This window comes from Sphaerodactylus townsendi, linkage group LG01 (assembly GCF_021028975.2).
Source record: "Sphaerodactylus townsendi isolate TG3544 linkage group LG01, MPM_Stown_v2.3, whole genome shotgun sequence".
Lineage (NCBI taxonomy): Eukaryota > Metazoa > Chordata > Lepidosauria > Squamata > Sphaerodactylidae > Sphaerodactylus > Sphaerodactylus townsendi.
In genome coordinates this window covers 31,509,439-31,581,527 of record NC_059425.1, presented here as the reverse complement: position 1 = coordinate 31,581,527, position 72,089 = coordinate 31,509,439, and the positions used below count along the sequence as shown (strand labels likewise).

Sequence of the window (72,089 nt, the reverse complement as noted above, 5' to 3'; positions counted from 1 at the left end):
TCAGTACCCAGGACAGTTCCCTCAAGTCACACTGCAGAAATATGCCAAAGCAGCCTTACTGTGAAGCAGTTAGTGTCTACATTTAACATTAGTTCCAGTGTCTCTTAAAGGTATAATCATCTTGCCTCTCATTCCATCCATTTTCAATCAACACTTGTCAATGGAGCAATGGAAGAGGGCATATAGGAGTGAGCAACAATTGCCAAGGCTGACCTTCTGTTTCAAAGGCTGACCAGCTCATGGGCCCAGCACTAATTAATCATTCCCCTTTTCCTATTCTAAAGCTTTGAAAACCAGTTGACTGCAAAAAATATACTGTGATAGGGAAACAAACAGACATCAACCACAGTATCCCCTTCTTACCACCACGAGGGTGAAGGAGCATGGAGTTATCAAGCAGGTAGAGGCAGCCTAGAGCTGATTTAAGCCCAAGACTGCTAAATAAAATTAGGAGAGCTGTTCATAAGAGAACTGGTACTGCAGAGTTCAGCTGTTTAGACGTGACATCAACAGCTTCTAAGTAGCCACCGATTACTGAGCAATTGTATAGTACTCTTGCTGAATCACTGCATACTGTGATAAAACCTCAGCTTCTCATTCATTGACAGTGGGAAGGGAGCTGTGGCTCAGTGGCTAAATATTTGCTTGACATACAGAAGGCCCCAGGTTCAATCCACTGACATCTCCCCTTTGAAAAGGATGATGTGATGTGAAAGTTCTTGAGACCTTGGAAAATTCCCACTGGTCACAGTAGACCATACTGAACTTGAAAGACCAATGGTGTGACTTAGTGTGAGGCACATGTGGTCAGCCAAACTGAAGAAAGGAAGGCATCATGCTATCCAGCAACCATTCTTCTTTCTTCTTGACTGCTCCTAGTGTTCACAAGTGATCAAGAAGGGTTGGAGGCCTGGGCCAAATAAATCCCTGAATTCAATGAGGTCTGAAGGAAGAGTGTAATCCATGTGTGTAGAGTTCACTAGGAGGCAGAGGCGTGGCGAGGGTGTTCCGGGGGCATGGTGGGGGGGGGGACGCTTTCCCCCCTTGCTACGCTTCTGCTAGGGGGTGCTGTACACTCTCAGTTCCAGAATGAACCAAGGTCAGCAGTGAATTCTTTGTCTTCTTCTCCTGAGCTGGCAAATTCTGACACAGCGTGTTGTCACTCAATAAGCCAACTCTCTTTGACTATTTCAACACGTACCTTTCATTTGGTATAGTACAATACTGATTATCAAATTACCTTTGGATAAAAGAGCTTACTCTGGATTATATGTGTGTGACTTCTCTGTACCATCATGCCAAGTAGTATGAGGCATTTTTGCTGCTCCTCAACCTCCCTGGATTTCTAACAAGGCACTGAAGTGTGCTGAGAAATACGCCGCCTCTTGGGGGATGGTCATCAGTATGTATGGTATGATTAAAGCTGAAGCAATTTTGTCCTGTTCTCCATGTGGCATGTCTCCTGGAGACAAAAAAAAATGTTTCTTACTTGGATGCCTCTTCTGATGTAGTTGAGCTGTCTTTGTAGTTTTCAAAGCTGTCCCATCCAGAGCCCAGACTCCGCCTGCTACTGGTCAGCATCACAGATTTTGTACGCAATAGATCATCCTCTGATTGTGTGTAACTCTCTCCCACATTGATGTCCTGCAGCACAGATTTCGTACGCACTAGATAATCCTCTGGTTCTGTGTAATTTTCTCCCACAACAGTGTCCCGGCTTGGGAACACAGTTTTTGTTGCCTTCTTCTCTAGAGGTAAAGCATCGCTCTCGACTTCCAAGACTTCATCCTATAAGAAATTATTAATATAATTTATTTATATCACACAATCAATATGTATGTCAGGGTACAAGAAAGGTTCCTGCTCTGAGGAACTTCCAATTCAAAGTTTGACATAAGGGGACACCAAGAGAAAGGGAAAAGAGGGCAGCTGTGGAGATCAACAAAGGGAGAGCATTTCACTTAAAGATGGCTAGGCTTGCTTTCTGCAGGGTAGAGGGTTTGTGCCTATAGAAAAGGAGGAATTTGCAGGAAGTGAGGAGGGGGGGTGTTCTGAGTGGCAGCTCCAGACAAAAGGGGTAGTGAGGGAGACTCTTGGGTGAGTGGAGGAACCAGAAAATCAGGACAAAGCTCTGGACCAGCCTGAAGGAACGCTCTGTCAAATGAGACCTGGGTCTTGTAGGATTGGTCACCGTTCTGCAGGGCCTGTAAGATGGAGCTGTTATGCCAGGCCTTTAGTTGAGGGCAACAACAGTATCTAACTGGCTGGCCCTTCTGCCTTCCCTCTGTTCCCTTTTTTCTTTTTGTTGTTGTTTAAGGTCCTCTGTTTTTCTACATTGTTAGTTCCTTAATGAAAAGGGCGCCATGGGACCATGATTTTTGTGACTGACTGTTTGATTGCTGTTGGAAGCTTCCCTGAGCCTGGATGCGGAAGGGCGGCCTAGAAATCAAAATTATAAGTAAAAATATAAAATGAAACTGAACACAAGAGTAGAGAAATAAGAAGAGGTAACGCTTTGGAAGCCAGGAGTTTGTGTTAGACACAAGAACAGACAGGAAGCCAGGGAGGGCATCCTGTGGACAGGCAAACGACCGTGGCAGAGTTCAGGATAAAGGTGAAGGGGACTGAGAGGAGAAGTGGCCGGGCGGAAGGTGGTGGCAGCAGCCAAGGCACACTGGGACTGTCAAACAAGCCAGAGTTTCCATCCAGGGGTCATAAAGGCAACATGAATTTGTGACAGTCAGGAGCCAAAGTACAGAGAAGAGGTCACAGAGGAAGCTGAGGCTGCTACAGGCTGGAGTCATTTTCAATAAATATAGACAGCATATGAAGAGAGGAAGGTTGTGGAAAGGGAAGGAAAGTGGATAGTTTAAGGGGGGGCTTAGACAAAGAAGTAGCCATTCTACGCAGCTACTGGAAAGCACCAACTGGCCACAAATGGGCACTAAACCCCCTCCAACAGCATATAATGGCATCATGGGTCTGGCTCCTTATCTTAGTTCAAGCCAAGAAGGTGGTCAAAATGCTGTGGGATGAGGAAAGCAAGAAAAAAAGAGAGGGGAAGGAAAGAATCATATTTAAAAGTCAGCAAAGATAGAACAATTGGATTCCTTGAAAGGGGACAAAAAAGCTGGGAGGCGGTGACCTGAGGAGGCAGCTGTCAGCGACAGCATGACATCACTTGAGGAAAAATCTGGAAGGGATGTTAAATCGGTGTAGGAATCACCAGAAACTTATGTTTTCCACCATAGAGTTTCCAGTCATTGCTAGAGCGGCATGATGTCGCTTCTGGATCACCACTAAGTGACCTCATGTTATCACTGACAGTGTTTTTTTTTTTAATTTCTCTTGCCAGCTACTGGAGCGCTCATAGGCAATGCCTACTGGGGGTGGGAAACCTCTCATCCCCAGTGTGCATATGGCAACCCTACTCTGTGGTAGATGTTTATACCTTAAAAATAAACATGTAAAGTTGTCAGCAATTTTGAAACCATGGGAAAAGGGGGCATCCCCCCTAATCAAAATCTGAGGGATATTTGAAATATATTAAAAAATTGATTTCTTCTTGAATCAAAGCCTATTTTCCTCCTTTAATGACATAAAAGGTATCCTTCATAATGTAGTTATTAACTTGTATCAATTAGAATATTTAACAAATTTTAAAATATAACTGCCTTACTTTTTTAGAGGCAAAATTATAGATACACCCAATACTAAAGCAAGAGAGAGCTGCATACTGTTGCACTTTGAGCTACCTTAGCCCTTTTCACTCTTTCAAGAAGAAGGAAAAAATCTGATAGTAGCATAGTTTTCTGTGCTCTCCCATATTTCTCGATTTTTCTATGGGAAATGTTGAAAAAAGTTCCCTGGAAAAAAGTTTCCTCAGATTTTTGCCCTCGGCACTTACCTCTGTATCTAAAGATATATGGTCAGAGATGTGGTCAGACATATGATCTAGCTTTGTGTCTATTTCACTTGAAACAACTTGAACACTAAGGCTGTCAGCTGTTGTGCGGGAACGGGGGCACTGCCGTAGATATCTCCATGGCGGATGATGGAGGAGGTGGACTAGAGACAGCCAGCAGTCAAACAAGGCCTTTTCATCCTCGGTGGAGGAGTAAAGCTGAAGGTAATAAGAACGCCTGTTGATCAGTTTGATCTTGATGAGCTGCTTTTTGGAGTCATGGATGGAGATCCGGACGAACTTCAAAGGGATGAGCCTGTTATGAAAGCCAAGAGGGTGAAAATGCAGAGCACTGGGGGCAATAAATAGGTCCAACCTATCTAACAGATGGGATCCTCCTTCTGATCTTCCATGTTCCATCCAGTAGTGTAACTGGGAAGTGCCCTGGTGTGGTGGCCAGGGGGAAGTTTGCTTAGGGCTGGTTTCTGGGCACAAGCAAGGCAGTCAGTTGCTTGGGGCACCATGGCAATAGGTACACATTGTGGAGCAAGCCCAGCTATCTTTTTCTTGTTAGTCTTGTCCCTCTCCATTGGAGGCCACCTATCTAGCCAGATGGTGAACTCCTCTTGGCCTCCAATGGACTTTCCCTGCCCCCTTTTCCTCTTGCCATCTGCCCAATGACAGAAGGCAATCACCAGCTCTAAATCCCCCATCTTTGATTATGTGAAAAGCTGAAGAAAAAATGGGAGGGGGGGGGGGAGGTAGTAGTACTATTAATGATGATGTTCTAGGAATCTCCCCAATTTCTATGAGGAAGACATAGAACATCACCCAGAAGTGACATCACATTCTCTAAACCTCCACCTGGAATAGACATCACATCCTCCATAATGTTTTAGACCTTCCCACAACCCCTATTGCTTTTACAATAAAGATAAAGGAAATTACTAGGGCAGTGTGAAAGATGTGACATCATGTCCTCTGACATGCCACCCTCCGCAGGGACTGCCCTAAAAAATTCCCAATATTTGCTGGAGCCAAGCTGGCAACCCCATTTCTATTAAAGCAAAACAATACAGCCAGTTCTTAAATTATTACACACTGTATACCCAGAATGAAAACATTGTAGGTACATCAGTTACTTCAACTCTAATGTCCAGGACAATACAAACACAATGAAAATTGTGTCTCAGAAAACGAAGGTTTGTTTTCCATGAATTTATGCTGTGCTGTTCAAATTAATGAAGGAGGAAACAACATTTTATCTTGCTTGGGGTTACAAAACACCTTTACATCTTGTTAGAGTGTCTTCAGGGTAGAGGAGTGCACAGCAATTGTTTTGCATGATTCCATGGGTGTTGTGTGTTTCTGACTCACCTGGTCAGCATGAGCTCTTCGGTGTGCTGTCCCGAAGAGATCTGGCCAACGGTTGGACGAGCCATGAACATGACATTGGGCAAGGGCAGTTTGGGGTTGGTGGTGGCAATGCCCACGATGGCCCTGTTGCAGTTGTTGTGGAGAAATGCTTGTTTGCCCTTTCGTGTGACCTTCAAGAAGAGAAAACCAAGAGCAGCAAACAACCCATATCACTTTGGCATGATGCTTTTAGGGATCAAGCAACTCAAGATGGCTGCCTCTAGCCAGGCAAACCAGACATGCAAGTCTGCCTGATACTAAGTCAGATCACTGATCTGTGAAGATCAGTATCAAGAAGATTTGCCTTCTTGGAAATAAAATTTTCTTGATTGAGAGGAATTGTTGGAAATAAGAGGGTGAGAGTCAGCTATAGATAACTCAGTCAGTAAAATGAATTAATTGTTTGGCAGGTCCCAGGAGTGCTGAGTCATGTACAATAGAACTGAGTCCTTAATCAAAACACTCTTGAAGGGGGGTTGTGAAATTGGCTTTGACTCTAATAAGAAAGTAATGGCTTTTTTGGATGGGAGTTGAAGACATTGTAGACCAGGTGGCTTGTAGGCACAGGCAGAAGTTGGGACCACATAACTGATTGAAGTTGATAGTCAGCTATGTGGAAATTGTATGTATTGGCTTTCCAAGAAGAATATACAGTTAGCACAGTTTTGGTTTGTTGACTGTATTTCCTCCTCTTGCGTTGCATTCACCTCTAAGAAAAATAAATCTTAAGAAACGCTTTGGACTCTCTAGTGATTACCAACTTGCTAGAGCCCAGTACCATGCTATCTACATTGACACAAAGCCCATCTCACAGGGCTGGTGAATTTATAGGTTGGGTCCCAATGGTTGGAAAGCAGAGGTTCTGCCAGCTGGGGGGAACTTCATGACAACCAGTATTGTCTTCTCTGACTGGCAGCAACTCTCCAGAGTCTCATGTCAAGATTCTTTCATATCATCTATTGCCTATTTTTAGCTGGAGATCCAAGGATTGAACCTTGGACGTTCTGCAAGCAAAGCCAGAGGCATAGCAAGGGGGGAAAGTGCCTGGTGTACTGGTGCATCCTCTGCCCCCTTCCTGCCCTGGAATGACCCCACCATGCCCTTGCCTCACCCCCATAGGGGCGCGCGTCCGGGGTGCCACACACCCCTCTGTCCCCTTGGAGCTACACCTCTGTGCAAAGCCAATGCTCTACCACTGAGGTATAGACCCTCCCCTGATGCTATTGTTACGTTAGTCTATAACATAATCTACAAAAAGAAACCTGCTGGATTGCACCAAGGGTTGGTCTTGTCCAGTATCATATTGTCCAGTATCATATTGAGGCCAAAGGCCTCAGTGAAACCCACAGTTGGGGCAAAAAAGACAAGAACACTCCTCCACTCCCTCCCCCCCCCCCCAATAGTTACCATCATCCTATCTCTGCACAAGGATATTCCATTTACTTCTTGGCTAATAGACTCTGACAGACCTCTCCTCCGAGGGGCTTAAAATCACCTTATCCAAAAAGCCATCATCTCCCTATCTAGTGGCAGCAAATGCCACTAGCAAATTATGCGCTGGGTAAAGAAGTACTTTATTTTATCAGTTCTGAGTTGCCTCTCCACCAATTTCGTTGAGTGACTCCAGATTTGAGTATTATGGAAGAAGTTCTTGCTGACCCATGTTCTCCATGCCAGCATCATTTTACTTACCTCCGTTGTTTGTTCCTTTACCTTTCTTAAAAACAACTGAACAAACAATGACAAAAACTAACATGCTCCAAATGTTTCAGCCTTTTTTACTGGAGAAAGCGATCTGTGACCTGGACGGCTTGAGTTGCTCTTTTCTGTAAATTTTCCAGTTTTACAATACATCCCCTTTTTAGAACTATAGATAGTATTTAAACTAAAAACTTTTGTTAAACTGATTTTTAAAATTTGTTTTCACTAATAGTCCACCTTTTGTATATTTACCTCAGGATCCAGTTTCAACTTTCTTAACCTTAGCCTTTCAACTAATGGTTGAAGGATGTCTAACTAACTGAACGTACAGCTAACTAACTAAGTGTACTGCTAGGTGTTGTCAGCATATTAATGGCACCCAGTTTCAGAGCCATGACTGATTTCTCCTAAGGCTTCTTATACAGAGATTGAATAGCACATGGGGCAGGACTGAATCTTGTGGAACCCCAAAAGGCAGGCCTCATACTGAAGAAAACTTGTTCCCTGCAGTGATTGACAGACAGATACCAGTTATTTCATTGGCAATCCCTTTTAACTATCTTTCTGTCTTGTCTTGCCAGAAGTGAGAAGAATTCTGCTACTGCTTTGGTTCAGATAGGCAGGGGAGCAGAGAATTGGTAAGATTCTTGCTGGCCATCTCATTGGCAATAGGATAGTGCCAGTGATTGGCTTCCGTAAACACTGTGAAATGACCAGTTGGCAAAAGGTCACCTGCCTACTCTTCACAAACAACCATATGTGATGGTAGAACTGTTCTTGTCCTGTACCACTTCACCCTGTAGGGGTGTGTATGTGTGTGAACACTTCTTTGTTCAAAACAAAACAACAAACAACAAAAACCAAACCTCCACAAATTGAAAATCAGTCTGCTAGAAGGCTAGGCTAGGCTAGGCTGACATTTTCTGTGTTCAGGGAGTATTTAATATAATGAAATCTTTTAACTACAGTCTGGAAAGATAACATACAGGAGCACCTCGTAATATAAAATACTCACTGGGAATGTCTTGCCAGTGATAAGAATTCTTCACTATGAGGTTCAGACTGCCTCGGTTCTAGAGTACATGATAGTGAGATGATATCATCACCTGCAATTCACTTACCTGGATAAAACTGCTCTCAAACATTGCAATAGACTGAAATGAGGGGTATTCCCCATTTCCAAGATACTGCTGCAGGGTTTTCTGGACAGGGGGTTGGACTACAGTAGTGAAATCACGGATTGGCTGAGATGCTCGAGAAGACTTCTCTATTGAGCCACCTGCAAACAAAATAGCACAGTCTCAGACCATCGGTGGTCATAGATATGGCTTTCCAATAGCAAGGTGATCACACCTATGCTTTAGCAGCTGCTGAACTAGCTTCAGGCAATTTGAAAAGGCATGGCTTTCCTCAGGAATTGTGGGAATTGCAGTTCTGAGAGAGGTTGATGTGGGTTTTCTAGTCTAGGAGAGAAGTTGATGAGAGTTTTCTAGCAAATATCTGTTTTCATGGACGCCATGTCTGAAGATGCTTTAGAGGAAAGACAAAGCAGCCAAACCAGTTGAGATCAGTCTACTGGATGGTTCCAAAGAAAATGAAACTTGTGCATATGTGAATCTGTGTTAACGTTAACTGCTCATATCTATCATTTTGCCTTAAGGAGCCTTATTTTTGAAGGATTATCTCACAATTTAGTATATACCGTGTTTCTGCCACTTTAACAGGCAGGTATCTTATAGACTTCTTGACTCCATAAAGTTGCTCTTGGAACATCCAGGCCAATCTTCCTGTTTTGATTTTTAAAATGTAGGGATTCCCCTGGCTCATTGGCATGCATCCCATGGTCCACTTCTGCTAATGCAGGGGTCTGCAACCTGCGGCTCTCCAGATGGTGGCCATGGTGGCAGGGGCTGATGGGAATTGTAGTCCATGAACATCTGGAGAGCTGCAGGTTGCAGACTCCTAATGTAATAGTAAGTAGAAGTGTTTTTTTCCTAAGATGTTGTAGGCTATAACATGTGCTGGCCTGCATTGCCCAGGCTAGCCCAATCTTCTCAGATCTCAGGGGTTAAGCAGGGTTGCAGTGCAGAGGCAGGCAATAGCAAATGACCTCTCTTCATCGTTTGCCTTGAATACTCTATGGAGCTGCCATAAGCTGCTGCCGCCACCTCCTCTTCCTCCGCCTCCGCCGCCTCCTCCTCTGCCTCTGCCGTCGCCTCCTCCGCCTCCTCCTCCTCCTCCGCCTCTGCCGCCACCGCCGCCTCCGCCTCCGCCGCCGCCACCGCCGCCGCCGCCGCCGCCACCACCGCCACCACCACCACCACCAACTACTACTACATGAGGAAAACCTAATTATATCCCTTGATCCATTTCTGCTTGCACAAAGCCTAATGCAAGCAGGAGGATATTAGTCTAATTGTATGTTTGTGTAATAATTTTAATTCATGATTTAATAATTCAGGTATATAATTATTAATGCATTTTCAAAATGGGGCATTGTTAAGCACATGTTAAGTAAACAAGGGTTTATGGGGCACACTTGCTGTTCAATGCCGTGTTCACATGTTGGATCTACGTCTGACCTGCCTGCCTGTGAAATTAGCTAGGAGGTGTAAACAACTGATCTGAAAGTCACCCTTAACTCAAACATTCTGGGATTCATTGAGCAAAGTTTGTTCAAACTGTCATCCTGACTTTTCAGTTTATTTACATAATAGCGGGAATCAAAGAGTACAGTGAATGGCTTATATAAACAGTCGGATATTAATCTGTTTCCTTCTGGGCAGACACAAAACAAGCCCTGTTCCGTTCATAATTCAAGCTGAAATTTCCTTCAAACCAAATAACTTTTGGGCTTTCCCACTGCTATTCAAGATGGGCAAATCTAAAATTGCTCTTCGTTGAACAAGAATAGGAATGTGGTTTGTGAGGTTCTCTGTCTCCCAGATTCTCGGAGATGTAATAATTGCTTGCTAACCATAGGAAAATGATAAAATCTTTACAATATATAACTGCTAATAGATAAAGCATGCATTCAGTTTCTGAGTTTATGCCAGAAACCTCACTGTCAGACCATAGCCATAACCACAGTCTAATGTGGTATAGTCAGTGGTGGGATTCAGCAGGTTCGCACCACTTCGGCAGGACCGGTTGTTAAAATGGTGCTTGTAAACGACCAGTTGTTAAATTATTTGAATCCCACCACTAGAACCGGTTGTTAAATTATTTGAATCCCACCACTGGGTACATTAATAAATTAAGGTGGTGGTGGTGGTGGTGGTGGTGGTGGTAGTAGTGGAGAAATCTGGGCTAAAAGACCAGGAGATTTCCTCTCAAGAACACATTTGCACTACAGAGCACCTAAGGCATGGGGACCTTGTACCGTACCTGTACATTGTTGAAGGAATGCCCTTTCCACTGTATGAATGCCTCCTCCTGCTCCGGGAACTGTTATGCCTCTAGTGACAGTTTTCAGCTGGCTGTAGGACACCTGTCTCATGTCTGAGAAGGAGGAGAAAAGTTACATCTTTCTGAAACATTACAGGTGTGTTATCGGAATAAGGGTGCAATTTCGAAGTCCCCACAGATCGGTACTGGGACAAATAATGTTTAGTGTTCAGCACTGATCTGCAGTCAGGTGAGCGGTGAAGGGGCCAAGTTTATAGATGGCATCAGAGTTATGCAGGGTAACAAAATGCCTGCAGGTTGCAAAGAGCTCCAAAAGATCCTTCAGATGGGTTACGAATGGACAATGGAACAGCATGCTAAGTTTTGTGCAAGAGTAAAATGGAGCTCATTCAGACAAAAAATTTTTTTTGCATAAACTGTGAATTATTTATTTGGGGAATGTATATATTACCTCTCCAGAACCCTGCCTGTCAGCTAGAGGCATATGAAGGGGAAGTGACTGTCCAGAGATAGGTCAAGGACCCATTCAACTCAATGTTTGTCAGCAGTGAAAAACTCTGTACTAGGGCTTTTTGAGAAAGGTAAAATAACCAGGATTGGAATGCCCAAAAGAGAAAAGAAAAACAGGACTACACCAAGTAGAACCAGGGGGCATTCATTGAAAATGCTGGGGGGAAGAATTAAGACTAATAAAAGGAAACACTTCTTCACACAATGTGTGATTGGTGTTTGGAATATGCTGCCACAGGAGGTGGTGATGGCCACTAACCTGGATAGCTTTAAAGGGGGCTTGGACAGATTTATGGAGGAGAAGTCGATCTATGGCAGTGGTGGCGAACCTTTGGCACTCCAGATGTTATGGACTACAATTCCCATCAGCCCCTTCCAGCATGGCCAATTGGCCATGCTGGCAGGGGCTGATGGGAAATGTAGTCCATAACATCTGGAGTGCCAAAGGTTCGCCACCATGGATCTATGGCTACCAATCTTGATCCTCCTTGATCTCAGATTGCGAATGCCTTAGCAGACCAGGTACTCAGGAGCAGCAGCAGCAGAAGGCCATTGCTTTCACATCCTGCATGTGAGCTCCCAAAGGCACCTGGTGGGCCACTGCAAGTAGCAGAGTGCTGGACTAGATGGACTCTGGTCTGATCCAGCAGGCTAGTTCTTATGTTCTTATGTTCTTAAGTGCCAATAAATCAAAAAAGGGGGAAAAAAGGAGGAAAAAAAAGGGGGGGAGTGACAAATGACAGTTTTATTGTCATGTAAAGGCCTGAGGTGTTTCAGTGTATAAGCTTCATCAGGAGGGTCAGCCCAGAAAACACACAACAGCCAGGATTAGAGTTCCTTTCACCACAAGGCTATTGTAGAATGGGGAAAGGCCAACCAAATGAGGTAAGGAATGGCAGACGGGAGTCTATGAAAAAGAGGGCTGAGTGTTTGCATTTTTCTAGTTTAGAAAAAAAAAGATGTATGGGGAGAGACCTTAATTAAACATAGAGAATACATGGAGAAGGGAAATTGGGTAGAGCAAATTTTTTATTCCTCTTCTATAACATTAGAACTGGAGTTTATATAGTGAAAATGATGAGCAGTAGATCTCGGACAAAAGTAGATTTCTTTATGCAACACTTCATTAAATGATGGGATTCACCATCACAAAATGAAGCAAAATGTTGACAGCCGTTAGCTTAGGTTGTTTGGAAGAGAACAAGACAAATACATGTAGGATAAAAATGACCAGAAGCGATGAGAGGATGACCAGATGGAACCTTCATGCTCAGAGGCAGTATACCTTTCAATACCAGTTGATCTGTGGACAAAAAAAAGGTGAAGAATGTTGCCTTTAAACCTTGCCTGTGGGCCTCTCAGGCTGGGACCAGGCTGGGAGATGATTTGGTCTGTCCCTGCAGGGCTCTTATAATCTCCTGTAGACATAAAACTGGTGGCCCATGTCAATCCCTGAGGCAACAAAATGGAACTACACCCAACCTGAGAGATGCTTTTGTATACAGTAGTGGGAATAGTCCAAATACATGCTAAAAATGACCTGTTCCTTTTTTAAAAAAGAAAAGAAAATATAGAATGTGTGCTGTACATTTACATTACCTTGTGCTATTGTGGAAGCTCAGAATGTGATAGCAGACAGCATAGCAAGACCTACCTCTGCCTATTGATAGTCATGGGCTTGCTGGGAAACTGCTCAAATGGCACATTTGCAAGGAGATGGGGAACACGGGTAGCCAATTGCTTCCCTACTAACCCCTTTTACTCAGAATGAAATAAACCAATTCCCTGGCAGCTTCGCAAAGGCGAGCACTGGAGCTTTTTAGAGTCTTGAAATGAAGTGGTGGAGTCTTAAAGGGACACTCCCTTGTAGCAGTGGTATTGTAGCAAGAGGCTCACCTACCCCTCTGCCTCCTAGGTTGCCAACTGGCCTGGAGAAACATGTTCTCAAGTAAAATTGACCAAAACCCACTCGAGCAACTGTGCCTAGCAAAGGCTGAACCTATTAAACCCTCCTCTGAAGTTTGCCCCTCGTCCCTCAGAGGTATGCTACTGAAGCTGGAGGCTCTTTTGAGCCATCATGACTAATCAATAGACCTCTCTTCCAATCAGGGAACCATGATGCTCTAACCAGAGGGTGTAGGACTAGGAGGATCCTTCCTCTGATCCAGCAGGGGTCTTCTTAGGGGTTTTTTTTTACACTTACCTGGGAGATGCAAGGCAATTCTTCCTCGGAATAAACACAGAATGCAGGACGGGTTGGTGTCTCTTCAGCTTTGCAGTTGTAGAAAAGGCAGATGTACTGGAATGTCTTAGAGCTTGATGTTTGTAGGGCAATAGACAGCCCAGATTGTGCAAAGCAGGTGCCGTAAGGCAGGTGGGAAAGGCTTCATTAATCCCATTACCTGTATTGTGACATCATCCCCCTGCAGCTGAATCACACCTTACTAGCCTGTGAATGCTTAGGACTTATTATGACATCCCCCCCATACACACATTGGAGGCAGGCAGATATGTCAGTATTCAAACCCTCCTGAAAGCTGTGCAATTTGGGGACTGTGTTTGTGCACACACATATTCCTCACATGACACGAGCAGTGACTTGCACATCTGGAATGGCCAGCCCAAATCAAACACTGTGGTATAGGATTAGCTGGAACATTGGCCTGATGGAGCACTTTGGTGCCAATGTTCACAGCTAACATTTGCTGAAAAATTCCTTCCTCTCCTCCAGCACAACCCTTTTCAATAGCCACCATTTGCACATTCAGTTGAGGGGGTCAATGAAAATTGTGCATGCACTGAAGGATTAGCTCTTGGGGCAGAGAGAGAGAGAGAGAGAGAGAGAGAGAGAGAGAGAGAGAGAGAGAGAGAGAGAGAGAGAGAGAGAGAGAGAGAGAGAGAGTGAGTGACTGTAAAGGCCCCTAGCCAGGATAGCTCAGGCTAGCATGATCTCAGATGCTAAGCAGGGTTGATCTTGGAAATTATTTGGATGGGAGACCTCCAAGGAATTCCAAAATTGCAATGTGGAATCAGGCTCTTCCCGTGAAAACTCCACCAGGAGTTGCCATAAGTCAGCTGTGACTTGACTGCAAAGAATGGGGAGGGAGCTACTGAGCTTCAGTGCAGATTGGAGCCATGCTGGGATGGGAGGGGGAGAGTTGACTTAGGGCAGTGGTTAATGTGTTGCACCAGGATTTGGGAGACCTAGGTTCGAATCCCCACTCTGCCTTGGAAACTCGCTGGGTGCTCTTCGACTAGTCACGAATGGCCAGCCTAGCCCACCTCAGATGGTTTTTGTGAGGAAAAAAATGGAGGAAATGAGAACGACAGAATCTGATTTGCATCCCCATTGGGGAGAAAGTTGTCATATAAATTACTATTTAACCTTTCAAATCTCACATAGTGTCACTTTTCTAAACAAAAAACTGTGTCTTTAAAAAATCTGGTTTCCCCCTTGAATGTACTAATTACTCTGCAGCAAGTGAGCATAAGAGAGTTTTAAAATACAAAATGAAAAGACTGGTGCAGCATTTCACGTGCTTGTTAACCTGGGGCAGAATTTGGACTGTAGAGAAATATAGCCTTAATTTGTTTTTTGCTTCAAACACATTGCTAGTCCTCTTGAAAATAGAGTCCTGGTAACTGTCAGCAGGATTCTGTGATTGAAGCCACTGCTGCCAGCCAGGAGTTCTCCTTTCCTATGGTCTATTTCCCCCTCCATTTCAGGACTGGCTTGACCGACTCAAACAATTTCTTGGAACCAACTTTTCAGTGGATCCCTCAAAACCGTATTATTCTGAATTTTATTTGCCACTGATTTTGTCCACTCTTACAGCTTGGAGAGCTTCCTGTACAGCCCTTGCTACCTCCTATGGATTTTGGCGTAATTTTGGTGTCACCCCCAAATCTAGCTGCACCACCATGCACCCCAACTTATTTATGAATTAAGTGGAATGGATAAGTTCCAAAACATTTTCATTTTGGAATCCTATTCTTAAGGAGCTCCTTCAGGTAGAATAGAGTAGCATAGTGGTTAGAGGGTTGGACTAAGTAGCCACAATGCTCAAATTGCCAATCAACAGTGAAACTCTCTGGATGACTATGGACCAATTGCTCTTTGTCAGTCTGATTATCTGCAAAGATTTGTTGCAAGGGTAAAAAAGAGGAGAGAAGTATGCATAGAATCATAGAGTTGGAAGAGAGCACAAGGGCCATCAAGTCCAACCCCCTGCCATTCAGGAACACACAATCAAAGCACTCCTGACATATGTCCATCCAGCCTCTGTTGAAAACGTCCAAAGAAGGAGACTCCACCACTTTCTGAGGCAGTAAATTCCACTGTTGAACTGCCCTGACAGAAAGTTCTTCCTAATGTTTAGGTGAAATCTCTTTTCCTGCACCTTGAATCCATTACTCCATGTTATGGTCTCTGAGGCAGCAGAAAACAAGCTTGCTCCCTTTACGACATGGCATCCCTTCAAATATTTAAACATAGCTATCATGTCCCCCCTTAACCTTCACTCCTCTAGACTAAAAATTCCCAGCTCCCTAAGTCTCTCTTTGTAGGACATGGATTCCAGACCTTTTACCATTTTGGTTCCCTCCTCTGGACACGTTCCAGCTTGTCAATATCCTTCTTAAATTGCAGTGCCCAGAACTGAACACAGTACTCTGGGTGAGGTCTGACCAATGCAGAGTAGAGTGGTACAATTACTTCCCTCGATCTAGACACTATACTCTTACTGTTGCATTCCAGAATTGCATTGGCTTTCTTGGCTGCCATATCACATTATATCATAGCATGATCTTTTTAGATGAAGGATCAAAAGTATGATAGAACCAGCTCCTACCTAAAGCAGCAGAGCAGACATGGGCTTGAGAATCAGCACATTGGTTACACACAATCCACCTAGTTGTGGCTCTGATGGCAAAACCTGCAACTGAACACTTAAGTCCCACGAATCTGTCCCCCCTTGGTGGTATCTTTCCACCAAGCATTCTGCTGATGCAAGAGGTTCCTGTATCAGGGAAAGGGGCCATCATTAGTGATATGGATGGACCCATATCACTAATGAGGTTAATGTAACGAGGACCCATATCACTAATGAGGTTCAACATCAAGTCAGGCTTTTTAAAGGATGGCTCTGCACGACTCTTGACAATCTTACCCACTGGAGCTTTGCTGTTGACTTGAATGTTATGTGAATTACACACTCAACCGCTGGTAGATTGCTCTTCAGTCTATTGATCACTCAGTCCATCCATCCTTTGGACTGGAGATTGAGGGGAAGAATGTATTAATGGAGAAACATGACCTTTCTTCTGCATTTCTATATAGATACTTTTGAAATGTGGTGTTGGTGGAGAGTTTTATGGACATCGTGGATTGCCAAAAAGACAAATAAATGGGTCCTAGATCAAATCAAGCCTGAACTGTCCCTAGAAGTTTAAATGACTAAACCAAGGTTATCATACTTTGGTCACATTACAAGAAGACAAGACTCACTGGAAAAGACAATAATGCTAAGAAAAGTTGATTGTTAGATGGTGCTAAATGTCTTAAATGACTTCTCTTTCGGAGGCATTAGCCTCTTAATTTTTTACTCAAATAATCCATGCCTAATCTAAACCTGTCATATATGACTTGTTTGTGTTCCTCATAACTAATAAATATCTCTGAGGGAAAGGTGTGATAAATTTCAGCCAATTCCCCTCTAATTAAATTGTGTACTGTACTGTCCTTCTGGTATTCTCTAGTTCTGAACAAACCCTTTCAAAAGCTGACAGGAAGGGATCACCTGACACACAGACCATTGAATCTTTTGGGGTAAGAAAAATCTGATTTCAGGGTTTCCCTCTTTCCCTCCAATCTTCAGCTTTTCTTTATTTGTAATCACTCTGATTCCAAAACAGCTTGTCTATCTCAGCAGCTTCTAGTTCAATTCCCCTAGTTTTAAATTCTGCTTCTATTTTCCACTTTTCTCTCAAAAACTGTAAGTATTCTAGACTAAGGTTATATATTCCATTAGGGTTTTCCCCTATTGTGCTTCCATTGAACTCAGCACAACTTTTTATCAGGGTAACTCTCAATTCTTTTATATTTTTCCCTCTCATGAAATAAATTAAATTCTCTACACTTTTGAATCAGAGCTTCCTTTTTCATTCCTAGAAACTCTGCCATTTCCTTCCACCCCACATATATTATCTTCTCCTTTCCCCAAATTCTTCAGCTCAGAATGTTGTATCCCCCCTAAACTGGATTTCCCACTACAGGATGTTCAATCCCACTTCTGCCACCACATGAGAAAATTCCTCTCTTCTTGCTGTACGGTCCAATATGATTTCAGAGAGAACACTTCCCGCACTTGAAGTTCAAGGAATTTAACGCTGCCACCAGGAATTTAATTCCAAACCCTTTCCTTTTAATTTCCAAATTCAGGCATCTGAACTCCAAAGTGTCTTTGTAGACTGATGGCTTGACTCAGTATAAGGCAGCTTCATATGTGTTGTCAGGTAGAGCCAGAAAGTTGCACAGTTGTGCCATTGACAGTGTGCGATCACAGTGCGACAGTAGAAATACAAAACTAATTTATTAATCTTTTCTCTTTTTTTCTTTTTGCTATGTACAAGTTTAATGGAGAAATCTTTTGCGTATGAAAACAATTAAAAAGAACAGAGTTTGTGTCTCATTTCCGGGTTTTTTGACCTTTAACATTTTGACAGTTAATAGGATTGGGTCGTTGACCCAGCTACATTGGTCATGCGTCTTGCCTGAGCCTCGTTATTGGGTTCAGGCAGAGTGGAGAGGAGGGGGGCAACAGGCACCTCTCCGGCTCCTCATCCTGGTTGGCAATTACAAAAAAACACACCGCTGAAATGACAGCCCTAAAACGGGGGCTTTGACGAACTGCATGCCATGGTAGAGGAGGAGGAAGAGGAGGGAGGGACAGAGGAACGGGGGGTGGGGGCTGGGAGACTTGGAACAAAAATGCACAAATACCATTGCACTGCCAAACAAAAGAAGTCAACCCCATTTGGTAAAATATTCTAAAAGACCTTTTCCCAAGATAATTCTTGATTCTGTCCTAATTATATCTGATTTCTAAACAAACGGAGACTATAAACCTGAACCACAGCCTGGCCCAATTTCTAGTGATTGCTAGTGATTTCTATTCATGCTAAATGCAGCTTCCACTCACACGGTTTCAGTGGGCAGCCAGGTTGGTCGGTAGTAGAACAGTTGGAGTTGAGTCCAGGAGCACCACAGAGACCCACAAGACTCTTGAAAGCTGATACCCTGAAACTCCTGTCGGTCCATAAGGTGCTACTGGATTTGAACCTCACTAGTGACTTCCACACAGCAGAGATAAACTGTCCTGCGGATGTTTTAAAAAGATCAGTGTTGGCTTTTTTTTGTTCACTCACAGCCCGACAAAAACAGCCAGCCAAAAGAGTCGCCAGCCAAAATGGATCTTTTCCCCCGCCTGCTGCAGGGAGCTCTGGTCAGTTTCACAGTTGCACCTGCCATCAGGTGCAAACAGCAAAAATGAAAGTGAGTGGTTTGGGCGGGAGAAATAAAGCATTTTTTGCCTGCTTTTGTTCGCTCAGCAGGCAGGAAACGTCTTCAGCCCAGGTTGGGAAAAACAGATAGCTAGTTTATCGATTTTTGAAAAACCCAGGTTGAGAGAAATAAAACGTTTTGAAGGTGTTTGGGGGAAGAAAACTGCATGAGCTTCTTCCTCAAAACTCTTTCTAAAAAGTCGTGGTGTGTGGAAATCACAACTGTCCTCCATGTAACCAGACAACCTCCTGTTGAAGGTGGTAAGAAGGTGATAAGAGAGCAAGCCGTCCTGTACTGTTCAAAAGATTCTTAGGCTGATTCCGCACACGCAGAATAATGCACTTTCAAGCTGCTTTCAGGGCTCTTTGAAGCTGTGCGGAATGGCAAAAACAGTTGTGAAAGCAGCTTGAAAGTGCATTATTTTGCGTGTGCGGAATCAGCCTTAGAGGCATCAGACCGGCCCTGATGAAAAACAAAATGCTGGACTAGGCAGATCTTTGGTCTGATCCAGCACCACCACTGCTTATATTTTCGGCATCCCAAGTGTAATTGGGAAGCAAAAGCTGATCAACTCATTGTTTGACATAAGATGATAGGTTTCTAGACTGAACCACTTCAGGTTGTAGGGATAATGGCTGATTTATAAAATTCTCCCCTAAGTAAAAAAAAATGCTCCAGCATGCGTACACTAGCACATAAGAGTGATGTGCATCTTTGAACTATGCAGAGGGGTTTTTTTACATTTAGGGGAGCATTAAAATTCTTTCCCCACCCCCGGAATGCAAAGTTGTACAGTTAAGGAGTGTACCATCTTAGTCTAATAAACCTCCATCTGCAACAATGCACCGACCAAATCTTAAATTTGATAAATTTGTATTTACCCCAAAAGGAAGACTAGTTTCTCTCCCAGGTGTACCACCAAGAAAGAGAGGATTTGTTTTTGAATGTAATATTTGGTGGTTAGGAACAAATAATTATTTTTGGTTTCTAGGATTGGAAATGGTAATATTGTTATTGAATGCAATTATCAAAAAAAAGAAGACAAAGGAAAGAGAGGGGGTTGTCTTATAGTCACATACAAGTTACAAGGATGTTAGGTATGCCAGAAATGACACCACAACACTCCTAAGTACCCTCCCAAACTCTATGGTAAATTCTATAGAGATCTGGCCAGTTCCTAGAGTGTCACATGCATGGGAGGAAGGTTTGATGTCAATCTCCATTTTTCCTTCTGCTGCTCGCAGGAATGAGCATGGGCAATAGAGAATGGGAACTGGAATTTTGAGTATATAACTTTATTTAGGAGGTCACCTTCCCTGTGTCTAAATAAAGGTAAACAATACTCTAGCTAGATCCAAACACACTCCCAAGGGGCTCTAAATTTGCACAGCATCTCATTCAAACTGGGCTATGACCTGTGCAAACCACTCCACTTAACTGAAAAGTCCCACAGGATAATTCTTTCATTTCAGCCAACATTATATTTAAATTAGGCCTCAGTTTTGTTTAGTCCCCTCAAACTCATTTTAAAGGAAATGTGTGTAGCACTAGGCTGTTAAAATTGCAGAAAAATTACTATATCAAGGGATCTGGACTATTCAGAAGAAACACTGCCCTTTGACACTGATGGCAAGGGCTCGCTTGCTGCAGTGCAGGCAGCCAAGAAGCCATCTGCCAGGACCACGGGTTGACTTTTTTTGCTGTGGCAGATCTGAAACTGATTCACTACATGTTGATGGTATGGGGGAAAATCCAGAGGAAGTCCATCCATCTAGATCTCATTCTGTTCCTTCAGGTCATCACCAAAGCCATCGTAGTCAACAGATCGTGGGGACATCCCAAGGTACTGCTTCAAGAACTCACTGAACCTTTTCTGGTTATGCCACTTCCGGGCCGACTTTCGGACACCGATGAAGCCTCCGTACCGTTTCTGAAGCTCTTGAACGGCAGGTTCCGCCATCTGCCCATAATCAAAGGGTCTACTCAGAAAACCACCCAACCTCTTGGGTATCTCAAGCTGGTCTTGTAAGTCTCCCAACGGCACTTGGCTTCCATCGCTGGCACCTTCTTCTGTCTCCGGTTGGCGAATGAGACTACTCACTTTGGAAACTTGCTTTTCATCTTCCGCCTTTCTGAGATCCACCATTCTGGTCCGGTCACCCAGCTGTTTGAGGTGACTTCGGCCTCTGAGCAGGCTGCCATCCCACATCTCGAAGGGCTGATTAGCTGCTTCTTCTAGACTGTCGAGACCCAGCGTCAAAGAGGTCTTCACAATTGCTTTGCTGCAGGATCCCCAGGTGGCTCTAGAAAAGAGCTTCCCTTCACATTCCATAACGCAGATCTGTGGAGAGGAAACCATAGTCAAGGAGATCTTTCATTACAGGAATATGTGGCTACAGTAAAATTTATATTTTCTCTCTTTGTGGAAGAAAATATCAGAAAGTGCTATTCAAGTGCATTTTTTTCACCTGCAGGCTATTTTAAAATGATTTTGTTTCCCTTTTAGACTAGCAGTTTAAGTACAAGAAAGAAGGCAACATAAGGGATGAACTTCTTTGCAGAGTTTGGTCGGGGTTCCCTAGATTCTCCTTGCTTTCCTTGCAATCACATGGTAGTTGTGGGGAAATGTGCTTTTAAACTTCCTAGGAGCCCGTTTCAGCTCAGAACTATGATGTGGAGGGAAGCAGAGCTCCTGCCTTCTCCTGCATGCTGTTTCTTCAAGCCAAAACAGCTCAGGTGGGAAGTTATTCACAACTTTGGAGTTGCGTGTTCTTAGAATAATCCACATGGAGCTCCAAAGTTATGTGAGAAATTCCTGAAAGAGCTGTTTTGTCGGGGGAGTCGTCATCCCATGCCACAGTTCCAGTTCCATACAAGATTTTTTATGGGATGGGTTAGGGGGCGAGGCCACACCCCCACCCACCCCTGGGGGCATGGTCACGCCTCCCCAAGCTCCGCCCATAGTCTCAGTGCTTATAAAAGCAGCTCTCCAAGGCCATCTTGATCCTCTTTGATCTGAGATTGCAAATGCCTTAACAGTCCAGGTGCTCGGGAGCAACAGCCGCAGAAGGCCATTGCTTTCACATCCTGCATGTGATCTCCCAATGGCACCTGGTGGGCCACTGCAAGTAGCAGAGAGCTGGACTAGATGGACTCTGGTCTGATCCAGCTGGCTTGTTCTTATGTTCTTATGTTCTTATGCCATAGCTGCAATGCAGGAAAAACAAGCTAGGTCCAGGGAACCCCAACCTGACTTGATAATAAAATGTAACTTGTAGTTTGGCTTTAATAGAATCCATGGCTCAGGAATGATCAAATACTCTTCTGCCTGGAACTTCCTCCCAGGATTCCCATGTCATGCCCCTCCCCTGCTTCTATTGTCACCATCACTGGGAAAGCTTGTAGGACCTAACTCCAATCCACAAACCCACATAAACCTAAACACTCACCACCTTCTCAGCATTTTACCTCACCAAAAGAAATGCAGCTAGCATCACGGAACAGAAACAGAAAGTTAATTATCCTCAATGTTAATGGAAAGCCCACGCATTACAGCCCCTTCTAAGACGATAAGGATAAAGTCCAAAACAGAATGAAGGAATGGACTGCAGAGGATGCTGGGCAGATCTAAACTGGCACCTGGGCTGATGCCGGGAGAGGCAGTCCCTCGGGTACCAGATCATGAAGGGCTCTAAAAGTAACAACCAGCAATCCTACATTTTAAGGCACAAAACTGGATTTAAAAGGGGATTTGAGAGATTTAGGGAGCATAGTGTGCCAGTGCCTACTAGCTGTGGTAAATAAAGGGAATTGCCACAAGTCAGAGACAGGAACCCCCTCACCATCAGGCCTCTATACCCTATTTATTGGCCTTCCATGGCAACTGGGTGAAACATAAATTCTGAACTATAAGGACCACTAGTCTGCCCCAGCACAGCTCTTCTTATGTTAAGTACTCCTCTGAAGAAACGAGAATATACAATCCTTATAATTCAGCAAGTTTTCATCTTTGTTCTCTCTTGGGGCAGATGGCACAGAATAAATTAACGTCGCTTGATCACTGCCGTGTTGCATTTGCAGATATGTATGTTTCATCTGCACGGAATAAAGAGGCAGCTGGTTCAGCGGATGTTGCTCCAGCTGAAGCAAAAGAAAACAATCACCTTTAACAATGTGATTGAAAGGTGAAGGGCATAGTAATCTGAGCCTGAAAAAAAGAAGGGGGTTCAGGAGGTCTGACTTTTAATGGCTTCTCACTGAGAATTCATTTCAGTTTGACTGAAGAAGGATGTGAAGCAAGAGATAGTTACTGTCTCAGAGCGCAGCTCTTTGAGTGCCTGTTTGTCATGAACTGGGGTGGGGGGAGTGAGAAGAGACAAACGGTAGAGAAAATCCTTCTTCCCACTGGCATGAGAATTAAACTTGGTTTGTAGATCTTGGGATCTTCTAGAGAAGGGGTAGGCAAACCTAGCATATGTCCTGATAGGGCAGACCTGGGCATTATACGGCCCACGGGCCACATCCGGCCCACCAGATGACCCTGACGGGCCCCCCTGCCATGCTGGGGAGCGAGGCGCCTTTGAAAGCCCCGCAGAAGCCAGTTGCCTTGGCTGCCGGCTTCTGCAGGGCTTTCAAAAGCGCCTCGCCCCCCCCCCCCGCCTTTTGGCCCGGCCCTCCACAATATTTTCTGTTTCTTATGCGGCCCCATGAAAAAAATAATTGCCCACCCCTGTGATAGGGGCATACTGGTCCATCCTGCTTGGCACTCCAGGCCAGATCTCTGCCCAGACGCTTGAGGCCTGATAGCACTGCTGGGACCAGGGGTGTGAGAAAAGACAATAAGAATGCAGAGGTGTAGCAAGGGGGGAAGCACCTGGTGCACTGGTGCATCCTCCATCCCTGCCACACCCCGAAACGCCCCCACCACGCCCCCGGAATGCCCTCCCCACACCCCCATAGGGGCGCATGCCCAGTGCACTGCGGGGCCCCTGCTCCCTTGGAGCTGCACCTCTGCAAGAATGGCTTATGTTGGTCACTGCCTCTCAGACCTGCACAGCCACTAGCCGAGTCCAGGAAAAATCCCTGTTGTCAGAACCAAGCATGGTTGGCCAAGTAAAACCTTTGTGTCAACCCCCACCCCCAATATGACAGCATAGCGACAGTTTCACAGGGGGATGCTGCCTTTTTAAAGCATTTTGGTGAAAAGGTTTTGTTCTAGATCATGGCAGGTTCTAGAGCACAGCAGATTCTAGCAGGGGCATATCTGTTTAAAACAGTGTTTTAGAACCGGCCATGATCTAGAACAGAGGGGGTCACAAAGCAGAACACACCTGTTCCATATTGGGCTCGGCTGAGGGGAGTTTTAAACTGCAGGCTTTGAGCCTGCACTTTAAAGCTCCACCCAGCCAGGCTAAGGCCAATGTCAAATTGAGCACTCAGTCTGACCGGCTTGAGTTTTATACTGCTGGTTCCCCCACAAGCTCCCCCTGACCTTTGGAGGTGGAGCTTGGAGGAGGGAGCCAGCAGTATAAAGCTGCTCATAGGTGACAAACTCAGGCCCTCCAGATGTTTATGGATTATCATTCCCAGCAGCCCCTGCTAACATGGCCAATTGGCCCTGTTGGCATGGGCTGATGGGAATCGTAGTCCATGAACATCTGGAGGGCCTGACACCTATGCATACAGCTGGTAAGACCAAGTGCTCAGTTTGATGCTGGGCTCAGCCTGGCTGGGTTGAGCTTTGAACCGCATGTTTGAAGCTTGCGGTTTAAAGCTGGACCCAGCCAAGCCGAGCCCAGTGTTGAACGAGCCCACCCTGCTCCCAAACTCCACATGGAGTTCAGGGTGGGACACAGTTGCTCCCAGGCTAGGAGGGAGGGGGGCAGCCAGCCAAACATACCTCCCACAAGACCCATTCAAATGGCGCCTGGGCCTCCAGCACCTTCTCTTCCTCCTCATTACAACACTCGGTTTTCAATTATGGCAGGAGGACACCCCCTCTCCCGAACTCTGGGCCTTTCCCCACTTACCTTCTGCTGTGCGCTACTCGGGCCAAGTAGCACGGGGTCCCGGGGCACTCCCCACCACAGGGGCGGCAACAACGCAGCCACCCCGACAATGCCGCTGTCGCGCCCCCTCAGCACGCGTCATTCCTGGCGCTGGAGAAAACGGCGCCTTTTGACGACCCCGCGCAGAGTGCGGGGTTGTGGGGAAGCCAGGGCGAGCGCCAGAAATGACACGTGCAGTGAGTAGCGCGCAGTGATGGTGGTAGAGGGAAAAGTGGGGAAAGGCCCTCTCTCTCTGTCCCATGCTATCCAGAATTTCTTTGCTTGGCCTGACTCTGGAATTGATAAAAAAGGGGGTGGGATAATTCTATTTGTCTGTAAAGGTATTCAGGCTTCATAAAGTTATCTCTGTAAGTCTGCCTTATAAGAAGCTTCAGATCACTGAAGCTTATGAATTTGCTTTGTGGTCCTTGGAGAGATTTGAAGCACTTTAAGATGAGAACGACATGTGTAGATAGATTACTATGAAGAAGTCAGAAATCTGTAATGCTTTCTCTCCCAAAAGAGAGAAGGGGGAGCACAAAAATTCCTGGAGTCTTTTAAATGCTGAGGTGCTAGAAATAAATAAATATCATGCATACCCCTCCTGGTGCATGAATTTGTATGTCTTTGAAGCAGGAGCCGTGGGCTTCATGATCCACTCACAGTAACATCAACAAATTCATTGCCACCAGAGAGGCTCCCATTATTTCACAGAAACCTCCACACATATTATGGGATTCCATTGGGTTGCATTTCCAAATGCACCCCCCCTCAACTTTTTACCCTCTTGGCAGCAAATGCTACTCACACACAGCTCCCTTCTTGAAACATCGTGCTAATTCAAACTGATAAGATGCTTTTTAATTCCCAGATAAGAGAACAGCATTATGTGCCATATGCCGTTCTGCCCAGTTAATTGGCTGCTAAGAATGAATGAATACTGATGGACCATCAAGGTTAGCCTGAAATGCAGGTCACCCTTGCCTGTTGGAATAGGGGACAGAGAATTTCTTTGAAGCAGCCAAAGAAACACAAAGTCTGAGTTTCTGCAGGTGGCTGGCAGGTAGTGGTGTGCATTTGGTAAAGATGACCTGGAAAAGGGGCTTTTAAAATTGTAACATCATACACACTCATGGGGGGGGGAGACACTTTTCTTTGTAGAATTGCAGTTTGACAGCTCACACAGGCTAATCCAATTCTGCCTCCCCCCCCAAAAAAAACCCCCAACCCATCAGCACTCCCTACTCCCATGAAATTGAACTTGTAATGGCTGTTTGCAGAAGTAGAGAGGATGAATCTATGTTTTCTGGACCATCTTTAATTCTGGAGTAGGTTAGAAACTTGAGGGAAGGTGGCAAGGTATCAGATCTTGGAAGTTACACCAGGTCAGTACTTGGAAAAGAGACCTCCAAGGAAGACTCTGCAGAAGAAGGCAATGGCAAACCACCAGTGCTTCTCACTTGCCTTGAAAGCCCCTTGCTGGGATCACCATAAGTCAGCTCTATGACTTGATGGTACCTTCCATACACACAGGTTATAAACATCCTAGGGTCAAGCAGTTACACAGAAGCAGATGAGTCAAACAGACGAGTCCGTGAATCTGCTTGGCTAGCATGAGTTTCTGGAGCATGCACCCTACACACTGATCCCTGGATGACCATTATCAGGACCATTGATCCCGAAAACTACAGGCTGCTCTTGCTCCTCTGGACACTTCTCTGCCCTCTTGGGCACCGCACCACTGGGCAGCTTGCAGAAGATCTTCTCTCTCTGCAGTGTCCTTGGCAGTGTCTTCAAGGTGGAGTCCGTTACGGAAGGAACTTGTCAGATGGCTGAAATGAGGAAGCTGTGCGGCACTGACTCCACAGAGTGAAATGGCTTTCTAAATGAATTTTAATGACCTGTCCGTTGCATTTTTTAATTGTGCAGGAGAGCTCTTGCCAGCGCCATGCAGAACTTGGCCCGGTTAAATGAAGCTGATGTTCATTCACTCCTCTGCTCGATTACTCTATCATTCAGTCCTGGAACTAAGCTGCCCAGTAATGATATTTGGAGGAAGGAAATGGGTATCACCCAAGGTGACAGATGATATTTATCCATTAAAATGTGTGTAATTAAACCTTTCCCTAACACTCAGGGTCCTTAGACATAAATGAAAAAGAAATAAAATGAAACAAAACCAGCAACACAAAATATCTAAATAAAGTATTGCATAATGATAGATCTACAGCACAGCCTTAAGCAGTATTGTCAGCCCATTGACTTCAATGGAATCAGAAGGGTGTAATTCTTCTCTGGATAGCACTGGATATTGCAAGTTAAAACAGATAGCTTGAGGCTCACTGCGAAGTCTGGGAGTTCCTGATAGTTTAGTATTGTTGAAGTTAAGCAAGCATGGATCTGATTCGTCCATTGGAAACCATCACAGGATGAGATACAAAGACAATAATATATATTATTTCATTTTATATATTTTAAAAATAATATATATTTTTTAAAGTCCTTCACTTCAAAGAGATGCTCAGACCCTGAATTGGTTCAGCTCCTGGGGGATGGGCATTCACAGCTGTGGGAAACCCACTGAGATCCCACAGATGGAGAACCAGCACCACAGCCAATAGGGAACACTTGGCTTATCTTTAGAGCGTCCAAGTTGCCCCTTGCCACCCACATGGGATGGGGGGAAGGTAGGGTTGTCAGATCCAGGTGAGGAAACTTCTAGAGATTTGGGGGTGGAGTCTGAGGAGGACAGGGACCTCAGTGAGATATAGTGCCATAGAGTCCTCTAAGGCAGCCATTTTCTCCAGAGGAATTGGTCTCTGTAGTCTGGAGATGAGCTGTAATTTAGGGGATCCCCAAGTCCCACCTGGAGGCTGGCACTTCTACTTATATTGGATAGCTTTAAAAGGGACGTACAGATTTATGGAGGAGAAGTCGATGTATGGCTACCAATCTTGATCCTCCTTGATCTGAGATTGTAAATGCCTTAGCAGACCAGGTGCTCAGGAACAGGAGCAGCAGAAGGCCATTGCTTTCACATCCTGCATGTGAGCTCCCAAAGGCATCTGGTGGGCCATGAGAGTAGCAGAGTGCTGGACTAGATGGACTCTGGTCTGATCCAGCAGGCTCTTCTTATGTTCTTAGATGTTACATTAAGTCATAAGAAAGGAGGTGATCTGCCTTGCAGGGGTATCAAAGCCTAGTGTAGTTGCACACAATCTAGACCAGAGATTCCCAGTGTGGTGCTCATGGGGGCCATCATGCCAACCAATATATGTCCTGGTGCCTACCAGTGCCTTCCTAAAAGCATCTCTTCCACAAAGCAGAAGGCCAGTCCTGACTCCACTTCATTGGAGCAGAAGATGCTGCAGAGGAGTCTCGGATGACCTTTCTGTCTGAGGGAGAACCCGTTTGGGAAAAAGTAGGAGGATGCTTGACTTGATACCTGCCAAAGCTTTGTGATTGGCCCTGGAAGTCAATTTATGGCTGGCCTTGCTCCTCAGCCCCAGTGGCAAACATTAGAACATAAGAAAGAGCCTGCTGGATCAGACCAGAGTCCATCTAGTCCAGCACTCTGCTACTCACAGTGGTCCACCAGGTGCCTTTGGGATCTCACATGCAGGATGTGAAAGCAATGGCCTTCTGCTTCTGCTGCTCCCAAGCACCTGGTCTGCTAAGGCATTTGCAATCTCAGATCAAGGCATTTGCAATCTCAGATCAATCGAGTAGTCGATGTATTGTTGAAGGCTTTCATGGCCACAATCACTGGCTGTTGCTGGTTTTCCAGACTGTGGGGCCGTGGTCTGGTAGTTTTTGCATCTACCCTTTCATCCACATCTTCAGAGTAGTGTAATGGCTTACCTCAGTGCTCTCAGGCTTCCAAAAATGTTCACAGGCTCAACAAAGCTGGGAATCCTCGGTCTAAAATCTAACTTTTGGGATACTCTGATAATACTATTCAAACAGTGCCAACCTAAGCAGATTTTCACCCTTCTAAGACGATCAAGTCAACGGGCTTAGAAAGGTGTGACATCTGCTTAAGGCGGTACAAAATCTCTTCTTTGCTGAATGGGATTGCTGAAAGATGTGGCTATGGTCATTCCCAAGGCAGATCATCATGTGGCAACGTGACTCTGACGAACGCAAGCAGATACTGCAATGTGCTGTCTGTCGGACTCCATTCAACAGGAAAAAAAAGAGGAAGGGAAAGGGGCGGGAAATCAATACTCCTTCAAGCGGGAAGGAGTGGGCTGAAAAAGAGAAGAAACGTCCCTCACAAGTGTGATCAATAGAAGAGGAAGAAAGGTTGTGATAAAGAGAATGTTGTTTGTGTTCCTCTCTTTATTTCTGCTCTTTTGTGTTTTAACAGCCACATCTTTTCCCTGGCAGAAGGATTGATTCAAGGCACTTTCAAGGGTATCAAGAAAGTGGTGAGGGCTTAAAAGTCCTTGTCCAGAGTAAAATAGTCATTGTCTTGAGATGGAATGTACCTGTTTAACTGTTATATTTAACTTCTTGTTCAGATATTTATGCTCCACTCTAAGTCCTGAATTGGATGGCCCAGGCTAATCTGATCTCAACAGAAGCTAACCAGGGTCAGTCCCAGTTAGTAGTTGGATGGGAGACCACCTGGGAAGTCACAGCAGAGAGCAATTGTAAAGCACTGCTGTTCATCTCTTGCCTCGAAAACCCCATGAGATTACCAGAACCTGGCTGTGCTTTGGTGGGTATATAAAAGAGAAGACAGCATGCTTACAACATGGATAAGAGCCAGCCAAGCCTGCAAGCCACCGAGCCTGGATTACTTACGAGGAGACTGAAATCATTCTGATGGCTGTACAAGTGTCTGTGACAGTTCATGCACTCCCTCCGGCAGTCACTGAGCGTGTAGGCAAGCAGGCTGAAGAACCACACACCCCATAGCAGGATTCTCATGGTGCCGGTCTAAAAAAATACCTGTAAAAGAAACAGGAAGAGAGTAGTGAGGGGATATGTTAATATTCCCAACCTGGTGCTACAGAATTCTCCAGTCCACGAAAACTGAAGGGCAACTCGTTGAAATGAGCACATTTGGTAAAAAACAACAACAACCCCACTGTATTCTATTCATTTGGATGTCACTTGTTATTCTGGTAATTCAGATTTTGTTCAGTTAGATTTGAGCCCAGTAGCACCTTCAAGATCAAGAAGATCTTCAGGGTATGAACTTTTGAGACTCAAAGGTCGGTTTGTCAGACGTGCGTAGGAACGGAGATCACTCGTTCCTATTCCAGTCTGATGAAGGGAACTTTGACTCTTGAAAACTTATCCAGCTTGGAAGTTGTCATTTCTTTTATACTGAGTTGTCATTTCTTTTATAATGGCGTTGTCTCCAAACTGGTAAGTAGAAATCCGGCAACACCATGTTAGGGAGTCTCGTTTAGCAGAGAGGCTTCTAGTTCATGATCCCTTAATCAAGACATTGTCCTGAGTAGATCCGAAAGGTGAGGATATTGTCAGTGTTACTCCTAAGGGGAAAATCCAACAAAGGCTAGAATACAACACAGGCATTTTAACTGAGGGTGTGGAAAGACCTGTTGTTTACTGTCAAGCAGGAGTAAGATGACTGATCTCCCTCCCACACACTGAGACACCAGTTTTTTCCTAATTTGTGTGACAGTCCAAGAAGAAATGTGATGTGTAGTTATTCGCTAATTAAACCCAGGAGACCTACCCCAGGTTTCCACTCCTCAGGTGGTGAGATCTGTGGAACTAAATAAGGCCTGTTCACTTTGTCCCTTTTTGTGAAATTCCTGCTCTGCCTTTCCTCTCACCCAGGAGGAAGATGGCTCCCCACCAGTTTCGCAGACTAGTGACAGATGGACTGGATTTGGGTTCTTGGCCAGAGGGGAGTTCTCCGTATGACTCACTCCTCCTGCGAGGGGATTGATGCAAGTGTCGTGTGAAGCTGACATGCTTCAGAAAGTAACTCAGCGTGCTCTTCCTGAGGGGGAAGCCTGGATTCCACAGACTTTCTCATGGCAATGCAAATTGATGGCTTATGGTTCCAATGGCACGGGAAGCCTAAATCTGTAAAGGTGCTCTGGTGCACATGAATGAAGGCCTTGAATCAGTAATTCCAGAAGGGTCTGATGTCAGCCTGTTTCCACAAAATTCAACAGCAGGCCAGTGTCACCTTAAAGGCTAACAACCTTCATTCTAGCAGTAGCCGCTGGACTTCTTTTTAATTAGGTCTGCAATTAGACTTCCTTTACCTCTCAGGGCTTGTCAAGACAGACAGTAGAGTCAAGTGGAAATGTTTTTGCTAGGACAGTGGTTGCATGTCTAAATGTTTCTCCTGTATGAAAAAGTAGCCTGGATCTACAAATGCAGTAGAACAAGGTACGGGAGGGCGGTTGCTGCCAATTCACAGCTGATTCATGGCAACCCCATATGGGTTTTCAAGGTAAGAGGCATTCAGAGGTAGTTTGCCATTGCCTTCTCCTGCATCATGCCCTGGTATACTTTGGAGGTTGCCCATCAAAATACTAGCCAGGGCCAGCCCTGCTTAGCTTCTGAGATCTGAGGATCTAGCCTGGGATTATACAGGGCAGGGCAGGTGGTAGACTGTGCTATTTCAAACCTTGGTTTTCTAATTTCCTACCATGTAAAGACTTCCTGTGAGCAGACAACTAGAATATCATGGCACTTCCGGACAGTCTTAAAATGCTACTTGGAAGTGAACAGCTCCTGACATAACTGTGGCACACAATACAAATTCCACACAACACAAATAAAACGTCTTGCAGACATTTTAAAAAGAACTTTTTTGGCCGCATAGCATGGGGAAAAACGCATTCTAGGGGAAAACAATTATTTTTTCCGCTCTCCCTGCCCCCACTTTCATTTTGTGCAGAAGGTTCTGTTATGCTCCCCTTCCACCCCACATCTCAGAACACACATTCAATCCGGGATTTTTATGGATACAATATATATGTGAGATATATTTCTAATATATATTAATGCTAACAGCTATATATGGAGTGGCGCAGGATAAAATAGGCTAACAGAAAGCCTAGAAACGGCAAACAGTCAGTAGAGAGTTAATCTATTCATTTGCTCCTTGATGTCCACACCCAAGCCAGAGCTACAGTTGATAGAGTTGTAAATGTGCACTATCCCTTGAATTGAGATGCTGCAACCCTTCTCCCCTTCAGCTGTTCCTAAAACCTCCTAAATGCTCCCATCCCTGATTTAATCTCGCTGCCTCTGCAAAATTACAATAGCCAGAAACACTCAAGGTGTTTCTAATGTAATCAAGGAACAATTGACCACCAATTCCCTGGGTTTAGAATAAATAGATAGAGCTGCTAATTAGCTCAGCCCTGCAACCCAGCACAGATGCAAGAAACGAAACCTAATGCAAAGGGTCTCTTTTCCCGCCAAACTAGCGATCCACCCTATAAAAGTCCTGCTCACCTTAAACTCATGGCTCATTTCTAACCTGAACCTCCCTTGGTCAAGTTGGTGTGAGACACGATATCGTCCTTCTACGGGATCTCTGTGCTGGCATAGAGTCTCTGCCTTCTCCTTCGTCTGCTGCATTGGAACCATTAGGTAACCATCATCTGCTGCATTGGAACCATTATCACCCTGCTGCCTCCCAATTCCCTTTCTATCATTCAAACCTACTTTTCTCACCTTTTTATATCTCTAGGAACTTGTGTGTATGTGCCTCCATATCTTATTGTATGTGTGCTTGAAACCAAATTTATATAAACATTTTAAACTTGATTTGGACTCCTTGTGTTACTCTGCAGAATGCTTCATGCCATATTTCCCCGTATACATAGTCTCAAAGGTCCCAGCCTAGCCTCCTCTCGCATTGCCAAGTGAGTTATCTCTCCAAAGCTCTGCCAAGCTAAGTTGCTCTCCCCATTGCTCTGCCAAGCCAACATATTTGCTAAACCGAGCTATTCTTCCCTATTGCTAACCCCAAAAGAAATCCTTCCCCCTGTTAAGCTAGGTAACAGTTCCCACGGATGTTTGTTCTGCTTGCAGCTTATTAGGCTGCCATTTCTGTTTGCCTTTGTAGCTTTGAAGACACCTCATTTAAAAAAACAAAAGGAAAAACAACACTTGCAGAATCAGCAACGAAAACTGACTTTATTCATGTACTTTAAAAACATAAATGATGGGTAGATGAACTGCAAATGTCTGAGGGAAACTTTTAGTGCAGTTTCTTGTTTTCTCAAAGACTGGTTCAGGGTTCAGCCCTACCATGGAAAAGTTTAAGTTGGGGGAAAAACTGCACTGTTGCCTGAAACCCAGTAAGCCGGTACCTTTTGCAACCCTGATAAAAACCTCCAGTCTACCCTGATGTTCTTCTTGGTCCCAAGGCCGAGAACTGTGAAGTGAGAAACCATCCAATTAGCAAAGATGAGATCAGGGGAGTCAAAACCTGTGAATGATGGGCTGGACTTATCTGCAGGTGTTTAGTCACACCATCTCACTTTCGACCCTTCCCCCTTTTGATCTCATGACTAGTAGCAGGGTTATGTAGTTAACTGATATCACCAACCACATATCTGTCCATATAGTTTAGCACTTTCATTCTAGTGTCTCGCTAGCAGTAATCCCCTGTTGTCTGTTCCCAGCATCTGAGTATTCGGAGATATGGGATCACCGAACATGAGGGCTCCATTACATTATTGTGGCTAATAGCCATTTTTTTGCCTTACAGTTGGGGAGGAAAGCATATAGACCCTTTATAGGATCTTAGAAGACTCTCCTTGATCCCAATGTGCCAGCAGCATGATATCCTTAACATGTTTCTCAACACCCAAGTGTCAAAGTACCTGGTGGTGGTTAACCAGTAATCACAGGAGAGCTCTTGGTATGCTCAGAAGCATTTTTCTACATGGCACTATAAAGAGGATTTCCTGACAAAGGCTTGGCAAGACTGGCCCCCAGTCAAAGCCCTATCAACCATGATGGGAGCAAAAACTTGTTAAAAACTCTCTATGAATTTAATTTTAAATGCTGCCTCTTGATTTTTCAATATGCCAGAATTTCTATCCTGTGGGGTTTTATGAATAAATATATAGTTTGATTCAATAAATTTCAAACCCGGTGCCTTGCAATGCTTCATCAAAACATCCCGCCTTCAGACTGCACAGTCAAGTTCTACCAGATATAATAGTGTACACTGAGTACAAATGTCTTCCTCCCTAGAATCCAAACCATTAATTCAATAACTGAGTTTACACTATTTTCATTTTTCAGGCGCCCCTCTGCAAATCTGAAGCTGGCAGAGGGAAAAATACAGAGAATGATCCATCCATCCCCACCCCCCCACCCCCCCGCAAGTGCGCAGTACTTCAGCATTTACAAATGCAAATGGCTCTGGTTGAAGTAGAAAGAAAAAAGTTTACCATTTCATACTTTCCAAGAATGTCATACCCAAGTGGACAAGGATTTGGAAAGCCAGATGGCTAGATAGTAATTTCTTCTACCTGAGGCAGGAAGAATTGAACAACGCCAGAGGGGGATTGAGTCTCTAAGCAGAATTTATAAATTCTCTGGACAAGGGGAAGAAATTCTCTTCCATCTTACTCTTCTCTCTGGATGGGCACAATCCTTGAGGGATTAATTCTTCACACTGCATGTTGACCACGCATCAATGGTGAGAACTAAGGCAGTGATAGACTTCTAAATGCCCCAACTTCAACAATTACTAGCCTATTGTCGTTAAACATTGCTTTGGATAAGTACTGAGCAGTGGGTGAAAGGATTGTATGTTTTTACCTCTTTATATCCTGGCACAGCCTGATGCTTGAACAGACAATGAGTACTCTTTTTATTTTTGTGCATTAAAGTTTAAACTCTCTTATATTCGGATCTATAGAAACCTGATCTCTGTAAACGTATCCTGGCCTATTTGGTCTTGCTATCCAAAGTGCGGTGAACAAGAGCATCAGCAGGTACATGTTCCATCCCTTGTCTTTGATATCTCAAAAATGTGTTAGATCATCCCTGTGGGGGCTGGTAGGAGGTCAGTGAGAGAGACAGGATTAGGTGGTGCCAGGAGTTGTCTTAGTGATTATTGGTCCCCAGGAAAAACTCAAGAATGGGGCCCTGGAATCTGTCAGGTCTAGGAAGGGTGATCATTTGTAACAAGGTGCCTCCTGAATGTGCCACAGTTGGTCACTTCCCCTGTACTGTCTTGCGTCAAAATGGCTCAGTTGTAGGGTGGTCAGAGCCCTCCCTTCCAGTAGTAGGATTCAAATAATTTAACAACTGGTTCTGAAAGGACTCAGTAGTGGGCTTACAACCATTCTCTGAACTAGACAAAAAATTAGCTACCAGTTCTACTGAATAGTGTTAGGATTTGCAAGTGTCTGTCACAATCCTGACAACAAGGGGTTAACTGTGTGCATGTTAATTAGCTAGTGAGGTCAGTGTCTTGCTATCAATTCATTGATGAGTCATTGGGCAGTTAATCCAACATTGCTTAGGTGAGGCAGAGCACGTAGGTCAGAGGTTATAAAGTTAACTATATTTATTTGTCTCACACTCCATTCTCTTTTTTCTTTGCTACCTGTAAGATGCAGGATTCTAAACCTTAAGAGGTGAATGCCTGGTAGGCCACATGTGGGGCTCCACATGTGCCTGAAGTTCTTGCAACAATTAAGCTCTTTGTACTAGAATAGTAAGGATTTGTTATGTTTATTCCATGTGTACCCTACCCTGATTTAGTTAAGTAAAGTTTCTTTTTATAATCACAGCAAAAGTCTCCTGGTCTTTCCTCTCACTCTGCTTATTACCCAAATAGGGAAACAATTCCCCAACAAATAGGTTTGAATAGGCTGAATCCCTCCACTGCCCCCTTCCACTGCTTTACATTCATCGCCTTTTTGCTGTCTCTGTCTCAGGCAGTGAGCATCATGGCTAGGGTAATGGGTGGGGTACTTAACTTCAGGTTGGTGGGGGCTCCTAGCATGGGGCCCAGAATAACTGCCCTGGATGTCTGTGGCTAAGACCACCCCTAAGCAGACCACCCCTAAGCAGATACAGAGTGCTTGATCTTGTGAAGTCCTTGTACAAACTGGCTGTATTAGATTTTCTGGACTGTGTGGCTGCAGTCTGGTAGTTATACCTCAGCCACAGAGCCCAGAAAATCCACAACAGTCAGTTGATTCCAGTAGTGAAAGTCTTCAGCAATCTTTGTATAAAGCTACTAGCCGTACCCGGCCACGCGTTGCTGTGGCTCATCTGGTGAAATGCCATCCGGTGCATGCCACCCCTAATTCCCTCCCATTCCTTTGCATGCCGCTCCTCCCCCTCCCTCCCTCCCTCCCTCCCTCCCTCCCTCCACTAGGGTGGGTGGGCCATGTCCAGAGGCTGGGCCCCCTTCCCCCTCCCTCCCCTCCCTTGCATGCCACCCCTTCACCTCACCTCCCTCTGCTAGGGTGGGTGGGCCATGTCTGGGGCCCCTCCCTCTCCTCCCTTGCATGCCACCCCTCCCTCCCCTTCCCTTGCATGCTACCCCTTTGAGGGTCCATAACTTGAGGGTCCATAACTTCCCTTGCATGCCACCCCTTTGAGGGTCCATTTACCAACAGAATGTGAAGGAAGAAGCATACATCCAGATTGGCTGACGCAACGTTGTGTCAAAATTCGAAAGGAACACTTAAAAACATGCCTGGGGTCAAATGGAATGTTGTGTCCAAATTTCAGAGCAATCGGTGAAGGACTTTTGGAGATTTGGGATTTGGAACAAATGAACAGTTACATTTTTATTTATATAGATGGTGTGGCCTCATTTGGAACACTGTGCAGCTCCGTTTGCCATATTTAAAAATGGATATTGCAGAACTGGGAAAAGTATAAAGAAGTGGCAACCAAAATGACTAGAGGGTTCGGGCACCTTTCCTACAAGCAAAGGCTGGACTGCCTGGGACTTTTCAGTCTAGAAAAAAGATGACTGAAGAGAGAGACAGTATAAGTTTATAAAATACGAGGTGGAGAAAGTGGATAGAAGAACCCTTTTCTCCTCCAAGAATACTAGAACTTGGGGCCACAGGGAAATTGTGGGGAAATAGATTCAGGACAAAGAAAAGGCAATACTTCTTTAACTCAATAAGCAATTAAGCTCTGGAATTCTCTGCTAGTAGAGGGAGGGATGGCCACAAGCATAGATAGGTTTGAAAGGGCACGAGACAGATTCATGGAGAAGAGGCATATCAAGGGCTACAAGACATGGTTACTTGGCTGTCTTCCCTTCTTCCCCTCCTTTTATCAAATCAGGAGGGAGAGCATTATGTTCCACCCTTGGTTAAGTTTTTATCGCCATCTATATATTGTTTTTATATCATCTATTTTATTACTATTTTATATCTATATGTTAAGAATTATTTTATAATTATGTGAGCTGCTCCGAGTCTGTTTCAGTGGTAGAGAACAGGGTATTAAACAAACAAACAAACAAATTTTGAAGGGAGTCGCCATATACACAAGCAGTCAGTCTCTGAATACCAGTTCTGGGAAGCAGCAGCCCAGAGGCGTAGCAAGGGGGAAATGCACCCGGTGCACCAGTACGTCCTCCGCCCCCACCCCACCCCAGAACACCCCCACCATGCCCCTGGAATGTCCTTGCCACACCCCCACAGGGGCGCGCGCCCAGTGCGACGTGCACCCTCCTGTCCCCTTGGAGTAACGCCTCTGCAGCAGTCAGAAAGAGCCTGGGGCTCTATGCCCTGTCTGTTTGTTTTCCCAGGGCAACTGGTTTGCCATTGTATGAAACAATATGCCAGCCAAGATAGATGACTTATCTGATCCAGTGGGCGCTTCTTATGTCTATACATTCAATTCCATTAAGCAGGGAATATTCTCAGATTTGCTGGTAACAGTGTTAGTGCTCAGCTTGATTTTTGATCCTGGTAAAGTTAACTAGAAGCCTTGGAACCCAAGGACCCTCTCTGCATCACTGTTAACCATCAACCACCCTTTAAAACTCAGGGATACTCAGCATTGTGAAAATAGCAAATTGCAAATACAGACTTGGCAAGTGGACAGTTTAGAGCACTCACCATCACTCAAGGTCACCCGCAACTGAGGTCAAGTCAATTCATGCCATAGGATTCCCAATTACTATATGTGGATGTGAAAGCTGGACAGTGGAGAAAGCTCACAAGAAGAAAGCAGATTCGTGTTGTCGAAATGTGTTGCTGGAGGAGGGTTTTATGGATACTGTGGACCACCAAATAAGACAAATAAGTAGATTCTAGATCAAATCAAGCATGAACTGGCCCTATAAACAAAAATGTCTAACGGAGGCTGTCATTCTTTGATCACATAATGAGAAGACAAGGCTCACTGGAAAGGACAATAATGCTAGGAAAGGTTGAAGGTAGCAGGAAAAGAAGACCCAACATGAGATGGATTGACTCCATGAAGGAAGCCATGGCCTTCAGTTTGCAAGACGTGAACAAGGCTGTTAACAATAGGCCGTCCTGTGGCACATTGATTCATAAAGTTGCCATGGGTGACCTGATGGCACTTAACACACAACTATGTCTAAGATTTGCTTTTTAGGCTTGGGGGATGAGTCCTGTTTTGTCACAAGGACACGTTGACATTCACTGCCAGCTAATTCACCTTTCCCACATTTGCATGAAAACTTTAAATATCAAGAAAGCAACCGGCAAGAAACAGGGCCAGGGCAAGAGCAAGCGGCACATGCGCAAGGGCCAAGCTGGCAGAGGGCCTCATGTTTCCATACTTCCAGCAACTCTTGACCTTCCCCAAAGGCCAAATTAAATGCTGAACTAGGATCTCAGAGTTATCCAGCTTTACCATGGAGCCTGCTGGGGAACCTTGGGCAAGCCTTATAGTCCAATCTCCCTCATACACATCCTGTGACATAGTCAGTGGTGGGATTCAGCAGGTTCACACCACTTCGGCAAAATCGGTTGTTAAAATGGTGCTTGTAAACAACCAGTTGTTACATTATTTGAATCCCACCACTGGGCGTAGTGCCAACAGGGTGGGGCAGGGGTGACGCCCTGGGCAGAGCTGTGATGGAGGCGTGGCTGGGTCATGGTGGGGGTGTGGCAGGGGCATTCTGGGGTGGCCAGCACTGTGGCAGGGGTACAGGGCGTGCACATGCCCCGGGCGCAGTTTCTCCTTGCTCCGCCCCGGGTGTGTCTATCACAATACATTTTCTTTGAGAGTCAGCATGGTGTCATGGTTAAGAGTGGGGGACTTTAATCTGGAGAACAGGTTTGATTCCCCACTCCTCCACATGAGTGGCGAATTCTCATCTGGTGAACTGGATTTGTTTTCCTGCTTCTCCACATGAAGCTTGCTGGGTGACCTTGGGCTAGTCACAGTTCTCTCAGAACTTCCTCAGCCCTATCTACCTCACAAAGTGTCTGTTGTGGGGAGAGGAAGGGAAAAGTAGTTTGTAAGCTGCTTTGAGTCTCCTTACAGCTGAGAAAAGCGGGATATAAACCCAAAATCTTCTTCCAAACTCTTCTTTTTTAGTTTAATTTTTTCACTTTTTTTGTTTAGGTTCATTAGGGTTGAAAAGCAACCCACTGGATTAGCAAAATAAGTAAGCACGTAACTCTAATCAGGGTTACACTCATATAAACCTAGATTGCAGTGGACAGAAGGGAATAAGTCTATTTAGGACTGGACTTAATTAAAGCAATATCGGCTGGCCCGAGAGAGAGCCGCAGGTTCCCTACCCCTGGTGCTGGCCATTGCTCCATTTCCTCCAAGAACCTCTTCTCAATCATCTTTGTTCACTGCTGATAATTTAAGTCACTTAAATCCCATCACCCTCTCCAGTGGGGACTGAAAGTAGCTTAGACTTTTCTCCTACACTACATTTTATCCTCATGACAATATTGTGATGATCCAAGGTCACCCAGCAAGCTTCTACTGCATGAGCAAGTATTCGAACTCAGGTCTCCCAGGTACTCGTCCGACATATTTAACCACCACGCCACACTGGCTCTCTTGTAGGTGTGCCTGAGAAGATCCAAAATAGGATTAAAACTGCTCATTTCTGATTAGGAGCAACGCAGCTGAAACCCCCTCCCGTTCAAAGAAACAAAAAGGCATTTAATCACATCAGGTCAAAGACTCTTTGGTCACCATTTTAGAATTGTTTTCTTTGGGGGATAATTAATACGTCAATTAGGGTGACGATAGCAGATGATTGGCATACATAATAATGATGTGCATAAGTACGCAAGTGCGTGAATGTGTGCCGTCACTTGGGAGATGGACTCGTGTGTTCCCAAAGGGCAGATCCCCCCCCCCCCAGTTGCGATGCGCAATCAAGGAAGCAGGCATGTGATTGAAGTACTTATTCTTTCAATCACAGCGGTGGTAATTTAGCAAGGCATAGAGATGACACAGGGGGAGCGGCCCCACACCCACAGCGAGCACATTACGGGACCTGCAAGATGCTGTGCCTCTGATAGGGCAGTGTGCAATCAGAGCCCAGACACGCCACAGCTTTTGCATTGGCAGCAGCACGGTAAGGGATGAATGGATGTTGCTTGGCAAAAACCACACCGGCGACTGCATCTCTTTATGAGATTGAGTGTACTGCTCGGCTGCACATTGGCACATATCTGCTGCAGTGGCTTCTGTGCAAACGGCCCTTAGCCTGCATCTCATGTAAAACAGATTCTAAAGCCTCCAATGTGTCACAGGGAAACTGTCCTAGGGGTTTCATTCCCCAATACTGATCACTGCCTGAATATACCGCCTCCACTAGAACACACTGCCAAAATCTTGGCATCCTCAACACCGTATTTATTTGCCCTTCACTAGCCTATCCAGGACTAACTTCTAGGGTGAGTTAACAAATGGACTAGAGTAGTTTCCTGTTTTTAACACTTGAAGAATATTTCATGAAAGAAGAGTGGATTTACACCCCACTTTTCTCAACCGTAAGGAGTCTCAAAGTTGCTTACAAACTCCTTCCCTTCCTCTCCCTACAACAGTCACTTTGTTGAGGCTGAGAGAGTTCTGAGAGAACTCTGACTGGTCCAAGGTCACCCAGCAGGCTTCACATGGAGGAGTGGGGAAATAAACATCAGACTAGGGTCGCCTGCTCATGTGGAGAATCAAACCTGGTTCTCCGGATTAGAGTCTACCGCTCTTAATCACTGCATCACACTAGACTAGAATGTTTAATTGCATAACATACCTAGGTCCATGCACGTAGGTAAGGGGGGGGGGTTCTCGGGTTTGAAACCCCCCCATTCATGTCCGAAGCTCCGCCCACCCGTTTGTGGGTTTTAAAAACATTTTTAGTGTTTTTTCGGTTTTTGGCCTGCAGGGGGCGCATCGTTTGGGCTAGCAGCACCAAACTTTCAGGGATTGTTTGGGGGACTCTCCTGATGATACTACCCGGGTTTGGTGAGGTTTGGTTCAGGGGGTCCAAAGGGGGTGCCCCTATCCTCCATTGTTTCCAATGGGAACTAATAGAAGATGGGGACTACACTTTTGAGGGTCCATAACATTGGACCCCCTGAACCAAACTTCACCAAACCTGGGATGCATTATCAGGAGAGTATCTTATTGATACCACCCAGGTTTTGTGAAGTTTGGTCCAGGGGGTCCAAAGCTATGGACTTCCAAAGGGAGTGCCCCATCCTCCATTGTTTTCAATGGGAGTTTAGGAGATGGGGCTACACTTTTGAGGGCCCATAACTTTGGACCCCCTGAACCAAACTTCACCAAACCTGGGTGGTATCATTAGGAGAGACTCCTAAGGATACCCTGAAAGTTTGGTGCTTCTAGCTTAACCATTGCACCCCTGACAGCAGGCACCCCCCAAATTTCCCCAGATTCTCCTTTTAAATCCACCCCCTTCGGCATGGATTTAAAGGGAGAATCTGAGGTCCTCAGTTTAGAAGAAGAAGAAGAGTTTGGATTTATATTCCCCTTTCTCTCCTGTAGGAGACTCAAAGGGGCTTACAATCTCCTTGCCCTTGCTCCCTCACAACAAACACCCCTATGAGGTGGGTCGGGCTGAGAGAGCTCTGAAAAGCTGTGACTAGCCCAAGGTCACCCAGCTGGCGTGTGTGGGAGTGCACAGGCTAATCTGAATTCCCCTGATAAGCCTCCACAGCTCAAGTGGCAGAGCAGGGAATCAAACCCGGTTCCTCCAGATTAGAATGCACCTGCTCTTAACCACTACGCCACATTGAAAGTGATGCTGTTTTAGGGTGGGGGATAATCCACCCCCAAACAGCATCACTTTCAATGTTGTTTAACTAGGGACCCCAGATTCTCCCTTTAAGGTGGATCTAGTTTAAACACCATTGAAAGTGATGCTGTTTGGGGGTGGATTCCTGCATCACAGTGGCTGCCCTGGGGGGGGGGGGCGCAAAACTCAGATTTTGCACCAGGGTCCATTTTCCCTCTATGCCTCAGCCCAGAGGGCAGGGCAGGGCAGGGGAGTCTGCCATCCCCGACCTCGGAAAGCTGCTTTTATAAGCGCTAGGCCAAGGGCGGGGCTTGGGGAGGCGTGGCCATGCCCTTGGGCAGGTGGGGGTGTGGCCCCCCCGACCCCCCCCATAAAAAATCTATACCTATGTCCCTGCCTAGGTCGCCTCTACACAGAGGTCTTACTTTATGCCCCGCCCCCAATTAAACCATAAAGGTTTAATATTGGTGTTTCTGCCAACCAATTTCTCCCAAATCAGATTTCCTTGTTTTTCCACCCACATTCTGTGCCCATTTGGTGTCATTCTTCTTTCCCGCTGCCAGTGTGCCCCCCTTCTTAAAATATTTAAACCCTATAGTGTTATATCAGTGGCGGCGGCTGCTCTGCTTCTACTACTACTTACTACTACATAGCAAAAAGTCTATGGGCAGTCGTAGGGGGAATGATGGGTGGAAAGAGAAAGCCCTCTCAGTGGCAATCTGAGCAGAACGGAGAATTATCCCTAAGCTGAAGCTATCTTTATTGCTCTTATCATAGAAAAGTTGCAAAAGGCAATTGCTTCTCCATAATGTCCTGTGAAGGCTGCTTCAGCTGATCTGCTCTTATCTGATTGACATTTTAAAAAAAATCTTTTAAAGCGATAGTATCTGAGGATCCACATCGGTGTCTCTTTGGCATGCTTGGGTGATTGTCAGCAAAATGCCAGTTTTACCACTTGTGTTATTGGTGTTCCTTGACTGGAATTCAAGATGCATTAAAAGCAGCTGTGGATATGGATCTCAATCAGGCCATGGAAATGGAGAAGAGATATTTCAACCCCCCCCCCCCCCGCCCTGTTCTCCTGATCAGAAATGTTCCTGTGTGGCGGAGATATTTTCACCTACCTCACAAGGTGTCTGTTGTGGGGAGAGGAAGGGAAAGGAGCTTGTAAGCCACATTGAGTCTCCTTACAGGAGAGAAAGGTGGGGTATGAATCCAAACACCTCCTCCTCCTCCACTTTAAGCTGTAGTCATGGAAAGACAGGCAACAGAGCTGTCTTTTGCCCTACCGGAGCTTATGAAGTCAAGGGAGGCCACTTCTGACTGGTAAAACAATGTCATTGGCATGGTGGGAATCAGATCGGTGGCCTCTGTGGCAGCTTTGCTATTCCAGATTACATGTTCAGAATTCCAGCCCTGGAACTCTACTGCCATGTGGAATCTGACCTTGACTTGCACCTGTTATTTCAGAGGAGGGGAAACGTTGGAATTAATAAGAAATTTGACATTTAATGCTTCGTTGCACTAATTGTTCATTTGTTGCAAAGGACCTAGATAACTTCTTCCTAGATTCCCAGGCTTCTGTTACAGAGAATGTTTTATTCCTGGGAAATGCAACCCCCGACCCAGCCCAACCACATACCCAAGAAATAGAACAATTGCCTTTCTCTGTGCTGTTCAGATTGTAGCTTCATAAGTGCCATGGGTACTTCCTGTACAGCAATTGAGATCTCTATGATAGACATCTGGTAACTGCTCCCCACTTTAAAATATTCAGCCTAGTGCTGTCAACTTTAAGTGCACTTAAACCCCAGCAATCTCAATGGAAGAGATTCAAGCATTCATATCATTTGGTCACACTTTCTACGGTGCTAAAGAATGAGTATTCCCCTCTGGTGTCATTCAGGTTTCTGAAGATTTTCCCAATGAAAGCAGCTACTGACAAGCCATTCTTCCTGTTTCTTCTGCAGCAATGCCTTGCCCCTTTGGGAGGATGATTCTGTTTTCTACAGAGGTATAAATAAGATGCACCTCTTGGTACAACTCACAAAATGGCCAGATCACAGGCTCTATTTATTACCTGCAATAATCCCTAAACCACATCTCTGAAGTGTTACTGCCTGCCCGGTGAACCTCAAATTATAGGCTTCTCCTTTGGGTTCTATTTCTTTTATATGGTACTTTACAGTAATCACTCTTGAATTCCATTCAATCTATTCATTTATCATTTTGATATCTTGCCTTATCTTCTTAGACTCACAGTGGCTGGTAAAGCAACAAGGAGTTGCAACATGCAGAAGTGCATTAACAACTTAAAGCAACATACATGTTAAAAATGTAGCCAGATTTGTCAAAACAGTTTACCCTTTGTTAAATGCCATTTGAAATGAATGGTCTTACACACCTTCCTGAATAAGAGTGAGTAGAGGCGCCCTCCACACCAACTTGGGTAGTTCTTTCCAAAGGACTGGACTCACCCTAGACAATTTTGTGGCCTGTTGCTTTTTGAACAAACCTAAGACAGGGCACCACCAGGAGACAGCTGTCTAAAGAGTATTGCAGGTATGCAAGAGTGTCTGTAAACAGGGAGTGCTGTCTCTGCCACCCTTAATGAAAAACAGTAGCTAAAATAGCCATAGTGATACCACCTCAAACTGACTGGCACTGAACTGGTGAAAGACAACTGATAAGGGTTGTCAGTTTTGGGTTGGGAAATACCTGGAGATTTTGCGGGTGGAGCCTAGGAAGGAGGGGAGGAACCCTGGAAAGGTATAATGCCACAGAGTCCATCATCCAAAGGAGTCGTGTTCTCCAAGGGAACTGATCACTGTAGTCTGGACATCAGTTGGAATTCTGAGATCAAGTTTGATAAGGGGGGATTTCCAGGGGCCACCTGGAAATGTGTAATCCTGGCAACTGACATTGTGTCCACACCCCGTATAAGGGGACTGAGTTCAATGTCCAGGATTCCCTGCCTCTCATTCTTTGAGAAAACTGCTTGGCAGAGCTGGATTCTGCACAGGGCAAATATAATGGGTGTAGAGTGCAATACAAACCTGTTTTTTTTTTTTTGGTGGGCGGGGAATTTGCACAGGTTCTGTCCCCCAAAATGAGTCTGCCCCGTTTTATTTCCCTCAACCTGGGATTTCCCAAAATCGCTAAACCAGCAATCCTTTTGTAAAATCCCGGGTTGCAGCCACTGCTGCACAAATGGCCAGGCAGGAAGTGCTTTATTTCCTCTCTTCCATCACAGACACAGGAGCAGGCAGTGGCAAACCACCTCTAAATGTCTTTTGCCTTGAAAACCCCACTAGGGGTTGCCATAAGTTAGATGTAACATGATAGCAGGCAGGCAGGCAGGCAGGCAGGCAGGCAGTGGTGGGATCCAAAAATTTTAGTAACAGGTTCCCATGGTGGTGGGATTCAAACTGTGGCATAGCACCAATGGGGCTGGGCGGGGCACGACGGGGGTGCGACTGGGCATTCTGGGGGGGCATTCCTGGGCAGGGCTGTGGCAAGGACGGTCCTTGGGCGGGAAATGAATGCACGCAGGCGCAGGCTGCCACGCACGCCAGTGCACCTCCTGCTAGACTGCCTCAAGTTCTGCGCGCTAGTGCTGAGAGGAGGGGCGTAACTAAGGCAAAAATCACGTGGCAAAATCACCAATTAGTAACCCCCTCTCGGCACACACAAATAATTAGTAACCTACTCTCGGGAACCTGTGAGAACCTGCTGGATCCCACCTCGGTAGGTAGGTAGGTAGGTAGGTAGGTAGGTAGGTAGGTAGGTAGGTAGGAAGGAAGGAAGGAAGGAAGGAAGGAAGGAAGGAAGGAAGGAAGGAAGGAAGGAAGGAAGGAAGGAAGGAAGGAGGGTGGGTCAGGGACAGAATGCCGGATGGAACAGATAAGTCTCCTTAAAGTTCTCCTCTTCCTAGAACTTCTCCTGCCGTTTTGTGAAAAAGAGAAGAGTGATTCAAATATTATTTCTCTGAGCTGTTTGGATAGACCAAAAGCTATATAAGTAGGGCTGCCACCTGAACACCCCCCCAAATACAGATGGCAAGGAAATAATGCACTTGATTAGATTCTACCATCCTTGAAATATATGCTTTTTGCAGTTACAGCACATCTCTGATAAGGAGAATTTAAATACTAGTTAAGGAACCATTCCTTGAAGGAACAGGTGTCAAGCCTACCTACGGGAAGGCAGGGCCACAGCTGCACCTCTGTTTTCTTAACATTTTACAAGGTTCATGTAAATTTTGATCTAGAACAGAATTGGCTTTCGGTATTCTCTCTCTCTGTGTGAATAGTCTGCAGCATGAGCTGCTGTGGCATTACTGATGCTAAGTGGGTATGGAATTGGAGGCAAATCTGGTAAAGCTGCTTGGACCTGCTACTGGAAGAACAGGTATGTAGCATAAACAGTGGAGAGCACATCCCCTTGGCTGATCATCACAGCTCACGTATACAGTAAGGAGCAAGAATTTCCACAGTAAAAGTCCAGCCTTGGATCCAGCCCTGCCCATTTTAGAAGAGCCTTGGAGGATCGCATCAAAGCTCCATCCTTTCTCAGAGAATCGGATGGACTGCTTCCACCCATGCTTTATTATCAGTCATTGGAACCAACTTGATCACAGATTTGTGGGGAACATCAAAGGCTGCTGATCCTACACTGTGGAACCCCTTCCCGAACAGCTTGGCTTAAACTCTTCACAACAAGCTTTCTGATGTCACAGGCCACTTATTCCAGTAAGCCTCTGAGCAGACCTGTTGTTTTTGACCCTGGCTTGTATTCGTCTGGTTCTTAGCAGACCAGGTGCTCAAGTTGGGAGCAGCAGCAGCAGCAGCAGCAGGCCATTGCTTTCACATCCTGCATGTGAGCTCCCAAAGGCACCTGCTGGGCCACTGCGAGTAGCAGAGTGCTGGACTAGATGGACTCTGGTCTGATCCAGCAGGCTCTTTCTTATGTTCTTATGTTCAGTCTTGGTAGTTTAGCATGCTGCCAATGTTCAATTTTTCAAAATGACTTCTTTAGTTTGACATTCTAACCACTACACCACTCTGCCTCTCGGTTTCACAAGTTCATTGAATGAACAAGTCATTTGTTCTATCTGTCCTGAATCAACAATTTGTCCATTTCATTGAGTGACTTGTGGGACTGAAAGAATGTTTTCCTTCTATGTATTTTTACCTAACCTGGCATAATTTTCTACTCCTCTTCCTGGTTCCCATCCTCTTGCCAGTCAAATTTTCTTCTTCAGTGTCATCAAACTTTGGGGTTCAATCCTTTTTGAGCAAAGAAAAGTGACACTACCTACTTGGAAGCTGGGAGATCTAATTGTATTGGCAATAATTGGAAAAAGCAGAGAGGAAAAACAATTAATAAAGACTAATAAAACAGGAAGGGTGTATCGAATTGAGGACATTTGTACATGAGAATGTTGACAATTGGTATTTTAACTGCTTCCAATCATCATCATGTGAAAACTATTATGAGTTTATATCTACAGTCATTATAACACCAATTGATAGTGTTCCTAAATCTCGGCAATATCAAATGGTAATTTTAAAATGGGGAACAATTAAAAAAAAGCTTTAAAAACTCACAGTTCCTTTTATGGCAACCCCTGCACAAATTGGTAATAATAATTTAAAAAATTACCCTCAGATAAATTAATAAGTAAAACTATATTTCCTTGCAGATTCACAGAAGAGTCCCAATGGACAAACTATTCAAGCCCCCAATTACAGGATTATTATTTTTCCATAGCACTCCCACAAACTGTATAAGTGGTCTTATTGGAAAGGAGTCTCATTTGAAATGCTCAGATTCATCTGCATTAAAAGCAATGGTTTGGGCCCATGATGTCTACAACATCTAAGACAGGGGTCTGCAACCCGCTTTCGTCCTTGTATTGCCACTCCGCATGGCTTGGGTCCTCTCAGCCTCCTTTGGAGAGTTGCCCTAAGAGTCCTCATTCCTAAAGAGGCACAGCCTGAGACAGCTATTCCAAGCCACTTCCGGCTTTCCTGTCCCAGCTACCTGGTTGACTGTGGCTCTTTGGGTGTTAAAGGTTGCCGACCCCTGATCTAAGACAAAACAGCAAGCAACATGCTCTGAAATGTCTTGCCCCAGGAGCTATGACAGGACTGGAAGAATATGTAGAAAGGTTCCCGTGGTGGCTTCCCGTCAGCTTTGGAGATTCATGAAAGTCTGAGCATCTTCTGAAAGTGACTCAAGCCATCTTTATTGAAATTGACTTTTGGCAGCCGGAAAGAAGGAGAAACAGGATAAGATGTTGGTTAAATATGGGAAATTGTTAATCTTGATCCCAAGAAACAGTCGCAAGGCACGTGTTGCATAGTGTTATCTGAGGTAGAGTTATATCCCTCTAGGTCCATTGACAGAAAGATCTTAGAAAGGTGTAACTTTGCTTAGGATTCCCCAGGCAGTAATCTTATTAAAGCTAAACACATCTGGATTTCAATGGGAGATTGTTTTGGAAACCTATGGACCCTGAGAGGTGGTATAGCATAGTGGACTAGTCAGATTAGGATATGGTGAGACCTGGGTTTGAATCCTCACTTCTACTTTGCTTGTCTGTCCTCAGGCTACCTCGAAAGGTTGTTGTGAGAAAATGGAGGAGGGGAGAATTATGTTCTAAACGGCTTTGAGTCCCCATTGGGAGGAAAAGCCAAACACAAACAAATGCAAATACCTTGTTGCATCATGAAAGAAAGGTGAGATAGAAATGATTTGGGAACTAATCACCCCAACCCTTGGGACAGGGAGGGGAAAAGTAAACAAATAAAGAAGGGCCCCTGCAAGATCCTGGCTGTTCAAGGTTTGGGTGAGGGAGTGTCAGGTTCAGAGGAACTACTGTGTGCATCTGTCACGTGAGAAGTGATCAAGTCTTGCCATTTCTGTCTGGCATACTTTGGAACTTGTGTAGCAAAACAGAACAGCCCAGCCTTGACATATTCCAGTCAAGCAGAAACTGCCCTTAAAGATACCTCAAAGATTTATAACCAAGAGCCTAAATAACTGAGGCTAATGCTTCCTGAGTTGCCCATGACATTACATGAGACTCAACTTCTGTTTATTTTGCTCCAAAAACATTATGATTTTCCATATCAGAATACAGGGGCAGAGCGAGGGGGAACTGTGCCCAGGGCACGTGTGTGCCCTTTGCCCCTGCCCCTGCCGCAGCGCCACCCGCCCCCACCCCGCAACATCCCCGGAATGCCCCCACCATGCTCCAGTCATGCTGTGTGCCCAAGGCATCATGCCTCCCACACCTCCCCTTGGTGCTATGCCACTGTCAGAATATATTATGAACCACGACAGAAAGGAAGGGGGGGGGGGAGGGACAGACAGGTGACTTATGCAATGCCTAAGGCAATTAGCTATTTGACACTGGTATGGTGTTTCAAATCCACTGTGTCCTAGAGAGACTGGTTGCATTCCTTAGCGAGTAGGACTAGGATGTGGGTAACCCAAGTTTGAATCTCCACTCTATCATGGAAGTTCACTGGGTGACCTTGAACTAGTCACAGACTCTCAGCCTGACCTATCTCACAAGGTTGTTGTTGAGAAGATAAAATGGAAGAGCGGAAAATGATGTAAGATGCTTTCGGTAGTCCATGGGAAGAAAAGTGGGATATAAATGAAGTAAAATAAATAAATAAAAACAAAGTGAAGAAGTGAAACTTTCCCCTCAGATTATCATCCAAGATTGACTCCCTTTTGATTTCAATGATCTTATCAAAGAGGTCAAGTGACTTTTCACAGCTCACTCAGTAAATGCCCTAGAAAATGCATTGAAACAGAGAAGTGTTCTGCTAGATGCAATGAAGATGATTTTGGTCATGCTGATTTCAGGTTTTCTTTGCCATGCCCCAATTATTTGAAACAACTGACTTCCTCAGCCAGCCAAGGAGTAAAATTGGTTCTGGAAGAAGAGAAAGAATATCTAGAAGCCCCCAAGGAATTGTGGGACAGGGGCAGTTTGGAAATCCAAACCCTCAACCTCCATGACAGTTTATTTCAGTTCCCATCTTTTTTCTCTGAAGCTCACCTACTCCCAACATTTTATAATTTCTGAAGCTTCTTTACTGCTCATGGAGCCAAGTTTGAGATTTATTTCCCCCTTTCTCTTTCAGTTACTTGTCAAAGCAATATTTTTTTTGCCTTCTGGGGGAGACTCCAGAGTAGGTAAAGTTTGTGGGCTGTGCAATTTTTTGTCTTTCCTCATCCATCCAGGGGCCAGTCAATTTGCTATCAGACTGAGTGATACAGCCAGTTCCCTAGGCTCTCAAAGCATTTCAGTGCACAAACTTGTCCACTGTTACAACAACCCTGAAAAGCAGGCCACTACTGCCCTTGTGAGCAGTGTAGGTTTGCCAGCAATCTGGAGGAAAAATGCCCTGTCCCTTTAAGAGAGACTTACCGGAATGTTGTTTACCAGCTTATCTCTGTGTGAAAATAAAATGGGATCAAAAAGCCCCTGTGGAATGCCATGGCCAGGCAGCTCCACACAGACATGGGAGAGTAATCTGACATATAATTGCAGATGAGGCACCACATTGTGCGTCAGGCCACCTGGGGAGGTGATGGCAGGGCTGAACTGAGGGGCTTCCAGTACATTAGTCACTGCACAACACCAGCTGTCCAGGGAAACTGTTCACACAGCTTGCTGTACATTTTATCTTAATCTTGCTGCAGGCAACGCAGAGTCTCTATGCACTCTTCAATAGCAAGAGGAAGACACCGTAGCCTTCTTTTTCATTCCAAGCTGAAAGGGGGTTTGGGTGGCTTCCTTGGGGTCAGGATCTACACTTTTTGAAGGGGGTCAAAAGTACAAAATGATGCTCCCCATATTTTATATACATATTTTTCTTTATATAAACATATATGATCAACATATATGATCAACAGCAGCGTGGTATAGTGGTTAAGAGCAGGTGGATTCTATTCTGGAGAACCAGGTTTGTTCCCACTTCTCCACCTGAGTGGCAGAGGCTTATCTGGTGATCCAGATGTGTTTCTGCACTCCTACATTCCTGCTGGGTGACCTTGAACTAGTCACAGTTCTTCGGAACTCTCTCAGCCCCACCCACCTCACAAGGTGTCTGTTGTGGGGAGAGGAAGGGAAAGGAGTTTGTAAGCCATCTTGAGTCTTCTTACAGGAGAGAAAGGTGGAGTATAAATACAAACTCTTCTTCTCTGAATGATAGAATAAATTATGTTGACCTCTATGAACTATTAGTGAATAATTATACTTTCATATTATTTTATCTGTCTATAATGTTTGAATATTCCCTCAACCCCTCTGCACACATAAAAACCCAGCCCAAGGAGAATTTTTTTCAGCCTAGCCGTTTCCTGGACATTTTTTTTAAAATAGAACACACATGATTTTAACATAGGAAACTCCAAACACATCTTAATGCTCCTCTTTCCAGTCCCGAGCAAAGTATAAAGCCCCAGGGAAATGCTTCTCTTTATCCGATTATTATACCAAGTTAGCCAAAATGACTAAAACTGGAAAACGGGATTTGTACTCTTTAGCGTCACTGGAAAAGACTCATTGGAAAAGACAATAATTCTAGGAAACATTGAATATAGTAAGAAAGGAGGAAGACCCCAATACATGAGATGTATTAAGAACATAAGAACATAAGAGCGAGCCTGCTGGATCAGACCAGAGTCCATCTAGACCAGCTCTCTGCTACTCGCAGTGGCCCACCAGGTGCCTTTGGGAGCTCACATGCAGGATGTGAAAGCAATGGCCTTCTGCTGCTGCTGCTCCCGAGCACCTGGTCTGCTGAGGCATTTGCAATCTCAGATCACGGAGGATCAAGATTGGTAGCCATAGATTGACTTCTCCTCCATAAATCTGTCCAAGCCCCTTTTAAAGCTATCCAGGTTAGTGGCCATCACCACCTCCTGTGGCAGCATATTCCAAACACCAATCACATGTTGCGTGAAAAAATGTTTCCTTTTATTTGTCCTAATTTTCAAAGTATGCCCCCTGGTTCTAGTATCGTGAGAAAGAGAGAAAAAATTCTCTCTGTCAACATTTTCTACCCCATGCATAATTTTATAGAGTTCAATCATATCCCCCCTCAGCCATCTCCTCTCCGAACTAAAGAGTCCCAAATGCTGCAGCCTCTCCTCATAAAGAAGGTGCTCCAGTCCCTCAATCATCCTCATATTGACTCAATCAAGGAAGCCACAGCCCTCAGTTTGCCTGACCCGAGGAGGCTGTTAACAAAGGATGTTTGGGAAATCATTGATTCATAAGTTACAAGAGACTTGATGGCACATAACGCACATTAACAGGCCCTCCCGTTCTTGTCCCCTCACCCTTCCCCAAGGTATAAAATCAAGCTCTGTGGAAAAAGGTCAAACCAATCAGATGAAGGGCAGGTCTACCTGTGGTTTTTGGCAAAGCCAAGCATAACACAACTCCCAGTTTTTAAGTGGCAGGGGCGGGATGGGGGCTAGAAAAGAGCCTGTTCTCTTCCCCTGTCCCCCATTTTGGCTGTGATGCTTATATGATCAGATCAAGACCCATGCTGCGCCTCACGCTTCTGTTTGATTAATAAAGAATGGCTATGGCCAATTGATTTACCCCAGCCAAAATGTGTGGTGTGATTATTGGGCAGGGACTTCGTCCTGAATGAGTTCCACCCTTGGACGGCAAATGGCATGCTGCAACATTGCAACCTAATTTCCAGTCACATAACCAGAAGGTATGTCACTGTGTTGTACTTTAGGATTTCCCTGAAACTCTGTGGTAGAAACCATAGAGTGTTGTCAGACTCTTTGAGTGTCCTGTGATGTGGTGACATCACATCCAGTTATGTGATCAGCAGAAGCATAGCGACAACTGGGGAAGGGTGGGGCGTGACGCCCTGGGTGGAGCCATGGCAGAGGCGTGGCCAGACCATGGAGGGGGCGTGGATGTTCTGGGGTGGGTGGTGCCACGGCAGGGGTCACATCCCTGGCGGAGTTTCCCCTCTCTCCGCCTCTGGTGATCAGAAGTGGTGTTGTGGGACATCATTTGATCTGCCATTTTCCCCTTACTGCCCTGCTCAGCAGCAATGGTAACCAAGGACAAAGGCAGAAGGTTTCCTGCCCAAATGGGTAACCTAGCAACCCTACACTGGACACTGGGACTAGCAGTCTATCTATACATTTTATCCCATCCTTCCTCTAGGAAATTGAGGGCAGTATACTCCCCCCCTCTTTTTGTCCTTATAGCAATTGTGTGTGTGTGTGTGTGTGTGTGTGTGTGTGTGTGTGTGTGTGTGTGTGTGTGAGTGAAGTGCCAAGTCACAAGACTTATGGCAACCCAGTAATGTTTTCAAGGCAAGAGACTAACAGAGGTGGTTTGCCATTGCCTTCCTCTGGCCAGCAGGTTAGTCTGGGCCATCCAGGTCGGGACAGCGGCTTTGAAAGGTAGGTTATATATAGAAAGAAATTCATTAGCTTATGGTGAGTTTCATGGCAGAGTGGGGATTTGAACTCAAACCCTACTAGTCTGACACTGCAACTATAACAGCACATTGGTAATAAATCAGTGGTCTATAAGGTGCGTGCTACCTGTTCAACTCAAATGTCCCTGTTTCAGTTCTGAGTCATTTTTATGCAAATAGAACACAAATGGGTTTTTTTATTTTTGTACCATTTTCTGTTTTCTTGTGCCTATTGTTCTGTCAAAATGAACATATTTTTCTGCATTCCTCTGGGCATAAAAGAATAACATGAATCCTTAACACTGGCAACATAATTGGGTGGAAGGCACATGAAAACAAAAGAGAGGAACAATAATAAAGTATGAGGGAAATGGAACGTGTGTGGGTTTTAAGTCAATACCACCCAAACCTCCGCAAACCAAGGGATCCACAAGGTCGCAAACTCTCTTTGTGCTGTAAGCAAAAGAGTACACTAGAGAACAGGGTGTAAATGCTGGACTTGGGAGGTTTTGAAGTGCTGCTGGAGGGAATGGCCCTCACTTCCCTTCAGATACAAATTCAGAGAACAAGAAAGAGGGTCTTTGCCTCCAAGCTCAGCCTTTACATGGTGAAAGATCCGTAAAAGACTTGTAAAAGATCTGGGCAGAAACAGAGGAGGGTAGCACTGGAAGAAATGGCACGAATGGGGTAGGGTTACCAACTCCAGACTGTGAAATTCCTGGAGATTTGGGGTGGAGTCTGGGGAAGCAGGGCTGAGATACCATACAGTCTGGTCTCTGAAGCTGCCATTTTTTTGCCAGGGAAACTGTTCTCTGATCTCTGAGAGCCCACTCCTCCACAGATTCTTATCTGGTGAGCCAGATGTTTCCCTACTTCTACACATGAAGCTTGCTGGGTGACTTCGGACTATTCTCAGTCCTCTCAGAACTCTCTGACCCCTAACTCACGAGCTGTCTGGTGTGGGGAAAGGAAGGGAAAGGAGTTTGTAGGCCGCCTTGAGCCACCTCACAGGAGAGAAAGGTGGGGTATAGATCCAAACTTCTGTCATCTGGAGTTCGGCTGTAATTCTGGGAGATTTCCAGTATTAACAACCATATATGATTGAAGAGTACAGTTCCCTTTTGGGATAGGGTTGCCAGCTCTGGCTTGGAAAACTAATGGAGATTTGGAAGTAGAGCTGGGGAGGGTGGAATTTGCGGAAGCAGTGATCTTAGTAAGATATAGTGCTACAGAGTCCATCCTCCAAAGCGGCCATTTTCTCCAGGGGAACGGATCTCTGTCATGTGGGGATCAGTTGGAATTCTGGGAGCTTGCCAGGGCCCACCTGGAGGTTGACAAGCCCATTATCGGAGTTGGGGCCCTGGTTTGAACCACATCCTGCAATGACTGCTCTGATCCCTACCTATTGTTTTTTCTCCGCTGCCATCTGCTGCGCAAATGATCACCTGCCCTCTTTCTATCCCATTACTCCCTTACTCACCTGCTGCCCTCTTAGGTCCAGAACAACCTTTGAGAATACCTGAAAAATGCCACCGCTTTCACCCCCTTCAAATCCCTCCCCCAAATCCACTTCTTTTATGAAGCCTTGGCATTACCCCCTGCTGGCACTGAGGCTAAGCTCTTGTAAGTGGACATACTACTGTTTCCTCTGTTAATCACTTTCTTGCCTCCCTTAACGGCAAATTTTAGATTGCAAGTCCCAGGTCGGGGGTGGGTGGGCAAGGACCTATAATTTTAAAGCATGCTGTATATTGAAGGCATTTTTATTTATTGATTCCCCATTTTTTCCATTGGGGATCCAACATAGATTTTAACATCTCTTCCCCCACCCCTCCACATCAACAATCAAGTGAAATAGGTTAGGGTGAGAGAACAGGGCTGGCCCATCCATGAGGAGTCCCTGGGCAACTGTCTAGGGCTGTGGTGGCGAACCTTTGGCACTCCAGATGTTATGGACTACAATTCCCGTCAGCCCTTGCCATCATGGCCAATTGGCCATGATGGCAGGGGTTGATGGGAATTGTAGTCCATAACATCTGGAGTGCCAAAGGTTCGCCACCACTGTTTTAGGGTGCTAGATGATGGAAAGGCACCTGCCGATCCTCCCTTTCTCCCTTGTCATGGCGTCTGGTTCTGTCATAGGAGCCAGAAGTCCAGGAGGCCTTCCCCACCAGGGCCCATGGGTGGCTGCAGGGAACCTGGTCTTTTCCTCTATCAGGGTGGCAGAGTGCAGCAGGCCTAACCTGACCGCATTCTTCTACTTTCCCTTGTTACCTCACTGCTGTGCTGGAGAATGAAAAGAATGGCGGTGAGAAGGGCAGGGGTGTGTGTGGGCAATGCCTTGTCATCTCCCTGCCCCACCTGATGTGAAGACGATAAATGCTTCCTTGTTGCCACTGAAGTATGGGGTGGGGGCAGGGAAAAACAGCCACTTCTATGCCTCGCTGCCTTCCCTTGCCATTAAGCCAGTGTGATTCCATGGGGGAGGTGGGATTCAGAAATGGGTCTTCCAGAGCCTGAAACTCTAACCCCTATATACCATACTAGCTGGCTATATGAAAAATCAATTATATATTATTGTAGTTAAGGCATCCATTCATATGATGGATACCTTTCACTGTCCCCAGTAGTGTGCCCTGTAAATACTTTCCTAGCCTTTTCCAAACACGTCCTCTGGCAGGGAGGGTTTTGCTGTATAACCAAGTCTGCTGTATCACACTTTGTCTGTAAAACCCCTGGAAGATCACAGGCAGGGCATGAAAATGTTATACATCTCGCAGTGCTCAACCCAAGCACTGAACTTTCAGAAGAAAATCTGCATTCAAATGGGGAGGAGGCACTTTTAACCATTATAGTTAATAGGCACTCATTCCAGTGTCAGAAATCCAATTTTCCTACTGTTATGTTTCAGGTTTCATGCCCCCATCATGTCTATACTCATCTAATCCTTTATTTACCTAAATCAGGAGCCATCAGCACACATGTAACAATACCAGAAGTATCACAGGTAATTTGGAACTGGAGCTTGTGCCCTCAATGAGGTCCAGATAAATCTGAGTCACAACTCCGTTAACTGGAATGGCACAATGCAAGTTGCACTTGTACATATTTCAGGAAGGGGAAGTCAGTGCAAAATCGAAATGGAGGAAGCAAATCTGTAAGACACCATCAAGAAAGCAAGGCCAAAAAAGGAAGATAGATTTTGGCTCAGTGAGCAGGAATGGGTCTGATAGATTTCCCTTTTTAGCCTTCTGGAAAAAAATAGTATCTTACATTAAAAGAAACAAATACCTGATCAGCCTGATCCTAGCCTGGAAAACAAATCACTGGAAGAGAGTCTGGCCAAGGAGTGGATTCCTTCAGACCATCTGCCTCTAAGCTCATCAGCAACGGACTCCTTCCTTGCATGGAAGCCTTCCCTTGAACAGAAAGCTTCTACCAAGAATAAAACTTTGTTGGTCTTAAAGGTGCCACTGAACTCAAACTTTATTCTGCTGCTTCAGACCAACTCAGCTGCCCACCTGAATCTATCTTCCCCGCTGTAGGTCTAGCATTTCCACAAACCCTTTGGGATTCGCCTGGTTTTCTGTTCAAGCTGTAGTTCCTGGCATGCTAGCAGGAGGTCCTACATCTTTTGAGGACAAGAATAAAGTAATGGAAATTGCCCTGTGGGGAGGAAAACATGCTCCCCCCACTGGTTTGTAGCCTTCACAGATCTTTGTGCAAAATATCATATGTCACAATCATCAAGGGTTACCAGAGAAAATGCAGGGAGGTCCATGGATGGAATTCTCAAGGTTTTGTTTTTAAGAGGGAAAGGCATAACAGTTTCTTCTGTGCTGTGGCCCCAAACTGATTTAAGATCATGCATGCCTGCCGTTTAAAAATAAAACTCTTGGGAAGTCTGCACAGGGCCCCTGAAACAGCTACTGTAGGTGAGTGTATAAGGCTGCCCTGCCTCACATCTTCCTCTCCAGTTGTCTAGAGTGTTGATTGGTTGGCCATTGTGGCCATGAAAACATATTCTTCCCAGCTCCCCATCTAGCAGAGTACTGGCCTGCTAGTCCTTGGTAAGTTCTGAAGCTACCATCACCCCTTGCCAAGAGCAAGGCTTCATGATAGTTGTTGTTGTTTTAATCAAAAGTCTACCCAAAGCACATTTGAAATCAGAGCCAGATATCCATGTTGGTAGATGAGGCCTGTCTGATCTTGTCAGATCTGAGAAGCTAAGCAGGTCGGTCTTGGCAAGTATTTGGATGGGAGACTACCAAGGAATATCAGGGTCGCTAGGCAGAGGAAGGCAACGGCAAACCACCTCAGTTAGTTTCCTGCCTTGAAAACCCTACTGGGTTGGTGTAAGACAGCTGTCACAACAGGAAAGAAGAAAAATAGAGCAAAACAAAAGCACCTTTTCTTCAAGAGAAACACTACGCCATAATCACAATTAGCTGTTGATTAGAGGTTATAGCAAAAGGGATCTAGTAGTGGTAAAGGTGATGTGCGTAGGATATTCACGAATGGAAATGCAAAGGGTTTAAAATGGCAGTTGGGAGAAATTGCCTCAGCCGGTCCTCCATTTAGACTCCTCTGCTACTCATGCCTGCCTGCCCTACAAACAAACTTTCATTTTTTTAAAAATTCATGATTGTCTCAATGTCTAATAGAGCTGTTTAAGACCTCAAAGATTAAGGAATATGTTTGCAGATTTAGAAAGCAATTTTAAGCAGGTCTACTCAGAACTGTCCTTAGGTCTATATGATGGGGATTACTCAGTGCTGGACAAACTGTTTTCCTAGATGTATAAATACTTCATGACACAGTCTGAAAGAGATGCATTTTGGATAACGCACTATGAAACAGAGCAGGGTTTTTCTCAAAACAATTTCGAAAAACCCCATGAAATGCACTGCTGCTTGTCATATTTTAAAGGCAGCAGGTTCCCCAGCCAAACAGATGTAAAGCAGAAAAGCAGCAGCAGCAGGAAGATGGGTGGAAAAACAGTTGAGGAAAAGTGCTTTTTTTTTTTTTTGGAGGGATTAAGGTGGTTAACTAGGAATACTTTTATAGTTTATGCCACTCCGCCTGCCTGCTGTGTAAGACTCGAGGACTCACTGTGCCACAAGGATAAAGCTACAATGGGAAGATTATTTTCCACCTGAGACATCATAGTCTGAGAAGTGTATTAACATGTTGTGAAGGATTATAAGACGGTGGAAAAGGAAATGATAGAGGCTCTCTCTGTATAGCAAACTACTCTGAACTGGATAGCCAAGGTTAGCCTGATCTCAAAAACGAACCAGGGTTGGCCCCGGTTGGTATTTGAATAGGAGACCACCAAGCAACACCAGTGTTGTGATGCAGAGGCAGGCAGGCAATAGCAGACCACCTCTGAATGTCTCTTGCCTTTAAAACCTTACGTGGTTACCTTAAGTCAGCTGTGACCTGATGGCAAAAAATGTAGCAAACTGGTATGTTGCAAATACTTAAGAGTAGAAGAAAAGGATTGCGCTGTGCCTTCTTATCTGGGAGCAGGCCCCATTCAGATCTCTAGGACTCACTTCTAACATGCATAGATTCAAGGAGGACTTTCCAAGTATATTTTCATAAGACCACCTTTGCATATTTACGCAGAAGGATTTTCCATAGAGCCGAAAGAGGTTTGCTCACTGGTAAATGTGCATAGGACCAGTGGTGGGATCCAAAAATTTTAGTAACAGGTTCCCATGGTGGTGGGATTCAAACTGTGGCGTAGCGCTAATGGGGCTGTGCGGGTCATTCCGGGGGTGTGGCAGGCATTCCGGGGCGGGGCATTCCTGGGCAGGGCTGTGGCAAGGACGCAGCCACTGCGCCAGTCCTTGAGAGGGAAATGAATGCACACAGGCGCAGGCTGTCACGCACTCCGGTGCACCTCCTGCTAGACTGCTTCAAGTTCTGCGCGCTACTGCTGAGAGGAGGGGCATAACTAAGGCAAAAATCACGTGGCAAAATCACCAATTAGTAACCCCCTCTCGCCACACACAAATAATTAGTAACCTACTCTCGGGAACCTGTGAGAACCTGCTGGATCCCACCTCTGCATAGGACGGTATACTTGGGGGAAATACATTAGTATGAATGGAATTTCGTATGAATTGGCTGGGGATGCTGCAGGGGCACAAGTATCTATCCTCCTGCTCCCATCACCAACACATATATTTCATATCTAGGGTTGCCAACAGGCCTGGAGAAGAATATCTTGTTTATTGAATAGCGGCTTAGTGTATGGAAATGGGCAGCTGAAACTTTCAAGAAACGGAGGAACTCTATGAAGGAGGCAGGAGATTTTTTCTCTCTCCAGGGAGCTGGCAACCCTATCACCACAGCAGTTTCTAGCCATTGCAGTGGCTCCATGCCCTGAGTGCCTACTATTATAGAAACAATTCAACGGGACAGTGTAGCAGAAGTGCTTTGCGACGGCACGTGTCCCTTTTACTTAATACAAAAGAGAGCTGATAACACCGCTTATATGAGGTCATTCTAAATTCTCAGGCTAGAAGAGAAAAATAAAGTGACTGGCAGTGCAATCCTTCAAATGCTTTCCTGGGAGTAAATCCCATGGAATAGACCCGTCAGATTTTCAGCTACTTAGGATTGCTCTAACAGGTCTATTCAAAATCCTAACCAGGTTTATTGAACATGGTTTGCACTGCTTTCAAAGTGTTCTCAGGATTGCACTGTGAGACTGCAAGCCTATAAATATCTACTTGAGAGTAAACCCCACTGAATTCAATGGGATTTCCTTCTGCATCAGCACGCAGAGCTGCAATGTGGCACTTCTCAGTATATTTGCAGCCCAATCCTGTTTATATTGATTTGGATGTCAATATTAAAATTCAATTGTAATTATTACACCCTCATTTCATCTTGAAGAAGCAAAAGCCACCTTGAAGTAAACCATCATGCTGCTTCCAGAAGATACTCAGTTTTGGACTTTGATGAGTACCCCAAGGGGATCTAATTGGTTTTCAGTAAACCAATTCAATTTCCACTCAACTGATAAGTGAATGCTTTGAAAAAACAGGGACAGGCTACCCTTTTAGGAGTGTTTTAACTACTCTGGAGAAGGCCAGCTGAGAATATAAAAGCCGGGCTCTTTTAAATGCCAGGTAAGGGGACTGGAGCAATTATATCAACATTGACAGAAGGTATAGTCTTTTGCTCACAGAAAAGGAAAAATGGAAGCTAGGGATGGAGAATTATTTCTGCACTTTGGGTATGTTCCATGCTGCATTTACTGGGCCACTGACTTCAATTGTGGAATCTGCTAAATTTGCCAGAAAGCTGTTTTGGTGGTCACTGGTGAACTGTGGAACTTGTTTTCTCAGGAGCTGACAGTGATGCTGTTCCTATAGGCTGTCTGAACGCAAAATGAAGGAAATCCCATTGCTAAATTAAGTTGAATGAAGGGATGGTAACTACTAGTTTTTCCTCTGAGATTTGTCGCTGTTTTGTGTTATTTTAACTTTTAATTTTTGAATTACTAGTTGTCTTAGAGACATGTTATTATCAACACTGGCTCCAACTGGGGATGTTTAAATCCAAAGACAGGTCTTTCAGTTTGCAGGAAAACTGATATCTTTTTAAAAAAACAACAATGTGGGATGAAACCTCTACAAAATGATGGAAGCAGCACCTGTCGCTTTAAGAAATGCCCTTAGTGGTTGTTGCTAGGCAACCACAACAGTGTTACCAGCCTTTAAGATTTGACTTCTATTAGTAAAAAGTAGCTGGAGGGGAGCTCCTTTTGAAAGCCTGCCTTGGCCTTTGAGGGAGGATTCATCTTGGGGGCAGGCCCTACTGGGGTACCAACTCTTGCTTAAGAAATTCCTGGAGACTCTTCATTCTTTCCTCGTAGGGAAGGTGCTCCAACTCCCTAATCACCTTGGTTGCCTTCTTTGTACTTCTTGCAGCTCTACTGTCTCTTTTTTCAAGAGATGGTGACCAGAACTGCAGACAGTATTCCAAATAAGGCCACACCATAGATCTACAGAAGGGCATATAGGCTGTTTCATTTTCAGTCTCTTTTCTAAAAATCCCCGACATAGAGTTTGCCTTTTTCACCACTGCAACACACTGGGTGGACACTTACGTTGAGCGATATCTTTTCCCTTGACAGTCTCAGCATGTTCAGATCCCATTAGCCTATACTCAAAGCTGGGGTTTTGTAATATGTATCACTTTACCAACACAGAACATTGGTGCCCACTCACCCAATCTGATGTGCAACGTTGCTCTCTCCCCATCCCACCATCCTGTTAACTCAAGATATAAATGCCTTTGATAGCAGAGGGAGAAGTCATGTTCACTTTGCAAGTGAAGTCATACTTTTTATTTCGCCTGTCAATATTTGAGAACTAAACATGTTGCAGAATTAGATTCAGATGTCAAATACAGTTGTTTTTGTGAAAAGACTATGGATTTTATATGATGTTTTCTTCCCAGTAGCCAGTGGAGGAAGGGGTGGTTTGCTGATTCACCTCTCCAGTATATTCACAGCTGTTCCAGGACATCGCCTGAACCACAGGGACACAGTGTGGTGGTGGTGGTGGGGGGGGGAGCAATGTGGTGGGCTGCAGTGAAAGAAGGTTATTCTGTGAATGGAATTCTGTGCAAAGTTCATTGGATTCCACTCATCATCATGCCTTCCCCCCCTTTAAACCACATTTCAAATGTGTGCAAAGCAGAAAGACAAAAGAATGGAATGGGGGGTCAAATGAACATTCAGATCCTTGGCCTCTCAAAATCTAAAAGGGGCCTGGATGATGATGTTGATGATGATGATGATGATGAAGGAGTAGTAGTAGTAGTAGTTTGGATTTATACCCCCATTTCTCCCCTATAAGGAGACTCAAAGGGGTTTACAATCTCTTTTCCCTTCCCCCCCACAACAAACACCCTATGAGGTGGGTGGGGCTGAGAGAGCGCCAAAGAACTGTGACTAGCCCAAGGTCACCCAGCTGACTTGTGTTGGAGTGCACAAGCTAATCTAGTTCATCAGATAAGCCTCCACAGTTCAAGGGGCAGAGCAGGGAATCCAACCCTGTTCTCCAGGTTAGAGTGCACCTAAGCATCTTGCTAAGAAATCTTAAGCAGGATCTTCAGCTTTTGCCTGCAAAACGGCACCAGCTGTAATATTTCCTGTTTCAGGGAATGGATATACAATTGTTAAAGACTCTAAATATACTCTAAAATACTGCAGACATCTTTAATGAATGGTAACTTTTTAAAGCTTTTGTAAGATAGCTGTGGGAGATACTACTACATCTGGTGTGTTGGGTTTAGTGGGACTGTCTCAGGTTCCAGTGCTTATCTAGACAGGAAGCAGTATTCACTAAGACTGGCCAGCCCAAAATGTTGGCCTTGTTTATGTCACAGAAGTGTTAAAGGACACAGAAGATGAACAACAGCATCAGTCAACAGCTTATCATGTTTAACTTTCCCCACCAGTACAGCAACATGTAGGAGAAAGCAAGCCCTGTTGAATGTCTGTCTGTTATGCTGCCGTTAACAATAATAGAGCACAGCATTTGGTCAGGATATGAAATGCTTTGCAATTATGGCCTCCTCATTGAACAATAGATGAAGTTGCATTATAAAGAGTCAGATTATTGGTCTATCAGTCAACATTTTAGAGCAGGGGTCTGCAACCTGTGGCTCTCCAGCTGTTCATGGACTACAATTCCTATCAGCATGCTGGCAGGGGCTGATGGAAATTGTAGTCCATGAACAGCTGGAGAGCCACAGGTTGCAGATCCGTTTTAGAGGCTCCCCTAGAATCTCTAAGCAGAGGTCTTTCACATCACCAACTACCTGACCTTTTCAAGTAGAGGTACTAGGGATTGAACTTGGGACGTTTTGCATACAAAGCAGATGTGGCCATTGAGCCGCTGCTGTGCCTTCTCCCACGTTCTTCAGGAGACAAGCGCCACAAGACTAAGAGACTTACAGTGCAGTGCTGTACAGAGTTCATCTGGTCTAAGCACTCTGAAATAATTTGGACTGGAGTAAGCTTGTATAGGACTGCACAGCAAGATACTTGGGCTACCCAGTGAGGTTCTTGGGAAAGTGAGGTTTTGAACCAGTCGATCCTATATGAAAACCTAACCTACTACAAGACTGCAAAGGTCTTCTATACTATATATCAGTGGTGGCGAACCTATGGCACGTGTGCCAGAGGTAGCACTCAGAGTCCTCTTTGTGGGCATGCGTACCATCACCCCAGTTTGGGCACTCAACGGTGGCATAGCGCCAAGGGGGTGAGGGGTGCGCGATGCACTGGGCATGTGCCCCTGCGGGGGCATGGCAAGGGCGTTCCGGGGGCATGGTGGCATTGTTTCATGGTGTTCCATGGCAGGGCGGGGGCGAACAGGGGCATGGCAGAGGCGCGGGGCGCAAGCGTGCCCTGGGTGCAGTTTCCCTTTGCTCCGCCCCTGGCACTCGGTCTCTAAAAGGTTTGCCATCATTACTATATATAGTAAATGTATCCTTAATGAGACCACCATGAAGTATGAGGTATGTGTATGTGTTACGTGCCATCAAGTTGCTTCCAACTCATGGTGATCCTATGAATCAGTGTTCTCCAGAACATCCTACCCTTAATAGCCATACTCGGGTCTTGCAAATTGAGGGCTGTGACTTCCTTTATAGAGTCAATTCATCTCTTGTTGGGTCTTCCTTTTTTTCCTGCTGCCTTCAACCATTATTGTATTTTCCTGTGACTTTTTGTCTCATTATATGACATCCTCGCTTTAGTTATTTTCGTTTCTAGGGACATTTCAGGTTTGATTTGATCTAGAATCCATTTATTTGGGGGGATTTCTGTGGTCCATCGTATCTGTGACACTCTCTTCCGACAACAAATTTCAAAGGCAACCCATTCTATCTAGTTACAAATATTAAAGTGTATATTCAGCGTGGGATGGAGACTACAAAAGGTATCACAGAAAAGGTGGATCTGGGGGAGGAATTTGAAGAAAGGGTAGGAGGCAACATCAGACTAGCGTTTTTTTCTGGAGGGGTGTCCAGGTATAAAAGGTACCAGGAGAAATTATTGTGTAAGGGGAAAGGAGGCTTGTGGGCTGTGAAGAAGAAGAGGAAGAAGTTGGATTTATGCCCCACCTTTCTCTCCTGTAAGGAGGCTCAAAGCGACTTACAAACTCCTTTTCCTTCCCCTTCTCACAACAGACACCCCATGAAGTAGGTAGGTCCGAAAGAGTTCTGAGGGAACTGGGACTGGCCCAAGGGTACCCAGCAGGCTTTATGTGTAGGAGCAAGGAAACAATTCCAGTTTACTAGATAAGAGTCTGTTGCTCATGTGGAGGAGTGGGGAATCAAACCCAGCTCTCCAGATTAGAATCCACCGCTCTTAAGCACTACAACGCGCTGGGTCTCAGTGGCAGCACTAGAAGTTAAAGGTCTTGGGCTGAGATGAGCTGGTATGGTCTAGTGATGTGATTGTCATCTGGGAGAGCCAGGCTTGACTCCCCACTCAGCCATGGAAGTTTCCTGAGTCAGTCAGACACACATAGCCCAACTTACTTCTCAGAATTGTGTTAAGAACTAAATGGGAGACAGGAGAATGGTGTATGCAGCCCTGAGCTCCCTAAAGGAAGAAGAGGATAATAAAGACAGATAGGATGAGAGGACTAAAGTGTAATGATGCCATGAGGAGGTAAAGATGAGGGCTTTGATCGCACAAAAGGGAGGCTGTCTACTGCTTACTGTATAAATAGAGCATCATTTTTTTTATTTTGGGTATTTATACCCTGGTTTTCTCTCCAGTGGGAACACAAAGCAGCTTATAACGTCTTTCTCTTCACCTCCAGCTTTCTTCACAACCACCATCCTGTGAGGTAGGTAAAACTGCGAGAGAGCAACGGGCAAGAGCTTTGAGATAAGCGCTTACCTTGAATACAAGGTCCTTGGTCACAGGTCCATTACAATTTGGTCCTCCTTCATTTCACCCTCACTGTTTACATTTTTGTTTGCTATGACAATGTATATATATATATGTCTCCCAACTGAGAACACACTTTGTGCATCTGATGAAGTGGGTTTAATACATGAAAGCTTTCGTTATAACTAATCCATCTGGATTTACCAGCTGGTAACTTTCCATGGTGCGTATGTAACCACTTTGGAAAACCAGACACCTATATCATCCTATGTCTCATCATGCCCACCTTCTGTTTCCCTGGGTTTCTGATCAGGTACAGACGCACATTATGATTCTCCTCCCTTAGCAGGTCAATGGAGACAACTGGTATTCAAGCCTTATGAATTCTAAACTCACATAAATATATTGTGGTTAATTTAGTTTGGTTTATGCTCATCTATGTTCACGCAAGACACAATTCAGCTGAATGGATTTCAGCACAATAGTTAAGGTGCTTCACACTTTCCTGTAGAAACTGACAGGATTGCAAAGAATTTGATTTTGCCTGAGTTGTCACAGCTCTAATTTACAGCATGGGAGGTGTGCGTAGCTGAATTCTAAACTCATACATTCAGCCGTAAACCCTGATTATTTCAATGGGACTGAGTTCCTAGACAGGACTACAACGTTATGGAACCATTCCTGTGATTTAAAAACCACACCTTCTATTCTCACTTACACATACCTATACGCACACATGTGAAAACATACCCGGTTCAAAGCCTGCAAAGATCTTGCTTAGTGCCACACTGATTTCATTTGAACACCGTGTCACTAGGTGAGCAGCAAGCATCTTAAGCAATCAAAGAGACAGTTTTGGATGGGCGGGCATTGTCTAGCAGCTTTCTCCAGAGACTACGGTCAAACCGTTGATGCATTTAATATCATTATTCCTTCTTTCTGTTTCCTGAAAAGCTCCCATCAGTTGTTTTGTGCATCGGTAAATCTCTGATCCAGGCTACAAACTTGTATATGCTGTATCAATGAATCTACTTTGAAGTAGTCGCCGTTAATTTCAATAGAATTAAATTATGAGGAAATAAGGTGCCAAAGAGGAAAAGCTGAGATTCCTTTCACCAGCATTGTAAAAATTATTCCAATTCAGAAAAAAATATTGTGTATAAATATGTGTGTGTGTGTATTTCATAATTAAGGTACCTCAAATCCTTGTAGCATTTAAAAGCAGTTTTCAAAGCCCATTGCAACATCGGTCAGCAGACAATCCTCTCTACATTTTTGTGAAAGACCCCCAGAAAAACACTCTGGATCTGCATTTTCTATAGATTTATCCCGTTGATCAGGAGCCCACAGAAGCACGTGTACATGATGTGCAGCCGAACGTAAAATTGACCATAATTGGCTAAATTACACGGTGCAGTGAAAAGCCTCAAACAAAGACCTAAATCCTTCAGCCACCGAAATGCAGTCCTGGAGAGGCAGAGAAGCGTAGTGGCAAGAAGTTTCATTTGTCCTCCGTATGAGCCCGTTCGCATTTGCCACTGCAGTTTGCTCTTAGCTCTCCAAGCACGGCTCAAATCATTCTTTTTCTCTATCGGTGATTTTAAAAGTGTTGTTTTAGTCATATCAGGAAATAAGCCTTTAATTACAAGGAATAAAGTTCCAAAGTCATCCCCTCCATTTATAAATGGGATGTTTCTTGAAGTAGCCGTTGTGGGCGATTAATAATCCAGACACACTAAAGGAACTTTGAATCTATATTGAAGGGATTTTTGTACTAACAAATTGACTCCAATGCCTTGCGGGGATTGTTCTTTTACATGAGAATACCCCCCCCCCCCCCCCACACAAAAGCGACAACATTAGGAACAGGTTTGCTGGTAAAACATGTAGTTCTAAAGCTGAGGTAGCTCATGGTAAATATCAAAATCAACAGCAAAAGAAGTGTTTTTAAACTAAATAAATAAAAATGTTACAAAATCAACACAGATATCCACACACACACATGCAACTAGCAAAATGACACCTCCACCCGGCCAATACAACAAGAAACTGTCACATCTCTGAAATTCCATCTATTTTCTTGTGGCTTCTCCCTCCTCCCCCCCCCCCGCCCACCCCAAAATATGTATTTGAAGTATCTGCTTCGTCAAATACAAATGTTCCCTGTGCAAAACCATCCCAAACAGATCTTTATTAAACTAGGCACTTTTCTTTTAACTCTTTTCATATATCAAGACACCTTTAAGTGACTTATCCATTTAAAAGGCAGGTGTGGGGAGAAAGGTCACTAGAACAAGCATATACCGGTAGTCACCTCTTGCCTAGTTCTATCCTAGCAAATTTCCTCCCAGTTTCAGAGCTCTGGGTTGGTTAAACAGCTACTGCATTAGGAAGTCAGTTATCTGAGCAGAGGCAGACTTTCCCCAGACAAAGAGAATCAAGCAGCTTGCCGGCAAAGAGATCAAGCAGCCACCTACCTGCCCGTGCGCTGTGAGTCCTGAGGTTTCCTCTGGTGTTTGAGTCTTGCACTGTGTGTCTTTCAGCGTGGCCCTTATATATGTACACCGTAGGCACACACACACACAGACAGACACACACACACCTCCCCGGCTCATTAACACGTGCATCGGTGAGTCCAACCCCCTTAAGAAGCCACCTAACTTACGCGCTGACTAACAGCTGGGCACCCCTTGGGCATCCTCCAGCGAAACCTTTCCAGAAAGGGTTTCTTGCGTGTCAAGCTACTGGAACCCCTGACACCAACACCACCCCATGCCACCATCCAACAAGCAGCCCTCAAGCCCGGCGTTTGCCATTCAAGATAACAAGCTCAGATATCTGCTTCCAAAATACAGTGGGGAAACAGGAATCCCTGATGAGAGAAGCAAGATTTCAGTGAAAACCTCAACTGTGCTGTCATTGAAGGCTCCAGTTCAAATCTCTTCTCTGCAACAAACTCACTTAGCTGCCCTTTAGTGAGATAATAAGGCTCAGCCTCCCCACTTGCAAATGAAGGTAATTGGACCAGCTTACCTTCCAGGGGTGTTGTGAGATTGCTAAGGTAACGTATGTGAAGTAATAAAATGGAAACAGAACAGGAGAACTGAGGTCTGCTACACATCCATGAAATTTCAAATGAAACTGACACTGGGAAGAAGAATTGCCCTGACACATTATTTCCTCCACTGCCCTTCCCCCCACCCCCCACCCCCCACCCCCCGCGGCCAAAGCTATTGGCCTTGTTTGGACAAATGGTATCACCAGTTTACCAAGTCTTACTACAAAAAAAAATGATATACTCTTCCAATACAGCCCAGAAAACCCCTTAATAAAGCCATTCTTTGCAAGCCAGCATGGTGTAGTGGTTAGAGCAGAGAACTCCAATCTGGAGAACCAGGTTTGACTCCCCGCTCCTTCACATGAAGCCTGTTGCCAGTCACAGTTGTCTCAGCCCACATGGAGGTAGGCAATGGCAAACCACCTCCAAATGTCTCTTGTCAATCCAATCCAATCCCCTTTATTGGCACTAAAAACATAGATATGAATATTACCAGTGTCATAAAAATATTGCTACAAGTAGTAAATATGAGCAGAGTGTAAAACAGGGCAAAACAAAAGAAAATGAACAGAATCAGGATTTGAATTCTCAAAGCTGAATAGCCGGTTTTGCCACCCTGTCCTTTACAGTGGAATCCTGGTTAGAAAGGAGAAGCCGCACCCAGTAGTGAACCTAGTGGGGGCCAAAGGGGGCAGATGACCCACGCTCCACTTTAAAATGTCACGCAGAGGATGCACTGGGCCAGTCCCTCTCCCCCCAAGAGCAAGCAGCAGTTCACCCGCTCGCTCACCGGCTGCCCACTGCTGCTTGCCCCATTGGGGGAGGACCGTTTTATAAAGGTACATCCCTGGCTGCACCTTAAAATAATCTAAATCAGTGGTGGCGAACCTATGGCACAGGTGCCAGAGGTGGCACTCAGAGCCCTCTCCGTGGGCACGCGCAAACAGAGTGCCCCCCCACACATCTAGGCTGGCCTGGGCCACTGGGCTCGATTATTAGCATTAAACTTAAGACCTAGTTTTGGGAAAGCAGCGTAGATACTGTTAAGCACTTTTAAACCCCACTGATTTTCATGCGAAGAACTAAAGCGCGATCCTTTACCTTGGAGTAAGCTCGGTTGCTGGCAATGGGGCTTGATTCTGGGTAAACCCTCCTAGGGTCATGATTCACTCGTTGGAAGAGTTGCACAGTTGCTTTAAAGCAAAGCCACTGACTACCACCAAGCTTACTCCCGAGTAACACACGCCTCGGAGCCAACCGTTTTTTCTAAACTAAAACCTCAGTATTCAGGTTAAATTGCCGTGTTGGCACTTTGCGATAAATAAGTGGGTTTTGGGTTGCAATTTGGACACTCGATCTTGAAAAGGTTCGCCATCACTGATCTAAATGGCAGGGGAGACACCTTAAAAACCCTATGGGGTTGCCATAGGTCACCTGTGACTCGATGGCACTTTCCACCACAAAGCTATTCTTGACTATTGTGGTGGTTCTTTTATTTACTTGATTCTTTCATTTACTGGAGTTCTGCGGCTAACTTTTTCAATATATTAAACTGTTTAATATCCACCTAAACACACCGGCCTTCCTGGCCCCTTTCTACTGCCTTCCCTGTGCAACCATCCACTTTCGTTTCAAAGAACTCTGGGTGGTTTTCCTTAGGCAAACTCCCTTATTGCTCTTTCAGAGAACCAACTCCATCTATCAACAATCTGTGGCTTTCAGCTTTCCTGGGCAGCTAGAATGTCGAGTGTCCCATGACATCACAGCATATTATCCAAAGGTGTTCGAGGGGGTTAGGGAAAAGATTTCAGTAAGTATATAGCAAGTCTTTTTTGTTGTTGCTGTTTAGAGCTAACTTTGATTTATAACCTTTGCTTTTCGCAAGGGCACCCAACACAGATAATGTGTGCGTGAGCTGAGGTCCAGGGAGGAACTGCTACACAATGAGGGCAATTGCCCAGAGATAGTTCCCATAGTGGTAAGTGTCAAGAGCATGGACTGATCACAGGGGAATTGGATTCAGTACTGAGGAAAGCTAACAAGTCACTTTAGATGTTCTCCCAACTGCCCCATCGGATGCTGTGCAAAATCAGCAAACTTCAGGGACCATCCCTGAAGAGGGCCAGTAGATGCAGGTGCATAATCCAGAAAAGGGAATTCTGAGTGGTGAAGATGCCCCAGGATTCAGCTAGAGCCCAGGTGTCAAACTCATGGCCCTCCAGATGTTATGGACTACAGTTCCCATCATCCCCTGCCAGCATGATGCTGGCCTATGAGATAGAGGATTCAGAATCCAATCTGCCCCCCCCCCCAATCGCAATTTGTTTTGCTGTTTAACAGAACCTAATCTGTCTATCAACGTTCTGTAGCTTTCCTGAGAAGATCTAGCACTGAGTGTTCTGTGACTTCATAACATATTATCCAAAAGTATTTGAGGCTCGCAAATGTCAGGCAAAAAAACTCTCAAAAATAAACATGAGGAAACCTATAATTCTCAGCACCACTTGTCCTTAATCAATAAAATGATCTCTTGATTAACTCACCAATTAAACAAATTAAAGCTTGTTGCCGTAATTGTAAATGAATCTGACTCCAACCAGGGAAGAAAACTTTTGGTTTGCAGTTTAGGTTCAGTGGCAACTGAATTTTTTACACTTTGGTTCCAGTTTATAATCTGTAAAATGGCTGAGGAAGAAACACTGTCATTGTTGCCCTTCACTCTGGCAGTAACAATTGTGAGTAGGATTCCAGCTCTAGGATGGGAAATTCCTTATTTGGGGATGGAGCCTATGGTATAATATCATATAGTCCACCCTCCAAAGCAGCCATTTTCTCCTAGGCCGTTTCCGCACAGCCAAAATATCCTGGGGTGAGCAAGAAAAATATCCCTGTGCAGCCGGGAAATCCGCACGGTTACTGCCTGGTGTTGCCCCGCGATATTTACCTTAGCCCAGGATTTTCAAAAATCACCAGTTTGCAGGTTCTTTTAAAAAAATTCCAGTGTGACTCTGCTACCATGCAAAAACCAATCGGGAGCAGGACCAGTTTATTTTTCCTGCCCAGCTGCCTGATCTCCCCACCTGATGTTCATTCAAACTGCCAGTGGCATATCTACCAAGGGGCGCACTCTTCTGGTCACATGGGGCACAAAATCGGCCCCCACATGACCAGGAAGTCCTGCTGCCTAGTTGTTTTTGCGTGCCTCAACCCCGTTCATGTCAGTCGAGGTACGTAAAAACGCTGAGGCAGCAGGACCTCCTGCTGCCTCCAAGCACCCTCAGCCCCACCCTGGACTTTCCCCTCCCTTCCCCCCCCAGATCAATTTCTTCCATTCCCACAGGGCATAAACAAAAACACCAATTGGGAGCAGACCAAGTTTATTTTTTCTGTCCAGCCTCCCAATCTCCCCGCCTGACGTCCATTCAAGGTGCCACTCAAAATCAACAGCCAATCAGAACGCGGAACACGTTGCTCAGACATGATGCATCCAAAGTAAATACATAAGTCCGACTTGTGCGAAGCAAACAGGAACATTTCCTCCCATTTCTAACTCTGCTCCTTGGAAGAAGTGGGGAGCCATGTGAAAGAAGAAACAGTGATAAATTAGACATTGTATGTAAGACCCCGGTTCAAACCTGGTATAATTGTGCCATGCCCAGGAGAACTGATCACTGTCATTGTGGAGGTCAATTCCAATTCCAGGAGCTCTCCGGGTCTCACCTGGAAGATGCCAACTCCAATTGTGAAGGTATGATTAAATTGAATTCAGTTTTGGCCTAGGTAAAATAGTTTGAGGCAGTCATGCTCCAAAAACAGGAAAAGTTCTGCTTTGTTGTAGGTGTTCTCCA

The 72,089-nt window shown here is 45.0% G+C and overlaps 1 protein-coding gene across 1 annotated transcript; it reads right to left on the bottom strand.

The window, feature by feature from the left end:
* Positions 1-18,947: 18,947 nt before the first annotated feature.
* On the bottom strand, positions 18,948-67,766 carry PNOC (prepronociceptin). The gene is made up of 3 exons (XM_048516859.1): positions 67,661-67,766; positions 29,357-29,503; positions 18,948-20,841 (listed from the first exon to the last, which is right to left on the bottom strand). The coding sequence occupies exons 2-3, from the start codon at positions 29,480-29,482 to the stop codon at positions 20,272-20,274; spliced, it is 696 nt and encodes a 231-aa protein (XP_048372816.1). The 5' UTR covers positions 29,483-29,503; positions 67,661-67,766; the 3' UTR covers positions 18,948-20,271.
* Between the last annotated feature and the right edge of the window lie 4,323 nt (positions 67,767-72,089).

Excerpts from the sequence above, each read along its gene's own strand:
- PNOC (XM_048516859.1), bottom strand. The coding sequence starts at position 29,482 with ATGAGAATCCTGCTATGGGGTGTGTGGTTCTTCAGCCTGCTTGCCTAC. Across the intron at positions 20,842-29,356 it reads AGAATGATTTCAGTCTCCTC|ATCTGCGTTATGGAATGTGA; the intron begins GTAAGTAATCCA and ends TCCTCTCCACAG.